Source organism: Rhododendron vialii, chromosome 5a (genome assembly GCF_030253575.1).
Source record: "Rhododendron vialii isolate Sample 1 chromosome 5a, ASM3025357v1".
Taxonomy (NCBI): domain Eukaryota; kingdom Viridiplantae; phylum Streptophyta; class Magnoliopsida; order Ericales; family Ericaceae; genus Rhododendron; species Rhododendron vialii.
Genome location: NC_080561.1, coordinates 31,852,130 through 31,924,218, shown reverse-complemented (window position 1 = coordinate 31,924,218; position 72,089 = coordinate 31,852,130). Strand labels below are relative to the sequence as shown.

Sequence of the window (72,089 nt, the reverse complement as noted above, 5' to 3'; positions counted from 1 at the left end):
CATTCTTTTATAATATATCACCCTTAATTTAAAAAATAGTACTTATTTGAAAAATAAGTTCCACGCTAACAAGGACAGGTACAAATATGGACACAAAACACGACAAGTTTAAAACAAATGGGGACACAAACAAAACGGGGGTCCAGGGACACAACAAAATTATGTATAAACATTAGGATAGAGATTTAGCCATTATTCATGTGAACATTTCATCCCGAAATTACCAAAACTAATACTTTTACAATTCTTATTTTTCCATTTTAAATATTGAAATTTGAATGTAGGTTTAATTTGATTATTCATTCGTACTTTTTTTTTGCTAATTTAAAATATTTTTTGGTAAATATTCATTCCTACTTTCTTCCTCCTATTTTTGAAATATCATATGTCCGAAATAAGTTTTCGATAATCTACATTGTTCCCTGTCATGCTTTCCATGTCATTTTTTTTTTTCTGCATTTGTTTTCCATCTTGATAAGAGAAATCTAATAAGTAAACAAGCAGGACAACAAAATTTTAAAAAGTTCATCTAAAATTGATGATTTTTGAACTATTTTTTTAGTTTCCATACTTTTTTGCAAGTGTGATGCCATAACATTTTTTTTATTCTTTTGGCTCCTCTCATCGAGATCAAGAAATTAATAATCTAATTTTATATGCCAAAACTTGTATGAAAAATAATCCAAGACAGAACATACCCTTTACTCCAATTTCCTGTGGATATTCGGTCGCAAGATTGTACAAAAAAGTATATTTCCATTTAAAATGCACCGAAAAAAAGGCGCAAACACTTTTCGGTACAAGCGAATGCACACATACCTGGCTGTAGATTTTTTCGACTTTGGTGGCGGTGTTGTTGAAGGTGAGGAGCAAGTAGTCGGTGCCCCACTTGATGAGGTCCCGGACGTGATCGTACTCGCCGATGGCGCGGTACTTGGCTTCGTACTCGATGACGCTCCAGCTCAGCATCGTCATCGCGAACGACATCGGGAAGTGGTACTTGACGTTCTCTCCGCTGTCGTAATACCCGCCCACGAGCCCTCCTTTGACGTCCGTTAACGCGGATCCGTCTTGTAGACCCGAGTTCCCTCTCCATGAAACACCGTTGTTGCTGGGTAATCTACCAGCTGCATGCATGCATGAACCCACGTCTCACAACAAAATCCAACGATTCATGAGCCACAAGCCCTATAAACAGTACCACTATTGTTTGCATCCTTTGAAAACTGCGGCAAAGCCAGAATTTGAAAAGATAATACTAGCAATTTCTTCTTCTTGAAGCTTGATCATATTTACCTATATATTCATCGTATCTTTTTAACTTCAGAACTAGTACTCCCTCTGTTCCTAATTGTTAGGGTGTATTGAAAAATAAGTACTACTTATATTTTGAATCAAATGTGATATATTGTGAATGAATGACATGTCTCGTAAAGCGAAAAATAAATACTTAAAAAATAAGAATCTTAGCAGAATGGGCCTTGTCCATTATTGCATTTTGGATTGTTACAAAATGTTGGTCCTTTCCAAAAATGAAAAGAGAAATTTGATGATTTTTGGAAGACTGTCACTCACAAGTAAAAATATAAGTGTTGTAAAGCAATACGTAGGTAGAATATAGGAGGGTAATAGTAAAAATGATAGGCATTAAATTTGAATGTAGGTATAATTATTACATGTCTTCTTATGATCAATCTTTCCTTGCTGATTAAAAAAGATTGTAATTATAGGTTCATCGATTACATTGTTTTCAACAGAGATGATGCAACTAATTGTTCACTATTCGTTGAAAACTATTTTCAGAAGTTAGTACAACCAAAGTTTTGTTGGGCTTTTGCCTATGAAAATAGCCCAATAGTGTTTGGCCCAATAGTGTGTTGAAAAATAAGTACTACTTATTTTTTGAATTAAATATGATGAATTGTGAAAGAATGTCATGTTTTGTTAAGCGAAAAATAAGTACTTAAAAAATAAGCACCTTAGCAGAATCAGCCTTGTCCATTATTGCATTTTGGATTGTTACAAAATGTTGGTCCTTTCCAAAAATGGAAAGAGAAATTTGATGATGTTTAGAAAAGTGTCCCTCGCAAGTGAATAAAAGTGTTGTAAAGCAATACAAAGGTAGAATATAGGGGGTAATAGTAGAAATGATAGGCATTAAATTTGAATGTAGGATATAATCATTACATGTCTTCTTATTGTCTATCTTTCCTTGCTGATTAAAAAAGATTGTAATGATAGGTTCATCGATTACATTGCTTTCAACAGATGAGGCAGCTAATTGTATTCAATTGTTTTTTGAATAAAGAAGAAAAAATTGGCTTATTGGCTTATTTTTGTCTTTATTGAAAAAAATTAAGTTTTAATCGTAATTTTTTACTTTTTAGATTCCTCTTGTCATGACGATGCAATAATCTCCAAAAAATTGACGAAAAACTAATAAATACGAAAAAAAATAAATAAGGACAAAAAAAATAAGTTAGTAAGTTTATTTAGCCGAACGAGGCTTAGTACAAACAAAGTTTTGTTGGGTTTTTGCCTATGAAAATAGCCCAATAGTGTTTGGCCCAAATAGATTAATTGGTGGGCTTTTTGTGGAAGTTTCTACACACCATTTGGCACATGTTTGACACATGAGTAACTTAGCTTCTCTTAGAAGCTAAAAAAATAAAAATGATACTCATACAATAATTCAAACACAATATCAAATACAATTTCTTACATACATGTGGGGTTCACACATACTATTATATGTAGGCTCCACATGCATGTGAGAAATTGTGTAAATTGTTGTGTTTAGATTGTTGTGTAAATAGCATTATCGCTACTATAAAAAAAAGGGTTTTTGTCTCCTGGTAAGTAGCAGCCGAAAAGGGTGTGAGAGAGAAGAAAAAAAAAAGAAACAGAGAGGTGCATTGTGTGTGACTGTGTGTTGGTGATCTCGGTGGAGATAGAGAAGGGAGTGCATCAGTTTGTTCTCGGTGGAAAAGGGAAAGCTACAGGGCAACCATTGGTCCTCTCAACTGAAGCAAATTTGTGGCGGCTTGTTGGGGACATTTGGGGCTGTTTTGATCTCAGTTTCGGGCTTTCATTTCCAGCTGTGTTGGAGAGTATTTGGTAAGATTTTTCCATTTTGGTTGTAGGTTGTTGGATAGGGTGTTTGTGAGATCTTTGATCTCTTAGTAAACCCTAGTAAATCTTTGGTGATAGTAGAAATTGCTTTCTGTCTCCCGTGGACGTATTCGAATTTGGAAAACCACGTAATATTGGTTGTTCTCATTGTGCCTTGTTTATTGCGTATTTAATTTTTCCGATTACGCTTCCGTTTGCGGATGGGATTGATTAGGGGAAATAATCCCGACAATTTTGATCAAAACTATTCTGTGACGGACGGGACTCCAACTTAGTTATGGCCCTTGTGCCGGCTCCTTCCTAATCTAAACAAGCCATTTGGAACTGTTTAAGTGTTTATAGTGCAAGGCTCGTAAAAACAATCGGGCATGTGAAAATGCCGCTTAAATGAACATCAATAACTACATGAATAAAATACATTTATGCAAGAAAGATGGATGGACAGACAGAGTATGAGTTGAAACTTAAACAGTCATTTTATATTTCACGTAAATTTTGATTGTAGATAGTGCAAGTTTGGATTTTTTTTTGGTAAATATGTTAGTTCAAGTTAGTTTTCCACATTGATAATCTATTAGACAGAAACCAAATTGGGCATGAGTTTGGTCCGACCTGCCTACCCTATAACATTAGAGTAATGCTATGGCTATCACTAATAAGATTTTTCGAATATCAAAGTCTGTTGTCATTATTGTATACTAAGATACTCCCTCCGTCCTATTTTTAATGTTCGTCACGAAAAGTCATGCATTTTGACTTCAGAAAAAATGTATATTTGGAAATATTTTTTTAAGCATTTTTGCACCGTTCAAAATATCTAGTACTTTTGAACGGGGGCAAAAAATGTAGACAAAATATTTTCCAAAATATTTTATTTTGGGATCAAAGTTGCACGATTTTTAGTAGAGAGCATTTAAAATGAGACATATGTGACAAAAGGGTATATTCTTCGATCATCTACGTAACATAAGTGACCAATGTATCAAGAGGCTTGATAAGTTGATAGGAAACCAGAAAAGTCTCCGTGAATGTGTACGTGAAAGTAAAATGAATGGCTGATTAGATTCACAGCCATTCATTTCATTTCAGATTCACACAATTGTAAATACGAGCCATTCATTTTTATTTTTATGTGCACTTTCGTGGAGACTTTTTTTCATGTTTCATAACATTTTCCATGTATCAAAGACAACTAGGTTCTAACATGATCGGTAACCTAATCCTAAGTCAACCTTTGCCCACTTCCTCCCTCGTTCTCTCTTCCATAGTTAATTTCCTTTGGCAAACGTGCAGACCAACGCAGGCAACACGGCAAAGGCGGACGAATCCCACAATTCCTGATTTTGACCCTTCGAAACAAGTGCCGCCATCCCTGGTTTCCCACGTGATGAGGTGGCACGAGTTAATATAGGCCTTCCCCAAGTCACTTTTCAGGTTTTAATCCATTTTTTTTAGGTTTCGGAGCCTCTCCGGTCCAGACCAAAGGAAACAATCATAATCTAGGCCACACATTAGAAAAATCGATAGTTCTCAAATTCTTAGTGAGAAGAATTCAATTATTCACGCGAAGAGTTTCTGAACAGATCTGAATTATTGATTGCAGCATTGAACGATCAAGATTTCAACTGTCCGCTTAGACGCGAGAGGATCCACTTCCTTTTTTGTTACTTAATTAATCAATCCAACTAACCAAAATTAAAATGATTATTAGCTTGGGGAAGATTTTGCTGGCATCCGAGGAGTTCCATCCCAAGGGAAGTTATAGGGAATCAATAAAATAGGGATGTGTGGGAAATGAGTGGCAAAGTCAACTATCTCTATGTCATTTAAAAACAGATGAATTTATTTATTTATTGTTGAGTCGAATTCCCAATAATAATAAAAACTAATATATTAGTAGTTCATATGTCAAGGGCTGGTAAGGTTTTGGAGTGGTGTCTGCATCTTGGAAAGAATTAGTGGCCTGGGATCAATTAATTAGTTTAAAAAACAAGATTAGGGTTACCAACGCAATAAGACAGTAAGGCAATGTTTTTTTACTAAATTAATTAATAATTTTATATTCTTTTGTAAAATATAGTATGATTTTTTGGATTTCACTCGTTGAGAGAACTTAAAAAAAGAAAACAAATATGAATAATTTTAGAAAGAAGATTTGAAATATTAATTTAATAAATGTACGTGATAATTTCTGAAAAAGTATTACCTAATAAAAGTATGTAATAAATTCGTATTTCCTTTATTAAGATGTTTTTTAATTCTTGGTGATAACGTTTCATGTCAAGAGAAATCCAAAAAGGAAGAAAAAAAAACTGTGAGACAAACTAATAAAAGTTTGAGAAAAGATACCCCAACTAGACATTTTTAGTCCAAAGAGCATCTGATATCTAATCTTTCCGTTCTTTCTCATTCGAAGTATATTATGGAAGTTGCTTTGCCTATTTTTACGGCCCAGTATTTTATTTTGAACTGTCACTCAAGTATTCATTTTAAAAAGTTAGTGGGTAAAAGTTGATACATTTTTAAAAGAAATGGACGTACAGTTTATTCTTTGCTACCCGTATCATCCAAAGGGACAAAGTTTTATGGTAAATCCAACAGTTTCGACGATCTAAATTTTCTACGCTTATGATAGATGATTTGTGTAAATGTCTTGCTAAAAGCGTGGAGGTTTGACAAAGAGACGCCAAATCAAGACGGCGAAGGGCATAAACATATACAGATGAAAAGCCACGAGGTTAGTCTAAGGATTTTGGCATGAACGTTACGGGTCAATACGGCAAACTCCCAACGTGTTTTTTCAAGGTTTTGGTAAATTAAGTCCCATAGATATCTGCAGAATTCTTGATTTGAGATTTTATTATATGAACCATTATTTTCTTTTAAGTTTGTCATTGCCATATTCAAACACTCCTATCAATTTTCCTTTTCTTTGTCATACAAGATCATTTTTTCTTTCAGAATAAACGAACAAAAATAAAAAATTAAGAGAGAGAGAGGTACGTACATTTTTGGGCGTTGAAGAACATGAGGGCTTTGTGGAGGACGGCGGTGTACTCGTCCGGAGGAGGTTCGTGGGGCTTGTGCTTGGGGATCGTCTTGGCGATGATGACCGGGAGCGCGATGACCAAGAACGCGAGCGCGAACAGCCACATCGTCCACTTGAGCAGCTTCCGGCTGCACACGACGCACCCCAGGTCCACGTACTTCTTCTTCTTCTTCTCCTCAGGCGGGCCGAGGAGCCAGCTCTGCTGGGTCTCGTCCAACGCGCCGTGGTGTTGGTACTGGTGCATTACCGATGCCCGGTCCCATTCCGTCGTCAGGTTCCGGCTCCGCTCGTCTTCCGTCGTGTCCCCGCCGTTTACTATCTCCATCGGCCCTCCCCATGGGTTGCTCGCGTACATGATCGCGCTGGCGCTCTTTGTCTCTCTCTCGCTCTCCTAATATGCACTCCTATATAGCACCTGTACTGCTACTAGCTAGCTAGGAGTCGGAGAGGAATCTGGATAATTTAGGGCAGACGAAATGAATGTCGATTTTGATTTCCCATGCACCAGGGGCTCGAAAGATAGTTTTGAACCGTTGAATCGCCACCCTGTTCACGTTCATGGAATCTCATTAAATGTTAGAAAAAAAGATCATTTCCCATGACCATAGAAAAATGATTTTTACTTCTTTTGTCCTGATTTATTTGTCTAATTAGAAAAATCCAATTTATTAAGAGACACAGTCATTATAACTAAATTTTTCACAAATGCCCTTTATTCAAATTGTACTTGTTACATCAATTCAAGAAAGAGAGAAGGGTAAAATCGTATTTTTATAAGATTTCTTCCTTGGTCTTTTAAAATTGGACAAATAATTTGGGACAATGAGAAGTTAAAAAGTGAACAAACAAAATGAGACGAAGGGAATAATTTCAAAGGGAGAAGTTCTTTGAATTGGATTAGTTAATCTAGTAGCAACTACAGTATTTATTAAGAGATTATCTTGTTTCTAGTTGTGCTGTAAACACGTTATTTACAGTATCAATCAATCTCAGCCGTCTATTCGCACAATTAATGATTGAGATTCGTTTTCAATTATGACCAATCACAATTAACTCCTCCTCAAAAAAATTTCATTAAAATCCAGACTGTCCAGAATACTTTTGGACAGTCTCGATTAAGTGATGTAAACACTTGTTTACCGCACAGCTGGGCAACAAGTTTTTCTCATTTATTAATTTCAGAGGCAGAAATTTCTCTCCAGACTCGACCGGCGTCTGGGGAGTTATTGTGGGCCATTGTCAGGTCCTTTTTTTTTTTTTTTTTTTTTTGTGTTTCCAGACCTTGTCACCTTTTTAAACTCCTTAACAACATTGATCGTAGAGAAACTCACGTCGATTTCACTAGATACCAAAGTCATGTCGATTTTCAAACTTTCTAATTACATGACCTTAGTCTTGAAAATTATTTGGACTTTTTGGAGTAATAATTTGGATTCCCCTCAATGTGCAATATCTAATAACCTGAAAATGGGATCAGATGCGAAAACAAGAACAAAGAATCTTCAACATGGCCTCAAATTTTTGGGAAAGAAATAAACGAAACATTCGATGGAGATTTACCTCTATATATATATCTCTGTAGATCTATTATTGCTTCACGTAACCAATCCCACTTTTGGTGCAATTAGAGAAAAAATCGTCCTCCTGTGACCTCTGGAACAAATAGCTAGATCAACCTTCTCTTTCCCACTCTTTCTGCCTTGCTAGCTTTTCCTTTCCCTTTGTTTCTTATTGCAACTCCCTCTCTCTCATCATCATCATGGCTATATACTTGAGAGAGAGAGAGAGAGAGAGAGAGAGAGAGAGAGAGAGAGAGAGAGAGAGAGAGAGAGAGAGAGAGAGAGAGAGAGAGAGAGAGTTGACTTCGCGTGAGATTTGAGAGTTTTTCGGTTGGACTTTTATATATGCAAAGGCTGAAGTTTTTCGTTTTCTCAATGGTGTTTAAGTTGGTTTTGGAATAAGACAAGAGCTGGACTGACAGACAATTCGATCCCTTTGAATATGTTATGCATCTACTAACACATCCTTTATGCATTTGTTAATGAATTGAAAAAATGCTTGGGGTACACACATCTAGACGTCTGGATTTAACATTGTTGATAATCAGGTGTTAGGACTTACTTATGCGCACTCTGAAAACAATTTTCGGCAATGATATTTCTGGAGCCTTTCCGATTTGTGTGACCTATAAAATTCTCGTTAAATTAAATGGCTCTAAACACGATTGTATTCAAATTTGGACAGTATAAAAATAGAGTTATGTAATAATCCATAGTTATTACTCCTATAATTGAATATCAAGAATGATAGGAAGACGTCTGGGGAAGTTCGAACTCTAGGAAGGTGTAATTTAAATATGACAATATGGAAAGAACCACCCTGAGTGGCAGGTAAAGTACGAGTCAATCGAGTTAATCCAATGTAGTTTGCCTCTGCCATCGAGATTTTAGGTATTTATTTTTTACTTTACGAGACAGGTGTTAGTGAAACGCCTTAATTAAGAGCCTGGGTCCTGCTGTAAGTGTTTTACCCGTCGAATGGTTCCTTTTTTTTGATAGGCAACATAATTTTATTAAGAAACTTGACAAGGGGTACATGAAGTTGGGGGATAGGGAAGGGGAATCCGACAAAAATTGGATGAACACCTGATGGGACAAGCCCAGAACATCTAATGGGCAAAGCCCGAAACACCTGCGGGTCAAAACCCAGATCAGACAATAAGAACAAACACACCTAAGGGCCTAACTGATACTAACCGTTCATTTTTTTTAGCTCTTTGAGTATGTTGGTCTAATTGAAAAATGAGAATGATTGATTTTTGGTGTGTGTGTGTGTGTATATATATATATATAATAATGTTATCTTGAAGAAATATTGATGGTTATTGATTCCAAGAATGAACTTTACAATAAGTAAGACAATATAGTTTCACAACAATAATGTCTGAAAAACGATGAGTTTTTAAGTTTTTCATACGAAATACTCCATAGTAGCGGCCAGGTTGATTGGTATTTGCTTATTTATAGTATTTTTGTATTGCTTATAAGGAATATGGTATTTATAATCCACCGATACATTAGGTCCCATTTGGTTCGATTCTCTTTGGAATGAGAAATGGCCTGCTTACCTTAGTGGTTAGAGTATTGCTTTCTTATGGCGGGAGTTATTATTTCAAACTAATAGTAGTCTAAACTTATTAGACCAGAGTAGATGGTATCTAATAAGTTTTTCTGTCCACCTTCTTTTTTGCTTATTTTTTATTTTTCTCATGGCATTAAAAATCGGATTCCTCTTTGTTGTATACAATTGTATTCCATACAAGAAAATAAAATCAAAATCGGGAGTATATATAATTATAAAAAGAACTTCTTTAATTATTCAGATGCACAAACTAGACTAGTTAGGAAATCAAAATAAACAAACAAATAAGATGGCTAATCAAACAAGCCAAATGCTAAAGGGACTTATTTACTACAAACAAGTAGATATTCTTTTGAAAGTCCATGCAATAAAACTGAATACTCTCTAAATAAGTGTCCTTACGAAAAGACGTGATATTTTCAACAACAAAAAAAATGTACTTCCATGAATAATTTTTTCAATTTCTTCGCACCAAATTAAAGAACTCGATCAATTAGATCTTTAATTTAGTGAGAAGAAATTGAAAATATTATACACGAAAGTAAATTTTTTTTTTTGAAAATCGCGCTTGTTTTCGTATGGAACACTTATTTAGGGACAGAGGGGGTATATATTTTTAAAACTTTATAATAACCACAGTCTTAACGGCGATTTCTAACAAAATCCTTGTATGATCTCATAACGAGTGGCAAAATAGAATTTTAATTCCTTTACACATTTGAATTTTCTAAGGTAGCGGAACAGATAGTAACTGAACCAGACCGGTCCCTTACTTCTTGGTACAGGTTCTTTAATAGTCCCGGAAATCAACTCCACCAGGTTGGATTTCCCTTATAATTGCACACATAAATATATCTCCATCACATGCAAAGCCAGCCCTGAAGTAGAACTCAAAGGTGCGGCTGCTTTGGGTCACAAAAAAATTTACAAATATTAGGAGGCTTCCTACTTTGTAATAGTCTAACAAAAAGGAGTCCCACTATAGGGATCTAAGGGCAACCGACCGGCGTGCGGGCCTTACTTCGGGTCTCACACGGATGATTTGAGTTGTTCAATAATTTTAAAAAAAAGAGTGGGCTTGAACATATTGGATAAAAAATGGAAAATTAGATCAAGCATCTAAACATATCGGATTGAGCTGATTTTTCATGTCTCCATTTGGTTTTTTTTTTTTTTTATAAAAATTATTGAACGGTACAGATCATTCGTGCAAGATCCGGAGTGGGCCCTACACGCCCATCGGTTCTCCGTCAGTTCCCACTTTTCAAACAAAAAGGGACCTATCTTTAATATTTGGTTTAGGCCCTCATACAATCAGAGCCGACTCTGATCATGTGTAAAACGATTGTGCGTAGCTCAGCGTAAGAAGTTCCAAGAGTGTCGTCGTCGTATGTTGTCTTGTTTAGTTTAATTTAGTTTAGTTTTTTTCCATCTCATACCTTACTTATTTTCCTACCTAATTTTTCGAAATGAGACAACTAATATGCATCTGACTTAAGCCGCGGATTGTGCCTTTGTACTAGACGAAAGTGACATTGCCTCTACTTCTCCCTGTATAGTTTAAGAGTTCGAGTCTATTTTATAACTTGGATGATGAGACCAGCTTACGTCCATTTTTAACGATTTCGAGGAATCAATCCCACAGTTTACTTGTGAAGATCCCAAAAAGTTAGCTCTATAAGGACTGGCTCCAAAAAGTTGATAGTACCTGAGAAATTTTGAATTTGAAAACTTCGAATGGAGTCAGGCTCCACCGACTCTCGGACGAATTTTCAACGTGGTTGGAGAGCCTGTTGATAATTTAGGTCCTCTAGATACTCGCACATCTCCTATTCGTAGATCTGCGCTCGCCTTTATAGAGTTAGAGACAAAATTATCGATTTTTGAAACAGGAATTAAAGTAGTAGATCTTTTAGCCCCTTATCGCCGTGGAGGAAAAATTGGATTATTCGGAGGGGCTGGAGTGGGTAAAACAGTACTCATTATGGAATTGATTAACAATATTGCCAAAGCTCATGGAGGTGTATCTGTATTTGGCGGAGTAGGTGAACGTGAAGGAAATGATCTTTACAAGGAAATGAAAGAAACTGGAGTGATTAATGAACAAAATATTGCAGAATCAAAAGTGGCTCTAGTTTACGGTCAGATGAATGAACCACCGGGAGGGCCCCATTCTGCTAAAAATCTTATTTTTTAAGTACTAATTTCCTATTTTACAGAATAGATCATTCTTTCATAATATATCATTTTTAATTCAAAAAATAACCTTACTTATTTGCCTTAGCGGAACATGGCCTAAACCCCAAAGTTTAAGACCTCAACCCCAAGGGCCATCCCCATCCTTCTTTAAGTCTCTCAAATGTTGGTGCTCTCTTTATTTCCCTTTCAATACAAAGGGGATTAAATCAAGAAAGACAAGTGTGTGTGTGTGTATATATATATAATCTCAACAGTCAACACAAGAAATAGCTCCACATGAAAGAAAAAACAAAAACCCGAGTAATCAACAAATTAAGCCTCTATAACATGAAGAGATGAAAAGGGGTCGGCAAAGAGGTTAAGCTTTGAGATTTAGAGATTATTTTTCGCTTGAGCTGGGTCTCAGATTCAAAATTTTTTAAATGCTATTAACTTCTTTAGAGCCATTTCATACAGTGTTTTTTGCATTGGCATTAATTGAAACCCCACAAATAGGCATTGGAATTAATCCACATGATTAGTCGAGATGCTCATACCTGAGTTATCAAAATATAACATATAACATGAAGAGATGGTCAAACGTTGTTTATCAATTTTCCAAACCCCCCAACTGGATGTTTAGATGCTTTATATATACCTAATAAATATTGGTTAGATTGTCGGTGCTTTATTATACAGAATGTGTTTAACACTTGCCTGTTATTTTTCCAAATTGCTTACCATGATTTGTAGTATCTTAATAATTTTTTAGATAAATGGCAGCCCGAGCCAACTTGCGTGCACCTCGACTAATTCCGGGACTCTTAAGGTAACGATCGGGCATAACTTCCAGTGGCCCCAAGATTTGGGATGATTGGCCTCCGTGGGGTTCGAATATGCGACCTCATGATTGGTCAAACACTTATTGCTTTCTCGTGCCTACATTGCCAACCTCTTGGGTTGGTATTTTAATAATTGAGAATGATTGACAAACTGATTTCACGCAACAGCTCTTTGTAATAAGATGTGATTAATAATTTAATCAACGGTGGGACGTGATTCATGCACCGTAGTTTACTAATCGAGGGGTCTTCTCTTCTTTCTTTTTAAAATTTTTTTTTTTTTTTTGAATGTAAATTTTTTGTTCTCTTTTAGTTTGCACTTGGCGTGGGAAACAAAACCAAGGAAGTAATCCTTTGCCTAGCTATATTACTGTACAATTTACCAGGTCAAAATATAAAAGTCGATGCAAATAATATACAATAATCCTAGTTACATATTTCTTGCTTCATCATGCAAGGATTTCAACCATTTATTTTGAAATATATATATATATACACACGCGCGCGCGCTCCACCTGCAGGATCCCGTATACAAAGTGGACTGTATATATATACGAAAAAGTTTAAGGGACTGATGGCTGTGCATACCGATGGGTGCAAATGGCCACGCGGGAGCCACTACGGGTCCCACACGGAAAATCTGAGCCATTCAATAATTTAAAAAAAAAAAAAAAAACTCGAGTGGGCATTGCGAAAAATTAGCTTAATCTGATATGTGTAGGTATTCGATCCAATCTTTTCATTTTTCATCCCGAGTCTCGCTTTGGGAAAAATTGAGAGAGCAACAAAGTCTAGCCACACACACTGATTCTCGCTTTGGGAAAAATTATTTATTTCGTACTTTTGTCACTTTTTTGATCGTTTTTTTTCTTAAATTTTGTTAATTTCTCATTAGTTTTGTTTAATTAACCATTCACGTCGACAAATGAAATCACAAAAGACAAAAAATGTGGTCAAAAGTCCCAAAAAGTTTATCAAAAATGAAATTTCAAAAAGGGTTGTGCCTGAAGTAGTTATCTTCCTAACATAATTGGAGGATTAGAGGAGGGGAGAGGGAGATGAGTTGTTCTTCAATGCTCATGAGCCTCGCCACGTGTTATTCTTAACTTCTCCAGTATTACAAGGCTGGCCCTTGGATTAAGCCCATTAGACCACTACCTAGGTCTCCCAATTTTTTGGCCCAAAAATAGGGCCCAGTTTATAACCTACAGGCCCATGGGTCGAATCCCAAAGCCGGCTGTTTTACGTTTACCTCTTTTGTGGCTTTTTGTTTACAAGCTGCAGCTGTTTCATGACAATAACCTACTTGGGAAAATGACGGTCAAGGACGTGTTTTGATAATTACCACCCGTCAAGGATATTTTCAACATTAACAAATGTTCTTAGCTTATTCTTGGCAGGTATTAATTATCAAAACATGTCATGTGTACGCCTAAGAAAGAAGATGGTTTAGGTTTTAATTGGTTAAAAGATTGGAATAAGGCTTCTATGCTGAGGCACTTATGGGCTCTTTGCAAGAAGGAAGACATCCTTTGGGTTAAATGGGTTCATATGTATGTTATCAAACACAACTGTATTTGGTTTATGAACTAGCCTGGTGACTCTTCTTGGACATTGAGAAAGCTTTTTGGTCTGAGTAGAGCAGGTCATCAATATATCAAAGCTCAGATTGGGAATGGGGAGAATACTTTTTTGTGGCTGGATAATTGGCACAATCTTGGCCCTCTATTGCTCAAATATGGTGATGGTGTGACTACTAATCTTGGTAGATCTCTTCATGCTAAGGTGTGTTCTATAATTCATAATGGAAGTTGGAGATGGCATAGAAACAGATCTACAATTGTTAGAGATATCGTTGCTAATATTGACCCTACTTTTTTACCTCATCCTGCAAATGAGGATTCTGTAATTTGGACTTTGTCTCCATCAGGGTGTTATTCTGCAAAGTCTGCTTGGGAGGCTCTTAGATCTTCAGTTTCTGAGGTTGGATGGTATCATTTGGTTTGGCACAAGAGGCATGTTCCGAGGTGGTCTTTTATTCAATGGGTGACTATTCTGGGGAGGTTGAATACTCGAGACAGGTTAATGGAGTGAGGGATTGTCCATGATAGTAGCTGTGTCTTATGTTTGGGGAGTGTTGAATCACATGCTCACTTGTTCTTCTCTTGCCATTTCTCCTCACGAGTCTGGTTAGGGATCAGAGTTAAGTTGGGTTCTTTCGCTCATGATTGGTCTCTTGCTTCTGTGGTTTTTTGGGGTTCTCATTCTTGCGACAATAAATCTGTATGGGTTTCTTTGTTCAAGCTTTGCCTAGCTGCAACTATTTACTACATTTGGAGGGAGAGGAATGGACGTATCTTTTAACAGATTGGGCATAATCCTGAGGTAATGATGCACCAAATTCTGGAAGAAGTTAAGTCTTGTGCTAGCTCATGGCGGAATGTTCCCAGGACAGTGGATAACCTCCATACTTGCATGTACTGGGAGATCCCAGATTCTATTTTTTTGTAGTTTCAATTCCTTTAGGTGTCTCTAGGGTGGTCCTCTTGGTTTTTTTTGCCTAGCTTTGTAGCATAGGTTGGGTTGTATTCTGTTTGCAGGTTTTTCCCTCTGCTCATTTGTTGGGTTTCTGTCCCCTTTATAAAATTGCTTGGTTTCAAAAAAATACGTCCTGAGCCGTCATTTTCCCTAACTACTTTATTTGTTTGTTTTGTCTAGTTAGTTTATAGAATTACGAAAAGAACTTTAAAAAAAGGTCAACTACATCGCAAACTCTATTAACTTGAATAATATTTCTTCAAATTTAAGACTAAGATAGAAAATCTCATCATGTAATCCTAAAGAAAAACACACTCCCTCTGCCCCTAATTCGATGTTAATTTTTGATATTTGTGCCAATTTCAATTCATTATATCTTTCAATATAGAACTCAAAAAATATACAATATGGATCTTGTTTGATAGTTCTCTATTAGTTTTATTCTACAAAGTTTTCAAACTCATGAAAAACATTATAGATTGAAAGAAATAAGCGATGAAAAATGACAAGAGTTTCAAAAATTGTCATTCTTTTTGAGACAGAGGGAGTACTATTTTGGAGAAGGTCATCCCCAACATACATGCTACAATTTCTTTTAAAATAGTTTTAATAGATTAATAAGCTGGCTAAATGTTGGCACAAATTATGAGAACTTATCTAGGACAATTTAAAATTTTACTCCCTCTATTCTCAAAACACTGTCTGCTACACAAACAACAACTTTCAAAACAATTAAATTTTTGTAACATAAAATTGGACATATTTTCAAGTTCTCATTTCGCCTCGTAATAATTTTTTTGGAATAGATGTTGTTTTTTGACCGCACTATTTATACTACTATATGAGATGAGATTTTGTACATATATTATTGGTTAGATTAGCTAGTAGAGTTAATGTAATTTCTGAATACTTTATTACAAATTCCTAAAGTCGCCATTGGATTGTCGGGATAAACAGTTGGATCGGGCGTTCTGCAGGAGGCTTGACAGTAGGGTTGTAAACGAACTGAGCAGCTTACAAGCTCGGCTCGGTTCGGTTTGGCTCATTTAGTAAACGAGTCGAGCTCGAGCTCGAGTTTTCGGCTCATTTACTAAACGAGCCGATTGGAGCTCGATTCGTTCGACAAAAGCTTGGCTCGTTAAGGGAGACTCAACTCGATTAAAGAGGCTCGTTTAGTAAACGACTAAGCTCGGCTCATTAAAGCTCAAGCCGAGCTCGAGTTTCTAGCTCAATTAGTAAACGAGCCGAGCTCGCCGAAACTTAGTTCGGCTCGGCTCGTTTACACCCCTACTTGGCAGCATCCCCATCCAGGAGACTTTACATGCATCACAATTTAATTCCACACGGGAGAGTTCGGGACCACACAATTATGCTCACTGATGAATGATTTCAAGAGAGAGAGAGAGAGAGACAAAAGGAACGTAGTATTAATGAAGGGAGAAAGAGATGCAGCAGCAGCAGTAGCAGTAGCAGCAGCAGCAGCAGCTGGTGGTGGTGGCAGATACGTATAATCATATCTTCCTTGTGGTCTACTACTCTTGTTTCTTCGTGTTGCACATTTCTCTCGCCCCTCCCTACGAGTTTGTAGGAAAGCGTGCGTGCCAAACTCCAAGAAGGGGGAAATCAAGAACGAAGCTCTGAGTAGTCATCACCAGCTTGGCTGGCTGAGAGTATTACCATCATGATACATACGTACAGACTACAGAGGTCTTTACTCTCTTGCAAAGGACACTACTCAAAGGGGTTTGGCCAAATCGACGATCGGACATGAGAAAATTCATTAGACCATGTTTGCCCTCCCATGACATCGGGAATTTCACGAATGTCAAATATTTCAAACTTTAGCCCACTCACTACTACAAAATGGTATAAAGATCACGGTCCAAAAACTAAAAAAATTTCACTTTTTGTAAAAACGTAATAAAATGTTGTGAACTATAGTTTTAATCTCAGTTATACAAAAAAATTGAGATGAAAAGATTTTTTAATCTCAGTAACCTAAAAAGTGAGATTGTAACTTGAAGAATAGATCTCATTCTCAAAAAATTGAGATTATATATAAAAAAATATATCTCGTTTAAAAAAAAATGAGATGAAAAGATTTTTTAATCTCAATAATTTAAAAATGAGATTGTAACTTAAAGAATAGATCTCGTTTTTGAAAAACTGAGATTGTATATGAAATAATATATCTCATTTCGGAAAAACTGAAATAAAAAGAACTTTTAATCTCAATCATCTAGAAACTGAGATAGTCAGTTAGAGAATATAACACATTTTTTTTAGACTTGAGATGAAAGCTTTTATATAGGAAAAGTTGAAAGTTGCTTACCCGTTAATCGACTCTGCGCGCAATACTCTAAAATAAATGTCACTTTCAACCATTCTACAAAAAAATATTTCTTTAAAAAATGGGGTACTTTCGGCGATGAAAATATATTTCGTCACCAAATGGGTACCTTTGGTAACAAAATTTATGAAGGTTGCGTTTCATTGCCAAATGTATTTCGAGTATATATAACTCTATGCTCAAAACTCTATTAATTGAGATAATTTAAATTGGGTTTGAACAATAACATAAAGGGCTACAACTTTCATGTTTATCAAAATTTTTAATTTTAATATTTAAAGGTTCAAAATGATGTTCGAAATATATTTTAATGTTAAACGCATATGTTATATATTAAATATTTCAATTATATATTGAAAATTATGTGTAGTGCAGTTGGTTGAAGTTTCTATGCAAAACTCAAGAGACTTAGATTCAAAACCCAACAGGATAAATAAAGTGAGATTTTTTCCCTTAGGAAAACGTCACTTTTAATCTCGATTTTTTCAAAAACTGAGATTATTACTCTCTAAATAACCACGGTTTTATAATTGAACTGAGATGTTAAGCTATTAAAGGTCACAGTTTTGTAATTTTTAATCACGGTTTTTATGTTTTTAGTCACGGTTTCAATGAGTTTTAATCACGGTTTTTATCTTGTGGTTAAAAGATAGGGACTTTTAATTACACCTTGATAGACGACGGTTTTGAATGCGAGATTAAAAGTGAAAAATCACACCAAATGACTGAAGTCTTTATCTATTTTTGTAGTAGTGACTCGAGTACTGTTTGTCCAGTCGTTAATTCTAGACTTTTGAAATTAATCGAGGTGCATGCAAATTGACAAAGACGCCCGGTTAAGAAAGAAGGCGGAAAGAGACGAACGGGTTAATAATCCTGTCGTTCGGTGGATTTACTCCCCCCACACGATTGATCAAGGTTGACTCTTCGAGGTCCATGTACGTTGCAAGAAAGTAATTATTCCGTGAATTTTCTTGTCCCGGCGTGAAGGACCTCGTCTTTAACAGAATTGAAGAAGAAATTAATCGAAATACGCGTAAACTACTGCAGACGGACGCGGGGGCTCTGCTGCCCGGGGGGCGCAGCAGCCCCTACCCACTCTCTTTAAACGGCACCGTTTTTATTAAATAAAAAATCTCAACCACCAATTTGCAATCCTATGGAGCAGAAACGTGATTATGAGAGCTTTAGAGAAAAATTTTATTATGTCTCTTTAGAATAATATGATCAGAATAGTAAGATTTTCACATCCGTTCAAACAAATTAAAAATTGGACCACTTAATTTTTTAACCATATTTTTTAATATATAAACGGTCTAAAAAATTATTGCTCAAATTTTCACTCCGATTGAATCGGTACAAAGATCTTGTTATTCTTATCATATTATTCTAAAGGGTCGTAATTCATTTTTATCTTTAGGGCTCTCATATTAAGTATATATTCTTTATTAGGACCCTATGGAGCATAAATGTGATTATGAGAGCCCTAGAGATAAAAATAAATTATGACCCTTTAGAATAATATGACAAGAATAACAAGATCTTTGTACCGATTCAATCGGAGTGAAAATTTGAGCAATAATTTTTTTAGACGGTTTATATATTAAAAAATATGATTAAAAAATTAAGTGGTCCAATTTTTAATTTGTTTGAACGGGTGTGAAGATCTTACTATTTTGATCATATTATTCTAAAGAGACATAATCAAATTTTGTCTCTAAAGCTTTCATAATCACGTTTCTGCTCCATAAGATTACAAATTGGTGGTTGAAATTTTTTATTTAATAAAAACGATACCGTTTAAAGAGAATGGATAGGGGCTACTGCGCCACCGTTTAAAGAGAATGGATAGGGGCTACTGCGCCCCCGGGCAGCAGAGCCCCCGCGTCCCTGCAGACACCTCTAACCGTTCAAAAGAAACAAAACAAAGAAAAGAGGGACGATCGAAGAATAGTCAAGTCGGATTGATCATAGGGTGTGGGGTAGGTAAAAAATGCATGGAGTTGGCACTGTCTAGTTAATGCGGAGCATTGACTGGGCAAAATCCCAAATATCGATTCCAGTGTATATGTGTGGATGGATGGGTCATGGGTAGTAAGGACTAAAGGAGTGCGTATACATATAGGTAGGGACAGTGAGTGGGCCGGGGCATGCATCAGAGTCAGTGGGTCAGAGGGACAACCCGAAATAAATGCCTGCCGCCTTAAAAGTGCCTCTCAAGGCCTTTCCAATCAAATCGCTTATTACTAGTTGCCGCTGCTGCTCCGTAAGGCGTGCGTCTGTCGGGATATCCCCCTACCTTTAAAACCGTCCCTTTCACTTCCATGTCTCTACCTCCTCTCATTTTTTAGGGTTCTTCCGGGACCTGGGGACCCGTCGAGCAGGTCCTCCCCGTTTGGCCGAGCACATTTGGACCATCAATTTCTACGATTGATAATCTAAATTTTTAAACAAACTTTTTAAAGGGGAAGGGCTTTTTTGAAAAAGTTTGTTTTTAATCTGAACCGCTGAAGACACGTTTGGACGGTCCAGATGCGCTCGGCACTGCTGCCAAGCCTTGGCAGCGTCTCCCAATCCGTTCTTCCGAAGCCGGTCCTATTTTGTCACTTTTATCCGTCCAAGCCCATCCCACATAAGCTCTATTTTAAGTAAGTTATCGAAAATACCCCCGTCTTATCCGCAACCTTGGTGAGAATTCTAACCTGAGTTAGGAGTATAAAAATCTCCAGTATAACCAGTCGATCATATGAGCCTGAGTATAAAATGGATACAAAGGATGCAATGATAAAGATTCTGTAACAACCTGGATTTTCGACCCTTTTTTTTTAAATAATAGAGTTAATATTATTAATAGCATTAATAATATCATAAAAAAAGTATTATTCGTAATAATATTATTATTTCCCTAATGATATATACAAATATAATTATCTTATCTTAATTATCTTACTATTATTATTATTTTTTAATTTACATGCATGCATGCAATGCAAACTCTTGCCATCTCTCTCTCCTACTCAGTCTCTACCTCCTCCCGGATCACGAAATTATCCTTATCTCGTCCATCTCAAAGCCCCCAAGAGGTAGAATTTTTATTAAACTCAATTTTATCACCCTCTTTAAAATTCTCCTATATAACCCCTCCCCATTAACCCACGAACACATCCTTACACCCTCCACACTTCTCTGAGTCAGAATAGAGAGAAAAATCGAAGGAAACGAAACTCCAATCCATAGAGTTCTAGAGAGAGAAAGAAAGAGAGAGAAAAGTGTGTTTGTGTTCAAAAACCAACCGAGACCCAATCCGACCATTCTAATCTCTTTCTACAACTCCTAGCATCACCAAACGTCGTCCAATTTGATCCCAAAGTTCCCCGATCGAAGAAACCGAAGTCGTCTTCTCCAAATTCCAAGTTTCGGTTTAAAAATCAATTCAATCCAATTCGAGGTATTATAATTCCATCCAAACACTCCTCTAAATATATTAAGTGTTTTTATGCTTAACCTAATAGCCTAAATGGTCCCATGCATCGAAACCGAAGCAAAAAAACTAAAAAAAAATGAAATCTGGACCGTACTTTGCGACCGCAACCTGCGGACCGCAAGAACCAGTCGCGAGTTTGCGGCTAGGCTCCCCACCGCAAGGTTAAACCAGTCAGACCTTGCGGTTTGTACTGTTTTGGTTCGAACCGACTTTTCGACATCCCGAACATTGTTTTTGACCCCTGAACTATTTTTCCTAAACTTTTCACACCTCAAAGATCATATCTTGTTAATATCATATTTTATTTATTTATTTATGTATTTATTAATTATTTAGTCGTTATCTTTCAAGATTTTACAAACGAAAAATCCTTGCGACCTTCTAAACCATATTTTTAACACCAAAATTATTTTTCCTAGACTTCTCACATCTCAAAGATGATATCTTGTTAATTTCATATTTATTTTTATTTTTATTACTATTTATTATTATTTTTACAGTGTTTCCAATTTAAAATTGCTTTACGACCTTATAAACCTTATTATAAATTCCCAAATAATTCTATTTAGACTCCTTACATTCCGAAGATGAAACTTTGTTAACCTCAATATATTTTAATTAGTAAATTATTTATTATCTATCTACTTCACTTTCGGCCACTTTATTTAATGTCTTCATTTAAAATAATTCCGGGAACCTCCGAACCAAACTTTTGACACTCGAGCATATTGCATAAGACTGTTAGGACTCTTATTAAGGTCAAGATAATTTTTCTAATATTTTTACCTAATTTAATTAGTTTTAATCAATCTAATATATTTTTTTTAAAATAAAATTTATACAAGCCTAGATTTATTTATTTTTTTTAAAAACTTTCATTAGATAAAAGTTTCTTGCATTATTATTAACTTATTGGCCATACAAGATTAAGGGCAACGGCCCATTCATAAAAAGTTAAGTGATTTATATGCTTATTATTTATTTCAATTATCATTGTGATTATTTGTATACTGCTCCGATTTGTGTTGATAAAACATGGCAGGTGGTCCAGCGATATTTTGTATTGATAAAACCTGGCAGGTGGTACCTGGCAGGTGGTCCAGCGACATTTTGTGTTGATAAAACCTGGCGGGTGGTCCAGCGATGTTTTGTGATGATAGAACTGGTGGGAACCCCGTGGTGATTTTGATGTGGTGATTAAGATAGGCAAACCCTAGTTATGGTCTGGGCATGACTTAGATTTTCCTTATTATTATGTTATCGATCAATAATGAATAGATTTATAGGTGTTTTGCTTTTCTGCATTGATGATATATTGTTACCTGCTAGCTATAATGTAAAGGAGGGGTGATTAGGTTGAATTATATTACGGGGTGAACTTTTTCACTCAGGCACGGATTGTCTGGCATCCGTGTCAGATTTTGCAGAAAATCAGGTAGAGACTCAAGACCCTGAAGGAGGGCGATACTACCTAGAGATGAATTCGGAGATGGAGACTGAGCAAGTATACGCTTGGGGTCCGTATCAATCCTAGAAGACGGCTCTGTTATTTTGTCTAAATTATTACCACGAAGACTATTTTCAGTATTTCCACAATGGTTTGTAATCGATGAATCTTTAGGGTGAATTATCTGTTTGAGATTTTGAATTTAATTTAATAAATTTCCAAAAAAATTAATATTTAATACCTCCGATTTTATTTCCGAAAATCGGGGCGTTACAGATTCTAACCCCAACCCCTTGTAGATAATCTGAATGCAACAGTTTTTTTTGGAAGAGTAAGAAATTTTTGATAATTAAATAATATACAACATTCCGCATGCATCTAATACAACTGAAAAAAGACAAAAATTGCACGCATAAAGACAATAAGCAACTGAATCAAATGAAGGATACATCCAACAATAAATTAATCTAGCGGTAAAATGTCAAAAAACTGCATGCAAAGTGTCAATGAGCAGCTATCATGATAATCCCACTATTGCCGAGGCTTCCTTACAGTTGTGGAGGCCTCCTAAATACTTTGAAAAGAAAGAACCTTCTAATTTAGAATAAAAAATATTATAATTGCGGTATAATATTGATAATATATTCTTTTGGGATCTGTATTTGTGTTTTAAATTTTTTTGCTGAGATTTAGGAAAGAGAAGGTTGGAGAGAGAAAATTTGAAAGATTAAGAGAGAGAAATGATAGTGATCATAGTGTGTATTCTTGATTTCATTGGTAGCATGCACGAGGTTGACAAGAACAACACACCCAACAAGTGGAATTAAGGGAGGCTTGAATATTGTTCACAGAATATACAGAAGCACATGCAATGCAATGGCTGGGATCACACCACACGTACGTCAGCAGTACCTGATCATTAATTAAATTTAAAGCCACAACCATCATTGCCCAGACACGTCATCATAAAAAAAAAAAAGAAAAAAATAATAAGTCTAGTATGATGCACTACACTATATTATTTACTACATTTTTTATGAGGTTTATTTCGGATCCTACAAAAAATACAAAAAAAATATTCATAAATTTTAAAACAATATTTTAAGGGGTCCTGTAAAAAATCAGCTATAACGGATATCGGTAAGTATTATTTCTAGATTTATAGGAGCGAAAATGCCTGACTGCGTAGTTTCGGACATACGAACCCAGAAATAATATCTACCGATATCCATCAGAGTTGATTTTTTATAGGGCCACATAAAATATTATTTTAAAATTTTTGGGTATTTTTTGTATTTTTTTGAAATCCTAAGTAGGCTCCACAAAAAATATAATGGATGGTGTAGTGATTTGATGTAGTGTATGTAACATCATGTTATAATAGGATGCAAATTGCAATACATTCTTCATTGTCTTCGAAGGCTTTGTTCGTTTCTCTTTTTAATTTTGTTTTATTTTTATTTTTGAATTATTATTTTATTTCTTTTTCCAATCATTATCTTATTTCTTCAATTATTACTTTTATTTCTCTTTTTATCTCTCTCTACTCATTACCTCTATCTCTAATCATTACTTTATTTCTCTCTTCACTTACTACCAAAACTAAAATACCAAAAGAAGGAAACCAAACAAGGCCATTTTCCTAAGAAAAATGGATTTGAATATCTACGTTCTTATCAACTTAACTTAAATCTGAGAAATTTTTCCTTATTTGAATTTTTTTTGCATTTGTTAATTTTACGTTAAACTTTTTTGGGTTATTGATTCGTCTCGATAAGAGGATTCGGAAAAGTAAATTTTTTTTTTTACTTTTACCCAAGTGTTCTGAGAAATAACCATTTTTTAATGCAAAAAGTTTTTTTTTCTTTCTAAAAAGTGGTTATTTATCAAAATACTTGGGTAAAAGTAAAAAAAAAAAATTACTTTTCCGATTCTTCTCATCGAGATGAATCAATAACCTACAAAAATTTATGAATAAAAAATTGAAAAGAAATACTTCCTTCGTCCCAAAAAAAAAAAACAATTTTTGAAATTGTACAAATAACTTCCTTCTTGATTTGTTTGTTTCTTTAATAACCGGATGTCATTGGCACTCAAATAGAGTGATAACAGTATATACATAAGATATGCATTTTCTCATTTTATATACGTATTTTGTTTGACTTGAGTTCAGTAATCTTTTTAGAATCTTGTCAAAAAATATAAAGTAAAGTGAATCAAATGTATGAATCACCCAATCCTTACATAGATTTAAAATATTTCATTAAAGCGAAAATTGAAATACCTAATAATGGGAATTCAAAGAAAATACATTGATTGCATGTGTAACTTAATTGTTTATTAATAAGATTCGCACATCAACTAATTTTGAAACTCTGAAAATAATGACAAAAAAAATCTACTTTTTTTTTTTCCCTTTCTTATCCTCCATTTGCATTAGCACTAGCACTAGTAAATGCCCCCATCGATGGAGGGCTAGCCCTGATCCAAGGCGATAGCCTTAAGCCCACAAATTTTGGCCTAAAATTAAGGCCCTAGATATGTATAGATAGGTATGCAATGTATATTTAATCTAGCGCTTATATAACAATTGAAATGGTTGGCCTAGTGGAAAATTTTAAGTTTTCTATCCAATAAGTACATGGTTCAAGTACTACGGACCCCTATTTTCCTTCTTTATAATAATATTTTTTCCCTCTCACATACTAATCACACTATCAAAGGGATATTTTTTGATTGGTGCAAAAAACAATATGAGCGAAAACTATTATTCATCAAACCAATAAAACGAATTATGGAAAAAGACAAAATATGGGAGTGACTAAATACTATATCATTTTGAGGTTAGTTCTATTTTTATTTTTCCTAAAAGAAAACATAGAGTGTCCCAGTTTTATAAATTCCTCTTAGGCCCCGAGAATCTCAAAACCGGTGCTGCATGGACTTGTTGCACAAATACGTAGATACAAGTTAGCTCTGCAAATTGCAAATGCTAAGAATACTGGTACAGCCGTACAGCAGAGCGCGTACAATGTGTTTTTGGGTCTATCTTGGGTTCAACAAAGATAATCGAAACCGCTCATTTTGTTAAATATATTTTGTTTAAGGTCCCATAAAAAATCAACTTTCATCCAACATCGATAAGGGCGTTTACGAAACGTCCAAAATTGCTTCAGAATTTAGTCTAAACAATGAAGCGATTTTGGACGTTTCGTAAACACTCTTATCGATGTCGGATGGATTTGATTTTTTATGGGGACCTTAAACAAAATGAGCGGTTCCGATTATTTTTGTTGAACCCAAGACAGGCTCAAAAACGTGTTGTATGCACTGTCTGTGTGTTTTTTGCTGTACCAGTAGGAGCTCTCTTTCATGCTCTTGTCCTGTTAAGTGTTCTCTTGCTTCTATTTCGGAAAAATGCATTAAGCTCTCCAAGAGTACCGACTGTGCTAGCTGATCAGCTAAAATCAGATAAAACAAAAACCTCGGCCTTGACATTGTTTCATTAGGATATTCTGCTTTATGCAAAATTAAAGACCAGGACAAAGCTTCTTTTTAAAAAAAAAAAAAATGTTTTCCAAAAGTACTCTTTCAATACCCCCTCCCCAAAAGTATGATGATTTCTCATGTGTTGACGTAAAATTGTGACGGAGGGAGTATAATCTAGGAATTTTACTTTCATAAGTTACTATTCCCGGGGTTCATGTTGAGCGGACATGTTTACGTGGTTCACTCCTTTCTCTCTCTCTCTCTCTAAATTACGTTCTTTACTTTGCGTCTCTTTCCGACCAGAGTCTTAGACCCACCCAATTCAATAGAACATTACTATTAATTAGAGGGATAAAATTGAGATTAACACAATTAGTATTAGAGGGACAGAATATTTAACACAAGTCAAATTTAAATTTTTGCGGTTAGTCTTCAATAGACTAAATGTGGGGTTCGGTTTGAGGATCAGCAAGTTCGGTTCGGTTTTTGGCTCCGTTCGAATAGCACAGCTTGCCTTGCCTGTCTGCAACAAGTCACTAAGACTGGTGGCAATCTAATGACTCTCCGACGATCAAGGGTTAATTAGAGTGAAACGGCGTACCTCATTCGGTTATCTTCCCTTTCTTTTTATAAACCTCGTATTACTTGGCCTCCAAGTAAGCATGTGGAGGATACGCTCAGGTAACCGCCTCAAATGACGTGACATATGATGTACCGAATAAGACAGTTACAAAGCACATAGCATGAGCTAGCCGCAATGATGACCCACGTGCTGTGACCACCTCGGGCATTAGGAACCCGATTTAGCTCGGTGTAACCGAGCGATGCTCCTTCGGGGTATCGAGCCACGAGTAACCTGAGCGGAGCTGCACTCCGTGAAAACCCCCCTGACGGGCCGATGTGAGCGCGCTCGGGAACCCCTGGCTTGGGAATGTTTCAAGCCCCATTCGTGGGGCCACTACAATAAATAAAACAAGTAAAACAAACATGGAGCCTTCAATGAACAAAATAAATAGTGTACCAGTCAGCAACAAAAAGCTATTAATATCAGGATAGAAGAAGTTTCATGACGTACGATTATTTGTATTTGTTCAAAAACAATTAATATTAGTTGTATTTGTTCAGTTCAACCTGTAAGTATTATTTTTACGCTCAAGAGTGTTCGGGTTAGTTTACGCGCACCTCGACTAACCCTCTTCGTAGTCCGGTCAAAAACAAGTCAACCACGTTGAGGGTAAAAAATTCACAAAAAATAAATTTGTTGTGGCCTGGTTCCAAGAATCGAACCTTAAGAATTCAACTTGTAAGTTTTTTTTGAAATTTTTTTTTTTGATGAGTATAACTTGTAAGTTGCAACCAATGGCAGAGGCAATTGGTAGGGGGAGTGGCATATGCCACCCCCAGGTCCAAAAATAATAGAGGAAAAATTAATGTAGGCTACCTCAGAGAAAAATTGTTCTCTTTCTTAGTACAATTCAATAAAAAAAAAATCATTCTTTTCAAAAAATTCTTTGAAGTTTGGTTTTGAATGGCTCCAGATGAATTTCAGGATTGAAAAGATTCAAAAGAACATTTGAGTTTCATTTTGATAAATCGTTAAACTACTTCCTTCTATATGACAGATAATTAAACAATGAAACTTTCTATATAACAGATGATTAAACAATGAAAATGTGTAAAATTTTTGGTATTATGAATGATTAATTTAGAATGATCTGTACTATTTTAAGTGGTAAGTATGTTAATATTTTTGGGTGTCATCTCCGGTCATGAATCATGGCAACAGTGAGTAGGTTACAATCTTGGTTCTACTACTTCTGTGAAGGGTTCTTCAAAACAAAAAAAGAGTACTATGGTAGAATGCACAAGGAATAAATACAAAAACCTTTCCAATGGGTGGTAGGGAGGGAAAATGGGGGATTGCATCCGATCAATTTGACTTCGGATCAATTCGGTCTATTTGGTGCATTTGATTTGTCCAAAAATGTTTTGAACGGCCAAGATTTAAAGAGGGTGTTTTTGTTTTGTTTTTTTTTTAGAAACATCCCTTGAAATCTGGGACTTTTGGATGGTCTGAATTACAAAATGGACCAAACTGGTCCGAAGCAAATTGAGGGGATCTGACCAGGGGAAAATGGACTGTTGCGGGTACACTCGTTTAGAGCAGGGTCCTATATACGAATTGTAGCTGTTACGGTTGGCATTGCAAGGACAAGTACTACTAGTGCAATTTTTGGCAAAAACAAATGATCTATGTTCATTTTCTTCTTTTGAATGAACTTTCATAATTTTTATTAATGGTTGTTTACCTTAAACCTCTTCTCACACCCCCTGACACATACACCCCAGGCCCCATCCCGCCTCTTCCAAAAATACCCCCCAGAAAATACCCCAACCCTAATTTTTCTTATTTCTCCTTTATTTACTTAATAATCTTTATATCTTTTTTCACTTTTATTTATTTAATATTATTTAAGTGTTCCGATTTTCAATCCGGTTGAATCGGTGCAAAGATCTTGTTTTTTTTTATCATTTTATCGTTAATGGTCATAATGAATTTTTGGCTCTAAAGCATTTCAACGAGCATCGTAAGGCTCCTTATTTAGTTTCAGGTCTTTCTTAGGATGCTCATTGAAAGGCCATATAGCCAAAAATTCATTACGACCATTTAGGATGAAATGATAAGAAAAATAAGATTTTCGCACCAGTTCAAATAAATTGAAAATTGGAACACTTATCTTCTTTTACATAATTTTATTTTTTATTTAATTTCTTAATCCATTTTCGTTATTTAATTAATTATTCATTTATCTTTTTATTTATCTTTTTTACTCACTTGCCATTGAGATTCTCTCCGGTTCCAGTCCAAGAGCGCATTGAAATAGCTATTGCCCGTATTGGGAATAATCACTTTGTGCAACTTTTCTTGCAGCCTCATTACCCTGTACCATCCTTCCCAATATGGTGGAGGGACAATGCATCAAACCAAGCTAAAAGATGGGCTACTCGTTATGCAACACGAATTAGTTTGTGGGAAGAAATAATGGATACAAGACCAAGCGGGGCAAGAGCAGAATTTGGTGGAAACATTGATTACAAATTAGATTTTTATGTAGTTTCATATATTTTCACTCTACGATGAAATTAGTACAAATTATGTTGTATAAGTTATGTTTTAATTATTCATTTATTAATTAAAATTATAGTTAGAAGTCTTTTAAAAGTAAAACAAAAAACTAGTAAAAGTAAAAAAAAAAAAATAACTAGTAAAAGTTTAAAAAAAAAAAACTAAAACAGTAATTAAAGTCTTTTAAAAATAAAATTAAAAAACTAGTGAAAGTTAAAAAAAAACAGTAATTGAAGTCTTTTAAAAGTATAAAAAAAAAACTAGTAAAAGTAAAAAAAAAACAAAAACAAAAGACATAAAACGGGGGAGGGGAGGAGGGGCAGGGGGAAAGGTGGTGGGGCCCAGAGGGAAGGGGTGTGTCAGAGGGGGTGTGAAAAGAGGGACTCAGTATAGGAGAGAATACTTAGTGTTCTTACGCTCCACGTGATGATGTCCAAATCTTCTGTTATCCATATAGAGTCCATATTCTTAATATTGATGGTTGCGAAAACTGGAGCACCACATCGAAATGCCAGGAAAGCATAATAGTTTTTCGCGGTTTAGGGTTTATTTGCTTTCCTGGCATGTCGATGTGGTGCTCCAATTTTCGCCACCATCAATATTAAGAATATGGACTCTATATTGATAACAGAAGATTTGGCCATCATCACGTGGTGCGTAAGAACACTAAGTATTCTCTCCTATACCACATAAAAATCAACTCTACAACGTTACTGGAGTATATGGTAAAAGATCCTCTCTCTCTCTCTCTCTCTCTCTCAAATATTCACGCCAAAACCTGCATAATGACCCCAAATAAACGTCAACTGGAATCAATGTGGTAAATGTTAACGAAACAAAATGCCAGTAATATTTTAAAAAATTGAGTCGTCAACAGATTGGTTAGCTGTTATTTGGAAAATGCTAACCTTAACCCTACGGGCAGTGAATAATAAGTAAAAGGCGTATCATTATCCGAAAAAATGTATTAATTAATATCAATGAAAATGTATTAATATCTGTGAGATATATCTTGAAATCCAAACTTATTTGAAATTATTTGCATATTATCCATTCCATACTAGGAGGAGGTCAGCAAAATCCTTGCTATTTTGGATTTTGCTATTTTAAGGGGAGTTTTTGGTAGTGAAAAATTTGTAGATTTTATTTGTGGTTGAGAAGTTGTTAGGTGTTTTCGGTAGTGAAAAAGTTGTTGAAAAATGTCAAGTTGTTTCCGGTAGTGAATAAATTGTTGATGGTTTGTGAGTAGAGTTACTATAGTAACAATAGTTTTTGTTAGAGATTGGAGCGGTTTAAGATTATTCAGTGGGGCTTGCCTCAACCAATTTTAGATCACTGTTCGGTGGTGCTCCTAGATGATGTTAGAGATTGGGGCCCTTGACCTTTTCGGTTTCTGAATATTTAGTTTTTGTATGAGGATTGCCAAAGAAACATGGGATGCGGTTCAGGTGAACGGGTGGGCGGGATTCATTATTTTACAAAAACTTAGAGCTATCAAAGACAGACTATAGGTGTGGGACATGGAGGAGTTTGGAGATATAAACTGTGCAATTCAGAAATGTGAGTTTGATCTTCATCAACTTGATGTTACAGCTAAAGAGCGCCACCTCACTGAAGAGGAGAAAGCAAAGAGATGTAAGACGAGAATCGAATTCTGGCGACTGTCAAGACTTTCTGAATCTCTTTGGAGGCAAAAATCAAGGGTGAACTGGTTGAAATTGGGCGACAAGAATACTAGATTTTTTCAAGTCATAGCCAATTATAGATTCAAAAGGAACATGGTGGGCTCTATTAAAGTGAATGGCATAGTAGTAGAGGAGCCTGGAGATATTAAGGGAGAAGCAGTAGAATATTTCAGATCCAACTTTACAGAGGAAAGGAGAAATTGAACTATTTTGGGTGGACATTTTTACAGGTGTGTGACATCAGATGTAGCTGTGCAACTTGAGAAGCAATTTAAGGAGGGGGAAATTGTAGCTGCCCTGAAAAACTGTAACAGTCTCAAGGCACCTGAACCGGATGGCTTTAACTTCTCTTTTGTTAAAAAAGGTTGGGATTTTTTTGAAGGACTTGATGCTACAATTTTTGCTGAATTTCATGAAAATGGTAGTCTTACCAAAGGTATAAACTCAACTTTCATTTCCTTGATTCCTAAGGTTGATTGCCCTACAACCTTTAATTACATTTACAAAATTTTGTCTAAGGTGTTAGCTAACAGGATAAAACAGCATCTTGCAAATATAATCGGGGAGGCTCAGGCCGCATTTGTTAGGGGAAAATAGATTCTTGATGGCGTCCTTACTGCAAATGAGGCTATTCACAGTTGGAAACATAGTACTCGAGAAGGTCTAATGTAACGACCCTGATTTTCGGTAAACAAAAATTTTGTTAAATATTTGAATTATTTTTTTAATTACTTGGATTGTTTTTGAAATTCTAATAATCCGTCATAATTAGTTTTGAGACTTATAAAATTATATCTTTTCGCACCAGACAATTTAGTCATTTTCTAAAGACAAGTATGCTTGTAGAAGTATTTGTATATTTTCCTAGTGAGTGTAATAAAATCTTAAAGTTATATTTCTTGGCTAGAAATTTTACTTGGCAAGTCTAGTTAATTCCTAACTAACTAGTTTGGCCAATCCAGTTACCTATCAAGGCTAGTTTCATCTAGTTGAATCTTATGACGCTTATGAATCCTCCTAATTCCTAGGTGCACATTTTGAACCTTATGAACCTTTCTACACCTTAGTTGAACCCTTCCAACCCTAGACTATGAAATCATTGCACTTTCTTGACTAGTCAATTCTTAACTTTATTCCTCATCATAACATCTTTCAAGTGTATCCTTTCTCTTACCCATTGAACGATAGTTGTTAGGGAAATTCTTACCCTTTGGGTAATAGGTTTTGTTTCCAACCATTTAGTTAGGCAAACCTAAGTACCAATTGACTTAGTTACATTTCCTTAGCATTTAAGAACCATTGGACAAAGATTGTCATCATGATACTTCCAAAAGTATCATTCATGACTTAGTGTAATCATGACTAGGATTACTTTCTAGGAAATGGTTAACCATTGGTCCATAGGATTACCTTTGGAAAGCCCAACTGTAATCATTACCTTCCTTAAGACCTATTAGGGCTACTTAAACCTAAGTACACCTAGATATATATGTATAGATATATTTATGATTGCTAGGGGAAATATTACCCATTGGGTATTAACTAGTCATTAAGATTCTCACCTTTAATCATTACCTCTCCCTAGCCTTATAAGTCTACTTGGCACTAACCATGTCTAGTCTTCCACTTATATATACATATACTTACATGTCTAGTCACATCAAGACCTTACTTCTCATCATTATTCTTATACGCATTGGATAATAATTGTTAATAGAAACTAGACTTGTCAATGTGTATATAGATTTGACAAGACAAATCATGGACCATAGGAAGCCATAATTTTTCTTCCAAAAGAAGCAAACTTAGCCTTGCCATGCATGCCAACCTAAGACTAATAGCCTTGAACCTAATAGTTTTCCTCCAAGGCTTACTTTCCTAGATTTTCTCTAGAGAGAGAGAGAGAGAGAGAGAGAGAGAAAGAGAGTGTGTGCGTGTGTGAGCCGAGAGGAGAGAGGAGAGGGAGGCCGAGAGAGTGAGGGAGAGGGTGGAGTATGTGCATGTGTTTTGTACACCCTAACAAGTTACCTACTTTGACCATCCTCACACTCAAGCATAGCATCACTTTATAACCATCTTTGAGGCTACTTTAATCATAAACCTAGCCCATGATTTTGATCTTCCTTGCAAGCAAACCATCCTAGGACAAGACAAGGCCATACCTATCATAATTGTCCCTTTACCCGTTGGACAATAACTGCTAGGAAAAATTTTATTCCTTGGGTAATAGAAGTTAGTCTTGTCAATGAAAGTCAAGATTTTTGCTATAAATAGCACCCCCCCCTCCTACCATTCAACACACACCTTCAAGCCTTCCAACTTCTCTCTAGAATTATTGAGTTTGTTCTTTGTTCTTATTGTTCTTAAGTTGTTCTTGAAGTTCTTCAAGAAACTCATCCTAAGCCGCCACTAAACCGCCACTTGACCACCCTTTCGATCCATAAAGTTTAGTAGTTTTAGTCCAAGAACTAGTTTCAAGTGAAACCTTCCTCTTTCGAAGCTACCGAAAGCTTACCTTAGGAAGTTACTCCGCCCGATCGCCAACTCATTTTCCGTAGCCGCCCTATCGCCAAGAAGAACGATAGAATCTTCTTATCTCCTATCTCTAAGTATATGTAGAATATCTCTACTTACTATCTCTAGTATAAATAGAAGTTAGATTATTGCTTATAATGTTTGGAATGCATAATAGTTAGTAAACTTATTTTGCTAATGGTGGTATGAACATGTTGAATAATTGACTTTTACTTCAATAAATATATGTTGTTTAGAACTTGCCAAAAAGGAAGAAAGAACGAATTTTAAAAGATAGGAATTTATCGTTTGATTAGAAGTATTCATATTTTGATCTTTAGGATGGATAAGAGCATGTATATGTGATTACTTGAATTACTTGTTTTAATATGTGATAAAGCATAAGTGGTATCCACTCCAAAGGCGTCCGTACATGTGGCGTTATGCTTTAAGTGGTAAATTTGAACTTGATAGATCATATAGAGTTGGATGATCTTGCTAGTTTAGTTTCAAAATTACAATAAATGATTTATGATTATGCATGTGAAAAGTCCAACCGCGGAGTCCTTGCATGAAAATGAGACACGAAAATTGAGAAAGTAGAAACATGACACCTAGGGTGTGTTAATTGCAAGGTATGTTTTGAAACCGCAATGTGGCCGGACGTGGTAGCCCATTGTATGTAAGAAAACCCGCAATGTGGCCGGACTTGGTAGCCATTGTGTGGATTTGCGGAAACCGCAACGTGACCGGACTTGGTAGCCCGTTGTGTAAATGAAAACTCTCAATGTGGCCGGACTTGGTAGCCCATTGTGAAGATTGCCAATTGGGCCGGACGTGGTAGCCTCATTGGCAATGTGACTTGGTTATCCGCGGAGAGGAGCCAATGCAAAATTTGTGTGCCAATGAGAACCTGGCGCAACGAAACCATTGTAAGGATACTCGGGAGACTGGTGCGGCAGAACCGAGGTTGGGTGTGTAAAATGACGATTTTGAAAATATTGATTTGGTTAATGAAAGGTGAAACTAGTGACACGGTCTACGAAATGACGCGTAAGAGAAACTCAGAAATCATAGACACCAACGATAGTGAATAGTGAATGTTGATGTATCATTGTTAACTATTTGTTAGATATGCAAGTACTATGTGGAAATTGTCAAACTATGATCTTCTGCTTGTAAGTTAAGGGTTGTGGGTATGGATTATTCTATTGAGCTTTTATAACTCACGGTGTTACCTTTGGTGATCCTAACATATTATATTGGTAACGACGCTGGTATAATGTGTCAGACCTTATAGATGAACATGGTGAACTCTTTACCTTGGAAGCTTTTGGAGCTGACGAGCTGGCTAGGATGGAGGAACAGGCAGAGCTGTAGTTAGGAACTCTAGTTTCCCTCCATTTTGTAATGAAAGTACTTTTATGGAGGTTGTGATGCAATAATGAGCCAGACTCTATTTTGAAGTTCCAATAAAATTGTCTATTTAACGTACCCAAAATTTGGGGCGTTACACCTAATCTTAAAGCTAGACTTTGAAAGGGCGTATGATTGTATTAATTGAGGATTTCTATTAGATATGTTTGGGAAGGTGGGCTGTGGTGCGATTGGATTAAAGAGTGTATTTCTTCTGTCTCCATGTTGGTCTTAATTAATGGCTCAGCGACAAATGAATTCCAAATCCAAAAAGGAATCAGACAAGGTGATCGATTATCCCTATTTCTTTTCAATATAGTAGCTGAGGCTCTTAATATTATGCTGGAAAGAACTAGGGACAGAGAGATTATTAAGGGAGTAAAGATTGGGAGAAATGGGGTAACTATCTCTCACCTTCAGTTTGCGGATGATACAATTATTTTCTGTTACAATGATATGCAGAAAATGAACAATATCAAAAGAATTCTAAGGTGCTTCAAGCTAATGTCAGGCCTAAAGATAAATTTTTTCAAAAGTTCTCTCTATGGTGTTAAGGTCCCACAACAAGATGTGGCTGTCCTTGCTCAAGTAATGGGTTGCAAGATAGAATCCATGCCTATTACGTACATTGGCCTGCCACTAGGTGCGAACCCAAGGAGGATCAAAACATGGGAACTTGTCATTGATAGAACTCAGTAGAAACTCAATGTGTGGAGTGGTAGATGCATGTTCACTGGAGGTCGCCTCACCCTTCTTAATTCCAACATGAGCACCTTGCCTATTTACTTTATGTCATTGTTCAAGATGTCGATGGCTGTTGCTAAAACTCTAGAGAAAATGCAGAGGTATTTTTTTCTTGGGAGATACAGTGGGTAAGAAGAAGTTGCACCTGGTGAATTGGGAATGGATTACCAAAAGTAAAGCGAATGGGGGATTAGGGGTGAAGACATTGTTACAACAGAATGTGGCACTCCTAGACAAGTGATAATGGAGGTTTAGTCAAGATAAGGAATCTCTTTGGGTTAAAGTAACTAGAGGAAAATACAACTTAGACCAATTTTGTTGGCTGCCTTATACTCCAAGTTCATGTCCAGTTTCTAACATTCGGAAGGATATTTACTCTATTGGGGACACTGATTCATGCCTTGCTGGTTGGGGAATAAAGCTTTTAAAGAGGAATATCCAAGACTATTTTCAACACCTGATTAGCAGGATGACATGGTCATGTACAATGGGGGAAGTTTTGGAAAATGGAAGGTGGGATTTGAAGTCCAGACGAAGGCGGTTCGACTGGGAGAATCAACAACAGGATGAACTACAGCTAAGGCTACAGAACGTAATTTTAGATCCCTCCCAACCTGATTGTTTACAATGGATTTGGACAGCAGATAGGTGTTTCACGGTTAGATCAGCTTATAAACAAGGGGAGTTACTGATGAGTCAGTTAAGGAATGCTGTGCGGGGTTCCCTATGGAAGAATATAGGCCCCCTAAAGGTAGAAATCTTTTCGTGGATGGTTGTCCAAGAGCGAGTGGCAACAAGGTCGATTGGTTCTACAAAGTCGAAATATTATTACGGAACCCTAAGTTCTGGTATGTCCCCTTTGCTCTCTGCACCTGGAAACTCCCCAACACTTGTTCCTTCATTGTAAATTCTCATGGGATGTTTGGTGGCATGTTAAATGGGTGTGCCCTTCATCGGTAGAGGCTTTGGCTAACTGGTGGTTTGGGAATAGGTTTCGAAACTTAGATAAAGATATATGGGAAACTTGCTTCTATGCAAAACTTTGGTTGTTATGGCTAGTGCGGAATGATTATAAATTCAACAATGCTTCTATGCTGGCTTGGGATGTGGCGGATCTAATTAAAATAAATGTAGCCATGTGGATTAGGACTAAATACGATATCAAGATATACTCGGTTGAGGACTTTAAGGGGTATTTGGACAGGATTCGGAAACTGAAATTTTAACTTACTGTTGAGGTGTTTGCATCCAACCGGTTTGGTTGGATGCTATGGTGTTTGTTTGTTTTTTCGTTCTATCTTTTTGAGATGCACCTTGTGTTCTCTTTTTTCCTTGATATATCCTTTCGAGCTTAATAAAAATCTTCGTTTGCCGAGCAAAATAAAAATTAAAAAATTTTTGTTGACAAGTTTTTTGTTAGTGGAAACGAAATGTGAAAGTGTTTTGTTAGTGAAAACGAAATGAAAAAATGCATTAATTTTTTTGTGGTTTTTATTAGTGGAAACACCCCATTAGTAATATACAAAACTTATTGCGTAGAGGTACTTCTTCCGCATTTACAATTACCGATGCATGATCATGATGATGGAATTATTGAATGCTCTTGGAATAAATTCATTTGGTGCACCAAATGTCAAGGAGAAATGCTAAGTGCAAAGAAAACATGCAAAGAAAAAACCCTTAAAGTGTACATGAATGGCTCAGATGCACTGCACAGTGAATCTGGACCATTCATGTACACTTTAAGAGTCTTTTTTTTGTCAATATTTTTCTTTGTCCCTACCACTCCTCCATGTCAAGTGATTGATGGATCCCATGTCTTTTGGCAACTTTGTCTTAGTAGACAAAGGGTGAAAATGACACATAGCACACTATGATTGGTGCAGAGCAATGCTTTAAGACCACCGAATAACCTCTCGATATATCTGTAAGGATTTCTTATTTTTCCCATGTCAAATTAAATATGTGCGCATGCCAAGAAACTTAGTTGAGCACTTGTTACTTCCCCAAAAAGGAGGGAAAAATTAAAGAATATTGAACATTCCTTGTGTGGGGCTCTAATTATCTTCATATTTTAGACTCTATTTGTTTTGAAGTTAAATATTTGTAGACACCCTATTTTGGACTGTCCGGAACAGTTTGCTTACGGATTTTTGATTCCCCAATGATGATTATGGTCAAGAACACCTCAAGGCTAACGGTGTGTTTGAGCTTTGAGCGTCCTGAACCTCGTTCAAACCTTTGTCGAACCCTGCCCAGACCCTTCAAGCCAGAACCGAATGGCCTCAGCAAAACTATACTTGCTTACGTCAGTACCGTGCTGGCGTGCGCCGGTCAACTGTCACGTGTCAGTCATCGACTGTTGACTCAGTTGTCACTGGCGCACGCAGGTACAATATAGGCGCACGCCAGTCAAAAGCAGGTCAAATATCACTATTCAACCACGTGCTCGAGACTTTTGTGGCCACCCTGACGTAGTCTACAGTCCCCTGATGATTACCCTTGTGCAGCTGGCTCCCCCTCTCTCCTACACCACCTTTCAACCCAAGTCCCATGCATTTAATGCATGGGAGACTCTCTTCCTAACCTAATCAACCTTTAACCCAACTGATCAGCCCTCTCCATAGTCCACTCCTAACCTATAAATACCCCCATTGCATTTATATGCAAGTGGTTCATAAGGATATGACTCTTAAAGAGCATACAAGCTCTCTCTCTTTCTCTCTCTTTCTTCTGGCTTTCTCCCTTCTCCCATCAGTTGAAAGAGGAAGCAAACACTTCTCTATACACCCATGACACCCCACATCCTCCATACATCTACCAAACCCCAAGTGTAAAGCTCAAACTCATCATCAAGCTCTTCTTAAAGGTATACCACCTTTGTTTCTGTGTCCTGTTCTGACCCCTGAGGGGTGCTAACAGGGTCAAGGCTGGTAATCAATACCAGTCTTGGCCTCAAAGCTGGCAAAGATTCAATGATCGTGTGAGATGATAAGTGGCGCGCGCCAGTAGCTATAAGCCGTGCACCAGTTATGGCCGTATGAGCACAACTGGCGTGGGGACCATCAATCATCCATTTACTGTTTATATTTTCATTTCATCACCTTTTAGCATGATAAGAACCAGTTTACTGCTTTCTGTGTCTTAGAGCTGTGTAGTTGCTTATCTGTTATTTCTATTTTAAGGCCTCTGGGATCCTTCTAGTCGTGTTCCAGAGCCTAGATCATGTGAAGCCAAACACTGACCAAGTATGGCAACTGGCGTACGGGGTCTATGGACTGGCGTACGACAGTTTCAATAGATCTAATGGCTGGCCCTTACATGACATTCGAGTCTTAGCCTCCGTTTATGTACCTCACACTATTTATGGGGTAGCCTGTTTACTTTGTTGCTCTAAAATCATCTCTGCTGTTTGTAACTGTATGTATTCTGCTATATTGATTGCGTGATTTGTCTTGGGTGTGCACTGGTCCTTCCAGAGCCCAGAGGGTTGAGAAAAAGAGCGGTGAGTTTAGATTTACCAGTGTACGCCAGTACACCGGTGGCGCACACAAGTAGTCCCTATATGCAGTGGCCCGGCCAATGCATATAGTTTCCCTTTGCGTGCTTCATTCTGGGACAGCGTGCCCCAGTTTGTTTAAAATGCTCACAGGTGTTTGTTCTCAATCTATTATAATCCATTTCAACAAGCATCATTCACCATCTTTTGTCATATAAATACAATTTGTTACAGTTTTTAATCCCCTTTAACTGTTCCTCTGCCGTAACTGGCCGAAAATGATTAATGAGAGAAAAATGCAAATGTTTTTACAAAATGCCTGAGTAGAGACCGATTTTCGAATCAGGTGAGAGGGGTGCTATAAAACCCTTCTCCTCTCGTAATCTGGCTCCCGAACCTCAGATATCGAAGGTGACGATGGACCGGTTTACGCCTTTTCAAAATCAAACAACGTGGCAAACGTTTCAAGTTCGGTTCCTTGGTGTTTCACCGCAAAACCCGAGTGGCGACTCTGAATTGTAAACGTTTCACCGCGCTTCCCGAAAAGGGCGCACCCGATTTTTAAGACGGAAATTGAAAATTTTGGGGCGTGTGCTCACAATATTTTACATCAAATATTGTCATGCAAAATCTTTTACACGTAAAAACAATTTTTGAACTTTTACTTTTTGAGTTCAATCTTTTACATGTAAAAATAATCTTTTACATGAATAATTAAGTTTTGTTGGATGTGGAGATGATCATGTCTTCACAACAAATTTGGATACAAATCCTCTATACCGACATATACATATATGTAAATATATAAAATACATAGGAGAGAGAGAGAGAGAGAGAGAGAGAGAGAGAGAGAGAGAGAGAGAGAGAGAGAGAGAGAGAAGTGTTTGGGATTTTACCGAAAGAGAGAGAGAGAGGTGTTTCTAAAAAGAGAATGAAACTATGAAAGTTCCACTTCTTGGCAAGTGACTATTGATTTAGTGGAAGAGAGGGTCGTGATCAGCAATGGTAAAATGACTTATGAAGATTTCAGCCGTAAGTTATTTTTCGCTGATTTGGTGTAAACTATTTTACTTGTAAAAAGTTTTCCCCAACTTTTGTGTGCTACCAAACACCAAAAAATAGGAAAATATTTTTACCCCAAACAAATAGAGCCTTAATTCACGAACTGATAAATAAACATTCATACTCCTATAATTAGGAGTTTTCCTAAAAACCTGCCCAATCTCTACTAAACTCGTGTGTGTGTGTACGGGTTGGGTGAGTCATTCAACATAGACCTCTCCAACAATTCAAGCAGTTCATTTTATAGCTCTCAATCTATTTGTCATTTACGATGAAAATAAGTTCGGTCACACATCAGCCAAATCCATTTTCTTTTTGACCAATATGAGCGTTCAAACAAGTAATTATGTCCAATTGGCCTGATTCTTTTCATGGCTGATAAATACATTAATTGAAGCCTAGAAAATGAATACTCTCGGACCGTCAAATGAGACCGTGATGGGTCTCATTTTATGTCAAGAACTACATAAGGGATATCACTTGGAAAGATCTCGACTCGAAAATCCATAGAATCAAAAAATGGCTTAACCTAAACCAATTAGCCCCAACCACTTCACATTTTGTGTTGCGCCAACTGCGGCCTTCTTTTTTCTCTTCAAAAAATTTGGTTTGGTTTTGCATTTCAATATTCGCTAAAAAGAAATTCAAAAATAAAATAAAAATTGTATGATTGTTTTCTTCACAAAAAAAGAAGTAAAACCCTAGTTACTTTTGCAGGTGCGATAGTAGGGTGGTAATTTGAATGACTTTGTTCATTCTTCTTCCTTCCTTCCTTACTTACTTTCTTTTCTTTTTTTAATTTAGTTTGTGGAAAATGGCGCATTGAAATAAACATCATTCATTCCTTATGTGGCAAGAGTAAATTATCTTTTAGAATCAATCAGTTATTTCTTTCTTTCTTTCTTTTTTTATCGGCAAAAAAATTTAACAAGGAAAACTCGAAGGGTACAATGAGGAGAGGGGGGGGGGGGGGGGGGGGGGGGGGGAAATTCAATCAAGAATTGGATGGAAAAAAAAACACAAGAAACAGGCCAAATGGCACAAACACCCGAAAAAGCCTCCGAAAGCACACCGAAATTGATTTTATTTGGTTTTTCCCTGGTAGTCAAAGTGGTAAGAGATCAATAAATTACGGAATGAAATGTAAATAGAATGAATATGGTGTCCAATGGTGATTAATTTGAAGTTTGGGTTTGGCAGCTGGTGCTGGATCCTTGGCTTTCGAACTTGTCTTGTGAACTTGCCTTGCGATTCTGATTTAATTATAACTTATTGATTTTCACACTTTTTTCTAGTAGGAAATAAAGATTAATTCAAGACAAACAAAAATGCAAATACTTATTAAAGAAGTCTGACAGTGGCTAACCTAAATTTTACTACTCCCTAGTCCCTCTATTCCGAAGAACTTAAAAAAAAAAAAATGCATCTTTATGAAAAAGCTCAAACATTTTCTCGAGTTTTTTTTTATCAGCCAACAAAATTTTATTATAACTCGACAAGCATTTTCTCGAGTTACCAGATAGAATTTTTGTCACCAAAATAGTAGCTATTTTAAGTTTTCGTTTTAAGGCATTAACAGATCACACCGAGCAAAACCGAACCGCTTCAATCCACAACAGTTTAGTTGATCATAATTATTGATCGATTTTGGTCTACCAAACTAATATACTGGTGTTATTGATTCAGTATAAAATATATAATTATCGAAAAACCAACCAAAATCGAACGGTTTACATCCCTATTTTGGGACGGAAAGTGTATCAAACTCATACATTAAATAAAATTAAATAAAAAAGTGGTCAATGGGATGGTGGGATAATGATTACCTATAGAAGAGGGTTCAAAACCCTAAGAAGGATGAATAGGATCAGTTCAATGATCGTCCCCAGCGGCCGCAGCCCTAGGTTGCTGATGAAGCTGCTGGCCGAACTGTCCGATGCTTCCGGCCGACGCGTTCATCGCCAACAAGCTACTGCTCGCGTCGTACACCACGTTGTTGTTTCCTCCACCACCACCACCAGCATCGAAATTTCTTATCAGATGCTGCTGGTGGTGGTTACTATTACTACTGGGGAAGAACTGGTGGTGATGGTAGAGATGATCCCTACTAGTACTACTCCCACCGATTAAATTGAGACGCATGTCAGCGGCCTGGTGGCTGCTATGGTTGGTGTTGTGGTGCAGTGCTGCTGCGGCCGCGGCAGCTATCAGGCCGTGAGTAGAAGCGCTGAAGCCGCCGCCTAGATTGTTCTGGTACTTGGAGAGCTCGGATTTGGCGTAGGTGAGGTCGGTCTGGAGCTGGCGGAGCTGGTGCTGGAGGAGGGAGATGACGCCAACGCAGCCATAGACGGGGTCGCGGAGGCGCATGTCGGCCTCGTAGGCGAGGGAGTTCACGGCGTCCTCCCGCTGGTGGGGGTGCAGCTCGTTGAGGAGCTTCGTGACGTTGCTGGCGCCGAACACCTTGTGGACGTTGGCGAACTTCTGGGGCTGGTCCGGCGGGAAGTAGGGCGCGAACACGCACTCCGGCTGGCATTTTCGCCGCAGGAACTTGCACGCCGCGCACGGCGAGTTTGACGAGGTCGTTGCTGTTATTGACGACGACGCCATCGTTCTCTCTCTTTCGATCTCGATCTAGCTTCGGTTAACTCGACTGGAATTCTTTTCTTCCTTGGTCTTTGCTATCCTGCAGCCATGTCGAAAATGAGATCAAAATGGTACTACTATTTCATTTTTTAACCAAGTCTTTTTCTAAGCAAAAAGAATTTATTACTGTAATTTTTATAAAAGATTACAAAGATTAAAAGGATCAACGACACACCAGTACTAAGTCATCCGAGACCTAAAAGAAGACAAGATGCTAACTAAACACCGAAAAACCACAAAAACCAACAAAAAAACATCCAAGTTAAGTGAAACAAACGAGTGATTGTTTTCTTTTGTTTTTAACAAAAAAAGGAATACTCCGTATTTCATTGATAACAACAAAATATTACAAGAGCGGTGTGGATTGAGCGATTTGGTAAAAAAAAATAAGATGAATTACCAATCCCTTTAGATTGAGCGAATTCTTGAAAAAGAATATGATTTCAGCTCATCAAATCTCACTGAAGAACAAAACAGATTTTGTATTCAAGAACATTTCCCATAAAATCTTTTCCTTCTTAGAAAAAAAAAATTCCTGTCATTTCTCACCTATTTATCCGAGCACGTGGCGAGATTATGCTCAATTTCTTTTCTCTTCTTTTCTCACCACCACACACCTCAACCCAAGGGGGCTTTTGTCTGGCAATTGGAACGGAGATTGACACAGAAAGGCTTTGTTTGTTTGTTTGTTTGTCTGTCTGTCTATTTAGACCAACTTTCCACACCAAAAAATCAGAATAAAAACATGGGAAATGACAACCAGCTGCTTTGAGTGAGTAGCAAGATTGCAGGAGAAAGTTTTTACCAAGATGAAATGCATACAAATGAGAGAGAGAGAGAGAGAGAGAGAGAGAGAGAGAGAGAGAGAGAGAGGCGTACAATATGTGCAGCTTTGAACAATGGGTAGGGTAGAGCAGGTGTCTCTCTCTCTCTCGATCTGGCTTCGGTTAACTCGACTGGAATTCTTTTCTTTCTTGGTCTTTGGTATCCTGCAGCCATGTCCAAAATGAGATCAAAATGGTAACTACTATTTTCATTTTTTAACCAAGTTAAATGAAACAAAATAGTGATTGTTTTGTTTTGTTTTGTTTTTTATGAACGAAAAAAGGGAATATTTCATTGGAAACAACAATAAAAAATTAAAAGAGCAATTTGGATTGAGCGATTTGGTAAAAAACCAAGATAAAATTACTTATCTCTTTAGGTTGAGAGATTTCGTAAGAAAGAATATGATTTCTCGCCAAATCTCACCATTTTCAGGAACTAAACAGATTATGTATTTAAGAACATTTCGCATAAAATCTTTTCCTTACTCAGGAAAAATTTCCCGTCGTTTCTCACCTATTTATCCGAGCACGTAGTGAGATTATGCTTTCTTTTCTTTTCTCTTCTCACCACCACACACCTCAATCCAAGGGGGCTCAAAGGCCTTGTTTGTTTGTCTATTGAGAGACAAACTTTCCACACCAAAAACTCAGAATAAAAACATGGGAAACGACAACCAGCTGCTTTGGGTGAGTAGCAAGATAGCAGGAGAAAGGTTTTTACCAAGATAAAATGCATACAAATGAGAGAGAGAGAGAGAGAGAGAGAGAGAGAGAGAGAGAGAGAGAGAGGCGTACAATATGTGCAGTAGTGCAGCTTTGAACAATGGGTAAGGTACAGCAGGTGTGGGAGTAAATGAAATGAGAGTTGAGATCTGAAAGCCAAGGAATAAAAGAGATGAATATTAAGAGAAGCGAAATTAATGGTATGCTGGGATATTCTTCTGTTGACCTATCTATAATCTATCTAACTTTTTAAATAAACAAATCAGAGACCCATGTAAATGAAGAAAATTGGTCTCAAATTTGGAAAGGAACAGCCCAGAGCCATCTCGGTGAATAATTTGGCAATTTTCAATCTGTTCATCCTGCATATATATAGGGGTGAAAAATAGAATGTCAGAAAATTATTCCTAGGGCGGTCTTTTCTTTTCTTTTGTTCTCTTCTGATTATGGGTAGTCACAATCACAAATCAATCATAATGGGTCAGGTCAATCTTCGGACTAAAATGGGTTATTGGTAAATCGCAAGGGGATTGATTTTGGTGATCCAAAAGTGAGGTGTCAAAATCTATCCTATATGTAATTGATTTTGCGAAAATTCTAATTGTAAGAAAGATTTGTAGAAAATTATATAAGGAAAAACGCGTTTGGATCTATTTCGGATTTCATAAAAATTTAAAAAATATATTCATAAATTTTTTAATATTATTTTATGAGAATTCTGTAAAAAATTAGTTCCAACAAATATCAGTAAGTATTACTTTTGAATTCGTAAGGACGAAACTACTCAGTTCGTCCTTACGAATCCAAAAGTAAACTTACCGATGTCAGTTGGAGCTGATTTTTTATAGGACCAAATAAAATATTATTAAAAAAATTTATGGATATTTTTCTAAATTTTTGTGGAATCCGGAATGGGCCCAAACCCATTTTTTCTTGCGTAGTTGCCTGCAATGGTAATTGGGTTCCAAGTTTTGTCTTGGATATCTTTAAAAAATCGAAATCAATCCTAATAACATTCTGTTGGTAGTTGAATTTTTTGCACTCCGAAATTTATCATCTACACTCTAGAAGTGAGTGGAGTTTGGAAAACAATTGCATAAGGAAATTGATTTTCGCGTTCCACTTATAGAATGCAGATTATAAAAAATTTGGAGTGCGAAAAGTGTTGTATTCTGTTTCTCTTCGCATTCTGCATTGACCTAAGTTCCAAATATTTGAGAAGTAAATCAAGAAATCGTGTATCCCATCACCTTTGTTTTCTTCAACCGTAGCTGTTCACCACACAGGCACACACACACGGAGAGAGAGAGAGAGAGAGAGAGAGAGAGAGAGAGAGAGAGAGAGAGAGAGAGAGAGAGAGAGAGAGAACCCTTCTTTCCATAGCGCGCAGGAGTTATTAGGGTATGGAGAAGGAGAGGTTGGTTCACCACTGGTTTAATTGTAGATTGGATCACGTGAAGCTAGCCAAATTAAATGGGGAAAAAATATGATACTCATCTTTATTAATTTACTCACCGTTTCCAATGAAGTAGTACCAGTAGTAGTAATATATATGTTGATGAAGCAAGCAGATCTTGCTTGAAATTCATGGACTTTTGGGAGAGCTAACTTCGTTTACCTGTAAAAAGGTGTGAGACTTTTGAGATGATTAGTCGTAGTTTCTTGGGATGGACTACCCTAATTAATATACATATACACACACGTGTGTGCAAACTTATAATTATTCATAAATTACTTCTTTTCTTTTCTTTGGTTTCGACGTCAAGGGTTGCTGAGGTTAGCTTGCGTGCACGACTTCGAGTTGGTGCTGTGCATCTGACGATCAAGAACCAATCATTATCGAGATGAGATCTAAACCGTTGAATGCAGAATCCGACAGCTCGAAAGTGCGTAGCACGGTATCTCATGTCCGCTCAAAGCTGGCCATCCAAACTGAGACTATGAAATTGATAAGAAATTATTTTTATGCTGCCTGATCCAAAAAAAATCAAATTCTGATTAACCTTGGGGTACAATTAAAATATTTGATGTACGTGTAGAATGGTAAATATGCGGTGGGGGCCGGGAAGAGTATAATTCTCTATTATTCTTCTGGGAAGTTGAGAATATTGAGGGAGTATCCTCGATTTCTACGGTCAAACTAACTAGCTAGCTAGCTAGCCCTTCTGTGTTTATGGATTGAAGCCTGAAGGGATTCGGATCCTGCGAAAAGTACAGGTTTTTTTTTGGAAGCTTTTCAAGCACTGCTCCTGCCTCACATTTTTAATAGATGGATTATTTTAACTTCTGTCTAAAGAGTGTGTAGTATAACAGGTAAAATGTGCATTTATATCTGATAAAGATGTATTGGTATTTGTAAATTTGTATTAATATGCGTGAGATATGCATTGATATCCGAAATTATTTAAAATTATTAGCATATTATCTTTCGCCTAGTGAGTTAGCAAGACCGTTGTGACATTCCAGTTTTGCCCCTTATAATTAAGTACTTATTTGCAATTTTTAAACTTAAAAATAATAGGCTTACTAAAATCAAAAAATATGCATTGTGAATTTTGATTGATAGATTTCCATAAGATCTATCAAACCCTCAAAGAAAAATTATTTTTATAAGCTCATTATTTTAAAACTTAAAAATAGGTCGTTATTTTTTAAGTACTTTATTTGAGAAAGTGGAACGGAGCTCAATCATTTTTCTTGCTTTTTTTTAATGAATTTTTTTGGCATTTTATTTATTTTTGCATTTTTTTTAGCTTTTCGTTGTAATTTGTAACTTGGATTAATCATTCTTCTACGAGAGGAATCGAAAAAATATATAAATATAGATTGGTGATGAAAATGTTTCATATGACGCAACGCTTTAGACAAAAAAACATACTCCCTCCGTCCCTTTTTAAGTGTCCTGCTTCGTAACTCCAACTTATTAAAAAGACATCATCATTACACCTTTCACATCAACTTTTTCCTCCACTTTTCCTACTTACCCATCATCATTACACTTTTACTCACTAACTTTTCAAAATAAAATCTACTTTTAGGGACAAAATAGACAATACACCAACTTTTACCCCCCAAACTTTACAAAATGGACACTTATTAAGGGACAGCACAAAATGAAATACTGGACACACAAAAAAGGACGGAGGAGTATCTATTTTTTTGCAACAAATCGAAATATCCTTAATTAAAGAGATGAAAGAATTGAACTGTACGGTCGAATTAATTCAAGCGTAATAGGAACTATTTCCCTTTATGAATATATAGTACTACTACAGTTGTGTTTGACTAGCATAGCAGGACGGGACAAAGAGGATTTATGAATCTCTACTTTCTCAAGTAGTACTGCCTGCTGCTGCCCCTGATTGATCAGTCTGTTCGTGCCTTCTGTAGGGTTTACTAATACAGTATCTAAGCAATATCACTGTACATCCCTCATCCCTGAAGAAAGCCTAACCCTCCGCTTAATGTCCGCCTCGGCAATTAATGATCCGGATTTTGAAAAAACTCTTTTCGGAAAGAGTTCCTTCAACAATTTATGGATTATAAAATTGAGAGCGGTGAATGTTGAGCGATGGAGTAGACTTCCCTCAATATGTAGTGCGCTTGTTATGTTATACTAATAGAAGAGTGCTATGGTAGTATGGTGCTCTCACCTAGCCTTGTCCTAAAATACCATATTTCTTTGACTTCTACTATAATGTTACCTTTGACCAAAAATGTTTATCCGGTCAGCAAATTCAAATATTATTCTAGTAAATAAAAAGAACTCTCTAATATATAGTAAATTGATGGGAAAAAAATTTGTTGAATTTTTCTTGGAAGAAATATGTTATTTTTAAGTTTTCTTTTTAACAAACATTTTGGGCGATTGGAGAAACGCATAAAATTTTCTTCTTAAACATTATAAAATTGCCTAATCAAAAAACAAAAAAAAAACATTATAACAAATATGAGTGATGAGAGAGCTAGCGTAGCTAAAAAAATCAAAAATCAAAAAAACGTAACGTAAATCATAAATTGGCGAAACAAATTGAGTACTTATAAAATACTAACATCATTCACCATAGTATGCATGATTTATTTCTTTAAAATGACCCAAATATTTTTCTTATGGTGTCTTTCATCGTGACATTCAATAAAAAGTAATGTTACATTTTCCATCACGGCCTTTTTCGTTTTGGAGTCTCAAAACTCTTGGGCACGGTCTCCAATAATTTCCTCTATTTATCTTTCTCCGCTCATTACTCTTAAAAATCTCCCTCGAAATTCAAACCGAACAGAGACATTTTATGAATTGGTTGCATTATATAGCGGGGGTACCTTATCATTTCTCGATACCTTACTATAAGAAAAAAAAATAGAAAGAAAAAGTCTCAATTGGAAAATAATATTCATGCGAATTTTATTTATTTTTGGTTAAGTATATTAATTCATGCGAATTGTATCTTCTTTCTTATGCTGCGATCTTTTCGCTTCCACCTCTTTGGGGCCGGAACGCTTTTCTTGTTCACAGTTGGGAATACAACATGCATATAAAGATGGTGGAGAGAGAGAGAGAGAGAGAGAGATTTGATCAATTTTCTCCCCGTTTCCTTAGGCTCTGGACATGGGGGGGAAATTACAAATCAAAACTCCTGATTTGCCCCTTTTGTCCCACCTAATTACCCGAAACACTCTTTCACCTTCAATGACTAAAACAAACTGTGTTTGGATCGTTGGATTCGAAATTGCTTATTTTTAGGATTTGACTTCTCTGCAATGTAGGGTTGTAGTCGAACTAGAGCAGTTCGTGCAATCACAATCTTTAAAAAATATTTATTTTGATTTAGATTTTCTTTTAAAAAAAATTGTGACCGGTGAGAGTCTATTCTTCCCGATCAAACCTTTAAAGAACCTAACCAGTAATCAATGAAATGGTCGGTTGAGATGTGTTTCTTCCCATTCTCCGCATCAGTACTGCTGAGAAGTTGGTCCCATTTTTATCTTATTTCAAAAAATTTAAAACTAGGTGAAAATTTTCACTTTTTTAGTTTTGAAAAATCTTTTTTTTTTACTAAGAGACGTAAAACAAGTTCGTTGATGAATGTTTTACTTGGCGAGGAATAATAATTGTTATATGTGAAATTTGGAGGTGTCAAATTGTCACATTAATCTTAAAAAAAAATTTGACACCTCCAATTAAATTGATTAAAAGTTGTAGTACTAATTCTTATTGAAAAATTGATGCATGAGAAAAACATATTCACGGCGGACCGCACAATCTCAGCCGTCAAAAGTATTTTGGATGATTCAGATTAAAGTTATCTATTACTGTTAACAGACTAAAAACATTTAAAACACTTTTGGACAATCAAAATTAAACGCCTTAAATTTATTTACATCTCTACCGTAAATAAGTTTTTCTCTCTATGAATTGATTAGAAACAAAAGTAAATCAATTTAGAAATGAAAATTGAAATCTACACTCTTTTTTTTGACATCTACACTCCCTTTTTTGAATTTTAGTGTTGAAAATGTATGTAATTTTTTTGCTAGAAGACAAAAAAAAGATTGTAGATGTGAAAAAATAAAGTGTAGATTTCAATTTCCTTTAGAAATTTGAAATATAAGACAGAGCTAACTGCTAATTGTCGGTAGATTTGACGCGTGCTTTTCTGTCGTTATGTCATTACTGACTAGTGACTCGCTGACATGACTCTTCCTCTTTCTTGCTTCTCTTAATTGGGTTCGGGGGATCTTTCCGTTCTTTATCTTTTTCAGCAGCGCTGTCTAGCAAATGGACCAAGACCCGTTCCCAGAATGGAAAAAAAGTTTTTATTTTTTAAAAAGGCAATTTTAAGTTCAAAAATTATGAATTTATTAAAATTTAAAAATATGCAATATAGATATTGTTTGAAAAATCTCATCGAGATCTTTTATACAATGCAAAAAAAATTGAAAAATTATTTTTTATTTATATTATTTTTGAGTTTGAAAATATGAAATAAGCTGCTTATTTTTAAAGAAAATTTCTGAAACGGGCTCTTCGTCCAAACCAATCAAGCCAAACCACTAATGAATCAAATCGAGGTAGGTTACGAACAAATACGGATCCTAATATAACAATAAATTAATAATGGCCATATGCCGATCGGATCGGTTTGGTTGGCAATGCAAACCGAACCATTCGCTCAAAAAAAAAAAAAACTAGAATTGTAGAACACGGTAAAAGTAAAGGCAAAAGCAGATTGAAAATGTTAATTAACTTTTTTTTTTTTTATATATTAGAATTTGAATTAAGTTCATGTTCTAATCCAACTCCAAGTTCTAAGTAATGTTGTTGGTTTGGTGGATAATGTAATATCTTTAGACTTGTTTTGACTTTAGGGTGGATAAATGTTTAAACTTGTTTAGGCTTGAAGTCTTGGGGCCGAATTTTTTAATTTTTTGATGTATATAAAAAAATAAATTGCGTGCTCAAATTCTCCTAAACCGTCCAAAACGATCTGTGCCAAACTGCATCCAAACCGAACCGACCAAAACAACACTTACAAATGGTTGGCGGATGGAGAAAACGACCATACGCCGTGAGCAGATCGAATTGGGAACTGAACCAATCCACCCAAAATCGGTCCGCGGGCAACCATACACCTCCTAAATGAGCTAGGTTATGGAACTACCACTCTACTCATATATAGTAGTATCAAAAAGAACACCCAAGATCCTCTGTACTCAAAATTTGGTGTGCCATGTACCAAATGTGTGTCAACCACAGAAATATGCTATAACTCAGTTTTTGTACATAGGTACACCAATTTTGAGTACGGAGGACATCCGGTGCGAAAAGAAGATGGGCTTCTTTGCATCTCACTCACAATTGTCGATTTGCGGGCACAAGCAATTGAGCAGGGTTGGTTTTAGTGATGGGATCTGAGCATTTTGTAGAGCTCATCTAGAACATTAACCGTGTTAAAAAAACATAGAAATCGAATGCCAATTAATACTTGTCCAGAATGAATTTACCGATCCTAAAAATGAGTTTGATGAATTTGATTCAGTGTGACCTAACCCATTTTGATAGTCATAACTGCATTCAGAAGAGGTATTAATCGGCATCCGGTTTTTATGATTTTTGATATGGTTAATAATCACGATGAATTCTACAAACTGAATAGATCCGATCATTAAAACAAACCCTACTTGTGCCCACAAATCGACGACTATACGTTGCAGTTGTAGAAGAAGCCTCCTATAAAAAAAGCACTACAAATTGTAATGTCTTCACGTTTTTGTTAGGGGATCCAATTTTCCTTGTAAACCTAACTAAACAATTTTACTTAGACTTCCCTCTTCCATTTATTTTAAGCTGCTCATCAAAATTTTCACATCCTCTAGTTATTGAAAACAAAATCTTTCAACTTACAAAACTCAAAACACACTTGATAAAATAAAATACCATTCAACAATAGTGGCATGCCATTGTCTCTCAAATTTTCTGTTTTTTTGTTTTTTTTGGAAGCGTAAGAAATTCCATTGATGGAGAAGAGTATAACTGTGCTATCGCCATAAGATAGAGGGTACTGATAACGGGCAAAGATCAAAATACAAAGGCTTAAGAAACATAGCACAGCATTGTTTACTAAACTCAAAGCACAAATCTATGCTACCGACGACAAGTGAAGGCTAACAAAAGGCCTAACCGCCTAAGGAACCAAATTTTTTTTGTTAAAATTCGTGATCTTTGCATTTTACATTTGGTCTTATTCAAAAGGCCGAGAAAGTTGTGTGATCTTTGCATTCAAACTTGAAAGATGTTGGGACATTCTCTGAGAGCACTGGATAAGGCCCAAGACAAATTGCCTTGGCCAAGGCCCAAGATAATTTTGGGAACCTGATTTGGAAACCATTCAACAGGGTGCATTTTTTGGTTAGTTGTTTTGATTACGGCAATTTGAGTGATTCTGCTTCCAAAAAATTACTACTCCACTATTTTTCTTCGCGCTTATAAAAGGAGCTGTTCTCCAGTCTATCAGACACAGAAAATACATTTTCGTATACTGAGTTCTAAAGAGCAAGAAGGTCGTTTGTGTTCGGTATTTTCCGGTCTTCTTCTTCTTCTTCTGTGCAAGTAAGATCGAGACAGAGACTGTATTTTGGGTTGTTTAATCCTGGAGACGACGTGGCTATCACTGCTTGCACAGAGAGGACTGAACCGCGAAACGTTTTAAAGAGAGCAACCTAGCTAGCCCAAAACAACAGCTAATTCAAATTTGGTAGTCTGTATTTTCTTAAACAGATTGTGAGGTAAAACGTTCCGTACTCTATGTCCCATTGTTCTCAACATGTTCCAATGACTGCTCCAATGCATGCAAAGCAGTCTTTGAAATGCTTTTTACATCTCACTCCTCCTCCCACAAGTTGGACAGCAAGGAAAAATAGTTGATTGTAACATTTTCAGGATTATAGCTGACCTTAAGACATATTTTTTGCGTTATACTCTTCCGTGTCCATTTAAGTATCCTACTTCGCAAATCTAACTTTTTATGAAAACATCATATTAATTTCAAAAGTTATACTTTTTATAATTATCCTTTATAGAGACATCATAATTACACTTTTACTCAGTAACTTTTTAAAAATATAATATACTTTTAAGAGCAGAATTGAAAATGTACCAATTTTTACCTACTAACTTTTCAAAATTGATACTTATCAACAAACAACCCAAAATAGAATACTAGACATTTAAAAAGCAACGGAGAGAGTATTTTGTAGAGGCCGGGTCCCTACAGTGAGGTGTCCTTGCTGCAATTTGCAGCCCCCAAATAATCCAAACCGTTTAGTAATTTCAAAATAATTATTTGAGGAGTTGTGTAAAAAATCAGCTCAATTAGATAATCGTAAGTCATTGATTCAATCTTTCACCTTTTCATTAAGAATTCAGGCTCCTGGATACTGAATGACATTTGAAGAAACATTAGACAATTGTGTGCGTGATACCCTTTTGATCTGAACTGCACACATAGTAGGGCTTATTGAGAAGAGTGTTCATTAAAAATATTATCTTCATTAGACATCAACAGGGATCAAAATGCAAAGATTATCTCAAAAATAACTGTTATGATACCAAATTTTGTCGCAAAAATTGTACATGGTGACAAAATTCAATTTTCCTCGTACCATTTGGCGAGGAAATGGTATTGACGACGAAATCCCATCTCCGAAATTTTCCTCGTACCATTATGGCGACGAAACATGGGCTTCCTCACAAAAAAGTGCCATTTTGAAGACGAAATCCCATCTCCTTGCCAAAATTATCATTTGGTGATGAATTTTGGATTTCTTCACTAAAAGTGTTTTGTTTTATTTTATTTTGTAGCGTAATTTGGGATTTGTCATTTGCCTATTGTGTACCAAATGACCATGCACAGCTTGTGCATCTCCTTCCTTTAACTTAGACGCTTATATTTGCCAACATTTTTTCTGACATTTTTTCATCAAATGTAAGATATTCAAACCCCCAACCACGACACAAGAGAATGATGACTTATTACTTCGAATTCTAGCATATCGATTATCTTAAAAACGGTATTCCTACGTAATAAGCTCATTAATCAATTTGTACTGTGGTTGGTGCGGAGTATAAATTCGATACTCCTACGTAATAAGCTCATCAATCAATTTGTAGTAATAAAGTTCAAAAAGTTAGATTTTGGGACTTTTCCTTGGATTATTTTAAAAATACTTGTGTAAAAGTCATAATTTTTTTACTTTTCTCAGTCATCTCATCGAGACGAACCAATATTACGTAAGAGTTTGGCGTAAAACGCAAATTATGTTTGAATAAGAATAAAATGAAAAAATAGTGGTTCACAATTTGTTAGTTAGTGGAAACAACCTCTTAAATAATCCTATACATAACACATTCCGGTAAAATTTAAGAGGTTGTTTCCACTGACCAACAAATTGTGAACCACTATTTTTTCATTTTATTCTTATTCAAACATAATTCGCGTTTTACGCCAAACTCTTACGTAATAACGGTAATATTGGTTCGTCTCAATGAGATGACTGAGAAAAGTAAAAAAATTATGACTTTTACACAAGTATTTTTAAAATAATCCAAGGAAAAGTCCCAAAACCTAACTTTTTGAACTTTATTAAAAATTGATTGATGAGCTTATTACGTAGGAGTATCGAAATTATACTCCGCACCAACCATAGTACAAATTGAATATATATATATATCAGGACGGTTCAAGGGACACCCAAAAAATTACCTAAAAAAACACCCCAAATCTCAATCTCATAGTTCCGGTCAAATTTTTATTTTTATTTCTAGCATATCAATGAAGCTAAAAATACTCTTGTGTGGCAGACTCGCAGCACTCATTTTCTTTTGTTATCCATCAAATCCAGTGCTTGATGGAGTCGTCTCATGATGGGCATCACTCTTACACCAAATCCTAGTGTTTTCGTAAAAAAAATCCTAGTGTTTTCGTAAAAACATTATAATAATCAAGTGCCTCATCGTCCGTACGTAGGATCAAATTCCATGAAAACCACCTGTGGGATCTTGTACTGGCCGGCTTTGTTAGAGAGAAGTCAATATCACCATGAACCTCATCAATGAAATTAACAATTTCTATCGACATCGATCTGATTCTTCTTATTCATCATCGCCTGTTATTGGATCGACTTCGAATATACATCATCCAATTGAAGGGGCAAAGAAGAAAAACAAAGCAAAAGGTCATCACTCGCAAGGATCATCTAGTATGAACGTAATTTTCACGTTTTCGTCACTGATGACCTAAAATCCTCTAGCCGCCCCTGAAAGTGAGTAGGAATGGCAACAGAGCGAGGCGGGGTGAATTTTTGCATACCCCAACCCGAAAATCATTACCCGCCCCTGCCCCTGCCCCCGCCCCGACCAGGTTTTTTTTGGGTACCCCCGTCCCCGCCCCGATCGGGGAACGGGTTTACCCGCCCCACCCCGCCCTGTAAAAATTTTAAAAAATTAAACTATAAGTAAAAAATAAAAAAAATGCAAAATAAAAATAAAAATTATCTAAAAAATAAAAGTTTAGAAAATTATTTTTGTGTCTTTTGGTATCGCGGTTTTATCTAAACTTTTAATTGCAATCAGTATCATTTCTTTATGTGTAGGATTTATTATAAATATTTGAAGAAAACTTTTTAAAAAATCCACTAAACACTAATAAATATCAATTTTATCAATTTTTAGTTCGGGGCGGGGCGGGTACAATAAACACCAATAAACTTTTTAAAAAATCCACTAAACACCAATAAACTTTTTAAAAAATCCAATAAACACCAATAAAAAATCCACTAAACACCAAAAAAAATCAATAAACACCAATAAACTTTTTAAAAAATCCACTAAACACTAATAAAAATTCACTAAACACCAATAAATATCAATTTTTAGTTCGGGGCGGGGCAGGTACACGTGCCATCCCTTAGAGTGAGTACTTGTAGGTGAGGGAATCGTTCTGTTAAATGCTGCTTAGTGCTTACACAGCACACTTACCAAAGTTCCACTGATTCACCTCACAACTTTGGCAACTCTAGACTTTATTTACTGTACAAGAACCGAACCCCTAGAATTTGAGGAAGGTTCTATTAGTACTCCATCTGACTCACAATTTTTCTTTCTTTCTTTTTTTAAATCTTGCCATTTCCTGAATCAGAAAACAAAGAACAACCGCGCACAATTTTTACAATTTTAAATACATCATTAAAGACCAAATTGAGATCTTTAAACTGATGCCAAAAAATTCAATAAAGATCATGGACAAAGTAACTTTTTTTTAATCCAGGAATAACACAATTTAAAAAAAGCAGTAAAATTAGGGGTGAGCAAAATAACCATGAAACCGTGAATCCAGTCCAAACCAATCCAAACCGAATAATTTGGTTTGGTTTTTTAATGATGTGGTTAGGTCTTGGTTTAAAAAAAATAAAAACCGTGTTAAATGGTTTGGTTTATGGATTTACGTTAATGGTTATGGTTCCAAACCAATCCGAACCGTGTGATAGACACACACACACATATAGTATATAATTTGTTTAGATATACTTAATAAACTTAATTTCCTTATCTAATACTCTATTCCACCACCCTATTCTTTTCTTTCACTTTCAATATTAATTTCCTAAACTTCATATTCCTACAATTTCATTACGCTAAACATACATGGTTTGGGTTAGTAAAGTGATTTCCTACTCTTTTATCTCGGTAACTTATTTGCTAATGTATTCTATTCTTATTTAGTTGATTGATGTTAGTGAGTTTTAATGATTTTAATATATTAATTTCAATATAACTTTTAGTTTAAGTTATCTATGCAATTTTGAGTACTTAAAATAGTTTATAGTAATGATATCTCAATTTTAAACGAACCGTGGTTTAAAACCGAAACCAAACCGCCTTTGAATGGTTTGGATTGGTTTGGTTTTATGAATTTTATAGATTGGTTTGGTTCTCTAAATTCATAATCCGTAAGTAGTAGTTTGGGTTATTGGATTACTATAAAACCAGACCAATCCGATCCATGCTCACCCCTAAGTAAAATTATGAGGAGGGAGTGTATTGTATTCTGATATGTATTACTGTCACAGACCATGGTTCTCTATTTTTAATTGTTGCTGCAATACTTTAGTCATTACTCTAATTGGCTCCGTTATACGACTTCCCGCACCGCAATCAAATTCCCTATGCAGTGCTATGCATGGAATTGGACCATCAACAAAGCTGGCAAAGATTTCACAAGTCATTTGGCTGGCCTGATTTTTCTTTGATATTTTTTTCTTTTCTAATCAGCCTCACGCACGCACATAAAATACTAACATTTCATCTTTGACCAAGTATTCAGACTCTTCGAAGAATCAAGAGTTTTTGTCTGATACATCGACGCCGCCACCTCTCTATATCTGGATATTTGTTTGATTCTACCTTCCTTTTTTTTTTATAACTCAGGTATCCGGGGTACGCGATCCTCTATTAATTTTGGGGACCGATCCTACCCTCCACTAGTGGGAGGCCCAATTGAAGACGGAGCAAATTCCCTGTATGGACTAGCCCCACCCAAAGGAGCTGACAGCACCTAGAAAAGTTCGAACTTGATACCTTAAGAGGGAGCAAAACCTCTAACTCCCAAACCTAACCACCTGACCAACCCCTTGGACAAGATTTTGTTGGTTGGATTGTTTATTAAAGTTACACCTTAAATAAATCAGCAGGCCATCACTTTTCCACTCTTCTTTGTGTTTCTATTCGCTTTCGAAAACGACTTATGACTTCGTAGACGTCTATCCAATTGTCCTGTTTTCGGAATCGCGCAAGTTTATTCACTTATCAGCCGAATATCTTGAGACCGGCGTACTTCGACTAGTTTAATTTGCTGATCCATATAGCTAGATCAGAATGGAAGAACACATTGAGCAAGGAAACCAGAAGCTAGAGCGAGGTGAATAATAGGAGAACAACAAACAGTTAATCATGATCAAAGGACTAAGGAAGTTTCACGGAGTACCGATTCCTGCTCGGAAGGAGAGGGATGAAGATCTTCTTTTGTTCCGGGAGCTGCATAAGAAGGAGAGAGATCGCCTCGTCAGCCTCCTCCAACCTGTTTCTGAAGAATTTGAAGCAAGTGGTACGTTAGCCCTTCTTAAATCTTTTTCTATTCATTCTTTGGGAAATAAGGGAAAAGCACATAACCATAACTAAGCTACTACTACAATACAATTGATCACGCATTAACTGGGCAGAGCGGCTCATCATCACTGGACTGGAAACCTGATGGGACGAGAATGGACTCCGCTCTGATTGATTGGATTAAACTTAAAAAATTACAAACAATTTCTCACACTCTCAAATGCTCACACAAATCACATTACATGGTGGGGCGAAACCCCCAAAGGGGATCCCACGGCTCTCTCTCTTCTCAGCGCGCTCTCTCTCTCCCTTTTCTTTCCCACAAAATATACAACACACTTGATACACACTTATACGCAATGGAAAGGAATCACAGCCATACAAATCCAAACTCTTCAGATTAAACACTCCCAACTACAAAACCCACAACTACTACTCTTAATTCTCCCATCCCCTCTCACTCAATTTATCTCCTAATTAACCACACTTCGCACTACCTCACAATTAAGCTTACACTTCAACAAAACATCATCCTCTTGTAACATAATCTAACATGAACCTTTGTAACAAGGATAGAAAACGATAGATCATAAAGAACAAAAGAGGAACCCAATTCTCACCTGTTCGACAGACCCACATGCAAACATCTTATGCTTCTCACCCAAGGCAAATCTCAACAGTGAATTGAAATGCCTTGAGAAAGATCTTTAGAAAGAAAACATGCTAGACAATCAACACTTTGCTATGGAAACGGTCTCGACCCAATCATCCGGTAAAGAAGACCTCAAGAGGAATAGAGCAAAGGACGATTCCTTCAAGCAAGTATTTGCTTTAAGAATTTGTTTTCATTTTCTGAGGTTTGTTGTTCCTTATTTTTAAACAGCTTAATTTGTTTGTAGATAGGTACCATAGTCTACATGAAAATGTACCATACTGACAATTATATATGCATGCCTCAGTTCCTTCATTCTATTTTACGATCTAGGCATCTAAGTTACTACCCTTGTGTTTCATGGATGTTTACCCAGAATACATACGTTTTTCCATTTAGAGTTCAGCTATGAGGTTGTTTGAACTATCTACAGGGAACTATCCGTTATATCGGATGACATCTGCAAAAAAAGGATCAGGAGATGAATTTCTTGGTGACAGCGAAAAAAGTGACTACAACTGGTAATTTCAGATATACTGTATATTATAACCCGTCTCATTCTTTCCTTCCACTTAAACTCACCAACTTAAATTTAAATTCTGAAAGGTTGAAAACTCCACCGGCGACACCTTTGTTTCAATCTTTGGAGATGGATGCAACCGCCTCACAACTCGCTGTTCAACGGGAGTTACCAATAGTCCTACCTCTTTCACGGGTACTTGGCTATAACTTCAACTATTGTTCTGATCAGCCACTTGTACTTCATACAGATATTTTTTCACTTAATCTACGTAGTAACAACACACCTAGGAGGTCGCCATAGTCGCGTTGGACACACAGACACGCCAAAATATGTATGGGATACCCATGTCCATTTTTAACTTTTTGTATTGCCGGGGCACATTGTGGATACAAATGAGGCACGGAGTCACACATAGGGACACAACGGGGTGACTTATGTTATTACCAATTCCTACTTCTGTCATGCATCCTGCTGGCAAAATTTACATCAAATTTAAGTACCCAGTTCTGGATTTTATTACTTTTTAACTTATAAGGAGCAGCTGATAGGGGCAAAGGAAGGAAACCCTAGAGATTCTCTCTAACTCTCTTTTTAACTCTATTTTAGAGGGTGTTTGATGAAGATTTTTTAGGGTGATTCTGGATTCTTATTTCGCATTCTGGAAAATGAGTTATCAAAACAGACATAAGGTGTCATCTAAAAAGTTGCTCCGAAGCTACTTTTGAATTCTTATTATGGATTCTCAAAGTTTGATGACTATTTTAACCTTCACCCTTTTAACAAATTACATAGGTACCAAAACACATATAAGTATTATACATTAATCATATTTAGATACGTATTCATTTAATCTTAAATGCTTATTTGTTTATCATAAAACGTATACATATTCGTTTACATACATAATATATTCAGTTATATTACATGTATACATTTATTCAACAAATACTTTCACAGATTATGATTATGAATTTTTCAAAATCAAAATCCCTAATCTACAATTCAGAACATATAATCCAACGAAATAATCAGCACTAAGCACCCCCTTAGAAACCAACTACGTGGCAAAACTACCAGAAAACAGATTTTTCATAAGTTCCTGTCTGTGCAACTTGAGATTCCTCATGGTTCAACCGATGGTCCTTTGTTCTAAAATCTACAATTTACTTGCATGTCCCATACCTTCAATTTATTGCATTTTTAACCGTGACTTTGTATATGTGAGTGCACATTGGAGTTGGTATCAAGGTTTTGCATAGTTGACTGAAAATCGGTCACCCCAGTTTGCAGGCAATTCAGTGACAACTAACGAAAGCAGTGACAGAATAAAATCTCCAAACCCAAAACAAAAGGCTCCTCCAAGGTCGGTGACCCCGAGCCAGAGGCCAAGCGTTTCGGCAGCTCCTGAAACTAAAGCTCCCACTAAAAACAAACCTATTATGTCCAGCAACCAGAAAATGAACCAATCAATGATCAGCATCGACACTCCCATCAGCAGAACAGCGAATGCAGTTCGAACAGTTGCAAAGCCAATACTGAACACTCAGCGGAAAGAAGGACCTCTGAGTTTCTTGGCTTCAAACCTCTCAAAAAGCATGGGAACCTCAGATACAAAATTGAACACTATAAGCAGAGGATTGTCGCCTATGGTGAGGTCGACAATTCCAGTTCAAGCTCCAGGATATACTGATGAAAAAACTCGTAACCAAAGGACCAACAGGTCATCCTCTGTTGCAAGGACAGACAGGTCATCCTCTGTTACGAGGACAGACAGGTCATCCTCTGTTACGAGGACAAACAGGTCATCATCTGCCTTACGGGGTAGAAATCAAAATCAAAGTTTACTACCTGCTGCGAATGTTAATGCTGTCCAAAAACCTGAATCCAGCCCCAAGACAATTACAAGGCAATCGTGTTCACCAAGTGTGATGAGGGGTCGCAAGGTGGAAACAGAAAAGGAAAGCATCATGAGTAATAAAGTGGAGACATGTAGTCATGAGATTACAAACAAAGCACGAACACAATTGGCAGGAGGAAATGGAACACAATTCCAGGGGAGTCGGATGGTGGACAAGTTCATGAATGCTAGAAAGTCGAGCACAGAAGAAAAAGAAACAAGGTCGAACTTGCGTGGTTCGATCAATGAGAGCTATGGCTATGGAAGGAACATGATGTCCAAGAGTTTATTGGATATGACTCTAAAACACACGGTATGCATCTCTGTCCCCTGGCTTTTTAACTGTTTAATACTTTGTGAAACAACTAAATTTTACTCACTTACAAAATTGCTAAAGGCTTTGGACGGTACTGAAAAGTTAAATCCACCAAAAAGGACATACTCAGTCAGAAGAAATAAATCTATTTTTACATATGCACACACATAACCTAGTCTAGTCCAATAAGAAAACCCGAATACAACCCAATTGACTTGGAAAGAAACTGCCACGCCCCAAACCCAACACTAATGGGCTCGATGCACTACCCGCTAGCAAAAGTCCAGTCTGTTCCTCAATTACAGAGCACTGAATCCTCAAAGTGCTAATGAAAAACTTTCAGAATACGTCTGAAAGTTAAATCCAGAGCTATAGAACATTTTAGATTTCATAACAAATAGTTCCTCAATGAATCCAATTATGTACCACGTTTACTCCAAACTCGACTTGCACCTGAGATTCTGACTAGAGATGGCAACGGGGCAGATCGGAGGCGGATATCGACATATCCGAACCCTCTACTCGTCCCCTGAATCTGCCCCGATCTCTGATTTTTTGGTACTCCATCCCCGAACGGAGATCCGATCGGAGATTTGGATATCCAAATTTGAAAAAAAAGACAGATTTTATAAGGCATTAACTTAGCCCCAAATCCAATCCGAAGATGAATTTGTGAAGATGAAGTCGGGAGGGACAGCAGGAGGACGCAACGGAGGTGGACGCGCACGCAGCAGAGGTGGCGGAGGATGTTGTTGACGGCGACAGGGTTTTTCGCCAGGAGTTTGAATGGCTTTTGAATGGGTACTGGTGAAGGGAATTAGAGAGAGTGGGGGATTTAAAGAGGATTACGGGTGTGTTCTCACTCACTCGATCTCGACACAGTCAAGAATTGGCTTCATATGGCACAGTCAAGAATATTTGTAGAAGTATACGTATAGAGTGGGGAAGTGCGGGAGGAGATGAAATTGAAAGCACATGATTGAAGCTGTGAAGATGAAGTCGGCGCTGGTGGGGTGTTTTTTGTGAAAGAGCACAGAGGAAACCCTAAAATGTAATATATACATATATATTCGGGTATTCAGAGATTCAGGGACGGATTCAGGGTGGATTGGGTCAGAGACAGACTTACCTCCAAATCCGATTTGATCCCCGATTTTTTTTTAAAAAAAATCCGTATCCGCCCCGATCCCCGAAAAAATCCCTGAATATCCAATCCATTCAGAGCGGATAACAGATCGGATACGAATGGATCGGCCGAGATCCCAAATTCTGAGCATAAAAAAGGTAAGCTGAAAACCTGGCACTTTACTAACCAATAAGTCTAGCTCGATCAGGTGAGAATAAAGAGTTAAATCAAAAGGGAATGACTTGAATTTTCAGAACTTCAAAAAAAATAAAAAATCAAGAACATGATTTCATGAATCTTTTCCGCTATGAACACACACGAAGATAAGTAATTTCCAGCAAAGAGAACTGTAGAAAATTGTTCCAAGGTCCAAAAAGTTCAAAAGGCAGTTTTATAACTTTATACAAGAGCTAAATAATTCGAGTATGCGATGATTCAATATGCACTATATAAATACTTGCACGAAGCGGGAATTGGAGCGGGAGCGAAATCGAAGTTGATGTAGAGAGCAAGAGGATATAAAGACACTTTTTGATAATTTCCAAAGGAAGGATCTAATGAGCCTAGAGTCGTTCAATGTCCAAGGTGGTCCCTTATTCCATATAGTACGTTTATCCTAAGGTCGTAAAAATAGTCCCAAAGTTAAATCAATATGTATTCCCTCTTTCTGCATTTTATTAGATGTAAAACAAACCTGTCGTCCTCTTTTTTTCCACACTGTGCACCAGACCAACCACGACCGGCCATTGACCACAATTACATGTGACCCTTGCATTAAGAACACACTGCACTTCTTCACGGCTTCACCCACACTCAATTCAAACATACAATTACTCGTACAAAACCTTGTAAAATCATTCACACATGATAAGCGGCACCTACAGACGCCCATACAAAATACCATGTATCAAACCCAGTGGTGAATTAAACATCACTGTTGCACACTATCCCGATCCTCACAGCAAGAAATCAGCACACACAAGGTCTGCTGGCCTGACAATCCCTTCATCCACTTCCCACTATCCTAGACACACTTTAATGCGTTCATACATATAGTTATCTAGCATCACATATATATTTATAACTACATGAAAAAACTAAAGATTGAGTTATCCTGCCTCTTGGTTTGCCGCAAGAACATTCGTCACTGCCTCCACACCCCCGCTGGTCATCTCTCCTATCCCAAAATGCTTCTTCCTACTCTGGGGTCCCCTTTTTCTCTACGGTCTCTCCTCTCTGTCTCTCATTATCTCGTGGCAAACCCACCGTCAGACATCCCATTTTCAACTTCATATCTTTTATTACATCTCTTCGCTCCCTTGACATCACTTATCACTAAATAGATTTTGGATTGGCTGCCGTTAATTAAAATAGACTTTGTGAAGTCTTTTAAAGTTACATTACTATCCGTAATCAGGTTTATTGTGCATAAAAGCCCCCACATGTAACTATGAAGCATCATGCCTTAAGTATTTCCCTGGGTATTACAGACAAACCAAAGAACAAATATCAGACCAATGGAGAAAGCCAAATCCGATTACCCCATTTTCTATGAGAATTCTTAATTAGGAGGTCTTAGGTGAGCCTATTTGAGGTGTTCAAACAATATGTCTACAAGAAAGGAACCAAAAAATCTTTCAAATCAATTTACATCAGTAGGGTCAGAACACAGGAGCACACCACATGCATAAATCAAAAAGAACAACAAATAGAGTAAACTGCATATTAGACCTCACGGCTCACCATCCGCTCGCTACCCAACTGTCGTACTTATCAACCAAAAAAGTGCCATACCCAGAATCCATTCACATGATCAAGTCCCATCATTGCATGGGACCACAAAACAAAAGACATAGCTTGAGTCATGATTACCAATTGCTGTTCAAAAAAAAGATTTACCATTTACCAAATCTTCTAATGTAAACAATTCAATTATTCGAAGTTCAGGAGTTATTGAATTGTGTTAATCAGTCTTGTGCTCAATGCGGAACTAGTTCACTAAACATTTTTGCTGATTGCCTCCTCACTTAATTGTGTTTTGATGGGAGTCCAGGATGTTAAAAGAGAACCAGCTTGGGCTCGTAATTTCCATCGAGCTAGTACTACCAGTGGAAGAAATGCAAATGCAAGAATCAAAAGTCCTCCAAGTTCATCATCAACTTCAGGAGCAGCTTAAGAGAGATTGCGCGTTAAAGTTTGTAGTATATAAGAAGATACCAGATACTGTTGCAATCATACGATGAGTAACCACTTTATATCATTTTCTAAGTATGGTTATTATTCAAGAGTTACATTATTTTGTTGGGGTAGGTAGTATGGCATGGATTGTTTTAACTTAGAATACAGAAAACACAACAAACCTAAGATACTTTGGTTTATATTGTTCTCACTTAGAACAAATAGCAATGATCAGATATTACGATTACAGATGCCACAACTATTTATGAGCTAGTTGCTAGCTTATGATATCTCTCGATTGGACTCGACAAGGATTTCTTCAGGTTAACTCATCACGGCATCCTAATTTTAATTAAACTAATCTAAATGTCTGTTAGTACTCCCTTTGTCAATCATAGTTTGTAAGTTGGTGGGTGATGCTTTGTCCATCATCCCTTATCTTCCTGATCTTCCAATGGTATAAGCAGCAGGTAAGATGAACTGAAGAGGAATCTTTAAGCAGGAAAAGTAGCATTTCAACAACCTCAAGAAGTTTTTCAACTCTGCAGAGTGCAACTATTAGACCTTAGCATTGCCCACACTACTATTTCCCGAGTTAAGATTCAGAATTCATGATTGTAACCACAAGGTTGATTTAATTTTGTAGCTCTTGGTACTTCACCAACATGTTACATTAGGCAAGTTGTAGCAGAAGATGAATGAAAAATTGAGCCAAGGAATCTTACGCATGGTGGTGAACCGAAATTCAAGCGGCAAAAGAAGTTGGACCAAAATTTCAGCTCTAAGTTATAAGCATACAATAAAGTTTTTTTTTTTTTGGACGGCCAGCATCCAATAAAGTTGCGCATGCCTTAGGCACTTCACTGTGTAATTTCACCTCAACCTAAACCAATTAGCCTCTCTTACAATTACCCACAACCAACTAACCAAGGACCTAGCAGCTCTGTCGAGGCTCGTTTCTCTTTCTTAATGCTATCCGTCAAGGCTCTTCCCATCCAATTCAAAACCTACTGTCGGGGACCTGGGGTCTACCATGGCGCCAGAGTCAGTGTAATGTTGACAAATGCATGTCAAATCTTTTAGAGGAGGATTTGGGTGTAGGCAATCACGCATGGCAGAAGTTAAGGTTTGCTGCTTCATGCGTGAAGCAAAAGGAAAGGATACATGGATGCCCATTTTGGTTGGTTTATCCAAGCACCAGATACTTCTATATAAGAGCCCAATAGAGTGTGAGGGTGAGAGAAAGAGTAAGCTATGGGGCTCAGCGCTCAGGGACCTGCAGTGACCAGTTTTCTAGATAACCACAACAATTTCATACAGGAATAATATTTCTCCCCTCAGGGTGTAGGCCATTTAAGCCGAGCGACAAGAACTCAGTGTTTTTGTTCTGTGCATGCTCGTTTATTTATTTTGGGTGCTTCTAAAAACGATGGTAATCAGTAGTAGCACAGCTACAGTTGTTGATCCTACGTGCAGTTGGCAGAGGTGCGATTGTAGCACAAAAAGAACTCGCACAGAAAAAAGAAGAAAAAGAATCCCAAAGGGCAGTGCCAAGTGGTCCAAGCTTGAAACTTAAGTGTTTGCTCCCTCCTAAGCTGTCCGTTTGAAACCTCGTAGGTGCAATCACCTCCTTTGAGGCCAATCCATACGGAGCAGCTTTAATTAGGCTCCCCGCAAATGAGGCGGTGGGATTGGGCCCCAAGATTAGTCAAGTGCACGTAAGCTAGCTCGAATACCAGAGTTATAATATATATATATATATAGGAATTTTCAAGTGAGGGATCCCTCATTTTAACAAAATGTTAAAATGAGGGACTTTCATTTTCCGATCAAATTTTGAAAATCCGAACCATTCAATGTATGCAGAACGTAATTTTAAGGGTCCCCACGAGAAATCAGCAAAAAAAATGACCGAAAAGGGCGTCATCTGAGCAGTTTTTTTTGCACTGTTCAATGAAAACTGCTCGGATATATTGAACTATACGAAAAAAACAGAGAAACAACTCCATCAATCGTTTTCAAAACCCACCTCAACAAAACATCATTTCCCATAATTTATAGAGATTTCATCTAATTTGAAGACTCAGACTGAATATTTTCATAGAAAGAGACGATAGAGAGAAAAATGGCAATGAGAGCAGGTCGATTGTTACCGGTGAGGGAGAGGACATTGACGGACTGAGTGATTGACAACCTTTCCGAACCCATTAGGACTGGATGCTTGAGCAAAGGAATGAAGAATAATATTGCAATAAGCGTCTCCGATAAACCGATGATGTCATGTGTTTCGAAGGTTGTGATTTTCGCGAGAAGTCGATGAGAAGCCAAATCGTAAAACCAGCACTGAATGCATTTCCGGGACGATTTATTTGGAACTTGCGGAAGAGAAGGGAAAAGAGAATTTAGTTTTGTTCACATCCATGGTCCCACCTTGCCTGTCCCAACTCCCTGTCCCAGTTCCCAAAAAGTGACATGTGTCCTTTCTTTACGCACTACACCAAAAGTCTCTGCCACACCCAATCTCCTCTCTACTATGAAACCCTTGGCCAACTGAACGCCCATTTTCCCCTCCGGCAAATCGCCACCTCCTTCATCCATAACCTTGTCGATCCTCTACACGCCGCCACGGCGACCCATCACAACGCCACAATTAGAAGAAATGGAACCTTAATTCAAGAAAATTGAAACCCCTTATTCCTTGATTCTCTAGAACCAGTGGAATGTGGATGAATTGCTAAGATTAAAGAAGAAAGTTAGTATGCGATACAGATCGGAAATCATCTACAAACGAAAAATAATAATATTAATAGTAATGTAATTTTTTGAACGCCATATGCATATATGCAAAAATACATATAATTGTGCGTAGGTGCTGATCCATATTTGAGAAGCGCCGGGGGGAGGGGGGAGTTTTCGGCCAAAATGGCCATAATTTGTAGGGTTGATACCGGTCCGGTTTCGACCGGTTTAGGTGTATTTTCGGTAGAAACCGGTTATTCGGTTTGCGATTTCTAGAAACCGGAACCGGTTGAAATAAACGGGTCCGATTTCGACTGGTTTCAGTCCGGTTTATCTGATTTTCATTTATAGTTCATATTTTGGGCCCAACACATCAAAAAATTTACAATTCAACTCATAAAATATCAACCAAAAATTTATAATTCTACCCTTTTTTTGGGGCCCAACAAAAAAAAAATCAATTTTGAGCCCAATACATTAAAAAAAACCCATAAAAACATAATTAAGCCCATAAAAATAATTTTTATATAATAAATATATTTATTATACCAATATATACCACAAAATATCAACCAAAGACCCATAATTCAACTCCTCCCCTATGTTTATATATATATATATATATATATATATATATATATATATATATATATATATTTGTGTATATCAGTCAGGTTCCGGTGAGGGATCCCTTATTTTTTTAAAATGCGGGACTTTCCTTCCCGATTGAATTTCGATGATCCGAGCCGCTCAAAGTGATCAGAACGTGATTTTACGGGTCCCAGCGAGAAATCAGCAAAAAAAATAACCGGGAAGGGCTTCATCCGAGCAGTTTTCATTGAACGGTTCAAAAAAAACTGCTCAGATGAAGCCCTTCCCGGTCATTTTTTTTGCTGATTTCTCGCGGGGACCCTTAAAATCACGTTCTGCACACATTGAACGGTTCGGATTTTCAAAATTTGATCGGAAAATGAAAGTCCCGCATTTTAAAAAAGTGAGGGATCCCTCACTTGATAATTTGTGTATATATATATATATATATATATGTATATATCATACATATATATAACCGGTCCGGTTTCAACCGGTTTTTAGAACACATAAACCGGATTGAAATTATTTTTCCGGTTTATAAAATTTTATAAACCAGAACCGGATCAAAATTATTCAACCGGTTTAAAAAATTCGGTTCGGTCCGATTTTTCCGGTTTCGAGTAACAGCCCTAATAATTTGCAATCAAATTGGAGGAATACCCATCTTCTGAAACGTTTTATAAAAATAGGTCATCGCGCCTTTTCAAAACGCGTTATAACGATTAGGCCAACTCCTACGTGGCAAAAAAGTCCAAGTTAGATTATAACGCGTAATCTGAATGCGTTTTAAAGTTTATTATAGTGCCTTTGTAAAAGGCGCTATAGTTTTAAAATCCAAACATAGACATAGGGGTTGTTTGATAAAACTGAAACTGAAAGCTGAAAAATTAAGTACTGAAAGCTGAAATTTTTAAGCTAAAAAGTTGTTTGATAAATATATTAAGTACTGAATTAAAAAAATGGTGAATTAATTTTGTTCCAATTCTCTTTTAATTTACTAACAGCCATAATATACTTATGGTAATGGTGGAGGAGTGGTGGTGGTGGCGGTGGCGATGTGGCGGAGGTGGTGGAATGGTGGAGGTGGTGGAGTGGTGGAGGTGATGGTGTGGTGTGGTGAAGTGGTACGTGGGAATGGTGGTGGTGGTGTAGTGATGGTGGTGGTGGAAGTGGTGGTGGAGTGGTGGTGAAGGTGGTTGTGGTGGTGGTATGATAGTTGAATGTAAGTACACAAAAATTCAGCCAAAATTAAGTAGCTCAAAGCTACTTAATTTTTTTTAACTTTTTGGCCTCTATTTTAAGTGGTACTTAATTTGTTAAGCAATGTAAAATATAGTTATCAAACCTACTGAATCACTTATTACTTAATTGATTCAGTTTTAAGTGCTGAATTTAGGTTATCAAACAAGCCCATAATATAACCCTCCCATTTTCTCCTCCTATATGCTCTTTCCCTTTCTCTCTCCATGTCGACCGTGACCTCCGAACATGCGCGATCTCCTCCATCCACCCTTCTCATCTCCGTCGCTTGCTCGTTTCGGTACGTTCATACCCTAATAAGTAGCCGATTCAAGGGTGTCGTGTCCACGTAATGGACACGGGGACACGTATTGGACATGCCACGTGGCGTGTCCAATAATATTTATTATTTTTTGATAGGGGACACGATGGGGACACATATTAGGGTTTCAACGTACCGAAATGGGCAAACAACGTCCGATCGACGCACGGCTTGGCTTCTTAGATTCGCCTAGTCCCCACGGACTTCAAGAGCCAATCCGCACATCCATCCGACGTCATTTTCCCGTTTCGGTACATTCATACCCTAATAAGTAGCCGATTCAAGGGCACCGTGTCCACGTATTGGACATGGGGACAAGCCAGGGACACGTAATGGACACGCCTAGTCCCCATGGACCTAACGACCCAAGCCGCGCATCAATCTGTCGTCGTTTGCCCATTTCGTGCCCTTGAATCGGCTACATATTAGGGTTTCAACGTACCGAAACGGACAAACGACGTCGGATCACCATGCGGCTTGGCTCCTTAGGTTTGCCTAGTCCCCACAGACCTAAGGAGCCAAGCCACGTGTCCTTCCGACGTCGTTTGCCTGTTTTGGTACGTTGATACCCTAATAAGTAGCCGATTCAAGGGCACCATGTCCACGTATTGGACACGCCTAGTCCCCACGGACCTAACGACCCAAGCCGCGCATCAATCCTTCGTCGTTTGCCCGTTTTGTGCCTTTGAATCGGCTACTTATTAGGTTTCAACGTACCAAAACAGGCAAAGGACGTCGTATAGAAGCGCAGCTTGGCTCTTTAGGTCCGTGGGGACTATGCAGACCTAACCACCCAAGCTGCGCGTCGATCCGACGTCATTTGCCCCATTTGGTTTAAAAGGATTGAAAATTGTTAACAGCCTTCGCAGACACGTTTCAGACACGACATGTCACCGTAACTTCCTAACGCACCTTTTCAAGATGCTCTAGGGTTTCATGTACTACACTTTTGAAGACGCGCTAAGGTTTAGAATATAGCTCATTTACAAAAGGAGCTATGGTTATGTTTAGAAAAGAACAATAAACAGTTTAAAGGACAAGTCAGTCACGGGTTTGCACTGATTATTCAAAAATCAAAGGGGGATTGTGTCGTACAAATTCAAATAATTTACCAAACCAATATGAAGGAATACCCATCTTCTAAAACGTTTTGTAAAAATAGGCCATCGCGCCTTTTCAAAATGCATTATAACGGTTAGGCCAACTCCTACATGGCAAAGAAGTCCAAGTCAGATTATAACGCGTATTCTAAATGCGTTTTAATATTTATTATAGCGCCTTTGTAAAAGGCGCTATAGTTTTAAAATCTAGAGATAGACATAATCGAACCCTCCCTTTTTCTCATCCTATCTGCTCTTTCCCTTTCTCTCTCCACGTCGATCGCGACCTCCAAACCTACGCGATCTCTTTCAGCCACCCTCCTCATCTCCGTCGTTTGCTCGTTTCGGTACGTCCATACCCTAATAAGTAGCCGATTCAAGGGTGTCGTGCCCACATATTGGACACAGGGACACACCGGGACATGTATTTGACACGCCACGTGGCGTGTCCAATAATATTTATTATTTTTGATAGGGGACGCGATGGGGACACATATTAGGGTTTCAACGTACCAAAACGGGCAAACAATGTCGGATCGACGCACGGCTTGGCTCCTTAGATTCACCTAGTCCCCACGGACCTAAGGAGCCAATCCGCGCGTCCATCCAACATCATTTGCCCGTTTCGGTACGTTTATACCCTAACAAGTAGCTGATTCAAGGGCGCCGTGTCCACGTATTGGACACGCCTAGTCCCCACGAACCTATCGACCTAGCCGCGCGTCGATCCATCGTCGTTTGCTCGTATCGTGCCCTTGAACCGGCTACATATTAGGGTTTCAATGTAACGAAACGGGCAAACGACGTCGGATCGCCGCGCGACTTGGCTCCTTAGGTTTGCCTAGTCCCCACGGACCTAAGGAGGCAAGCCACTTGTCCTTCCGACTTCATTTTTCTATTTCGGTACGTTGATACCTTAATAAGTAGCCGATTCAAGGGCACCGTGTCCACGTCTTGGATACACCTAGTCCCCACGGACCTAACGACCCAAGCCGCGCATCAATCGGTTATTTTTCTAGAATCATGATGGATACAACAATTTTCTTCTTGAAGCTCTGTATAGTTCACTTCTCATGCATTTTGCATGAAATGTCATTTATCTCTTGTTTTATCTGGAAATATGTTTTGGTTTTATAGGTATTTATCTCAAGGGTCATTTTGTCTATTTATATTGCATCTGCAAAGACAATTAATGGGAGCATGTTAACTGCTGCAATTATGGTCATCTTTGGGGCTTGGTCTATTGTCATATTGGTAATTTCAATTTTGATTTTGTATAGTAAACAAACAAAGTTGCTATAGGTCTAGTTATTCCTACAATTGGGACTAGATTTTAATGTTGTGGAAAACCTTTTATCTTGTTTATTGTTTTTGTTGATGGGTGTTTTTATTGGCATACTTTGTTCATTAGTGCTACATGCATTTTGGCTTTATATATATTTTCTTGTACACGGGGTTCGACCCCTCTTATAATTGTTGGTTAGAAAAGATCCACAGTTTCATTTCCTTCTGATTGCACCTTTTCAAAGTTTTTGGCTCAAAAACCACCAATGTTTGAAGAACCTATGAGCATATCAATGGGGTGCGCTTGATGCATATTATTCGCAACTGTTGCTTGTGTGTAAATTCTTTCCTTTTTGTTTCATGCATATTATTAGCAATTGTTGCTTAAATATATTTTAAATTTTGCCAAATGAAGGGCGAATAGAGGACAAATGTCACACCCACATCGGGCTAGCACTCTAACGAGCCCAATTTGACACGAGGATGCAACTTCAACCACCAACCCATTTCTAAAATTCAGGTCCTAACAATTAAGTAAATCAATAGTCATTTTATTGATAACGCAAAAT

The 72,089-nt window shown here is 37.0% G+C and overlaps 4 protein-coding genes across 10 annotated transcripts in view; 2 read left to right on the top strand and 2 right to left on the bottom strand.

Moving 5' to 3' along the window:
• Positions 1–6,723, bottom strand: part of LOC131325844 (endoglucanase 12) — a 10,273-nt gene extending 3,550 nt beyond the window's left edge. Inside the window, exons 1-2 of the mRNA XM_058358319.1 lie at positions 6,140–6,723; positions 820–1,127 (exon numbers count right to left, since the gene is read on the bottom strand). Coding sequence (XP_058214302.1) covers positions 820–1,127; positions 6,140–6,536 — 705 coding nt within the window. The 5' untranslated portion in view covers positions 6,537–6,723. The remainder of the gene's footprint in view (positions 1–819; positions 1,128–6,139) is intronic.
• Positions 6,724–9,611: 2,888 nt separating this feature from the next.
• LOC131327823 (ATP synthase subunit beta, chloroplastic-like) lies at positions 9,612–11,519 on the top strand. Its single transcript, XM_058360954.1, has 2 exons — positions 9,612–9,662; positions 11,070–11,519. The coding sequence occupies exons 1-2, from the start codon at positions 9,612–9,614 to the stop codon at positions 11,517–11,519; spliced, it is 501 nt and encodes a 166-aa protein (XP_058216937.1).
• A 29,954-nt stretch (positions 11,520–41,473) lies between these two features.
• On the bottom strand, positions 41,474–67,079 carry LOC131326839 (protein ASYMMETRIC LEAVES 2). 6 transcript variants are annotated; one of them, XM_058359729.1, is made up of 6 exons: positions 61,580–62,333; positions 57,429–57,527; positions 45,406–45,508; positions 43,963–44,039; positions 43,274–43,329; positions 41,474–42,316 (listed from the first exon to the last, which is right to left on the bottom strand). In XM_058359729.1, the coding sequence occupies exon 6, from the start codon at positions 42,302–42,304 to the stop codon at positions 41,570–41,572; it is 735 nt and encodes a 244-aa protein (XP_058215712.1). In that variant the 5' UTR covers positions 42,305–42,316; positions 43,274–43,329; positions 43,963–44,039; positions 45,406–45,508; positions 57,429–57,527; positions 61,580–62,333; the 3' UTR covers positions 41,474–41,569. The 6 variants fall into 6 exon arrangements, 4 of the variants coding, with proteins under 4 accessions (XP_058215712.1, XP_058215709.1, XP_058215710.1 ...); XM_058359726.1 differs by lacking the exons at positions 43,963–44,039; positions 45,406–45,508; positions 57,429–57,527; positions 61,580–62,333 and adding an exon at positions 43,533–43,940; XM_058359727.1 differs by lacking the exons at positions 43,963–44,039; positions 45,406–45,508; positions 57,429–57,527; positions 61,580–62,333 and adding an exon at positions 43,682–43,940.
• Positions 57,150–64,493, top strand: LOC131326838 (uncharacterized). 2 transcript variants are annotated; one of them, XM_058359725.1, is made up of 5 exons: positions 57,150–57,548; positions 58,636–58,723; positions 58,809–58,917; positions 60,009–60,935; positions 64,118–64,493. In XM_058359725.1, exons 1-5 carry the CDS (start codon positions 57,395–57,397, stop codon positions 64,238–64,240), a joined length of 1,401 nt encoding a protein of 466 aa, XP_058215708.1. In that variant the 5' UTR covers positions 57,150–57,394; the 3' UTR covers positions 64,241–64,493. The 2 variants fall into 2 exon arrangements, with proteins under 2 accessions (XP_058215708.1, XP_058215707.1); XM_058359724.1 differs by lacking the exon at positions 64,118–64,493 and having other exon boundaries at positions 57,350–57,548; positions 60,009–61,357.
• Positions 67,080–72,089: the final 5,010 nt, after the last annotated feature.

Bases quoted from the DNA above. Each gene is read 5' to 3' on its own strand.
- LOC131327823 (XM_058360954.1), top strand. From the start codon at position 9,612: ATGGCTAATCAAACAAGCCAAATGCTAAAGGGACTTATTTACTACAAA. The intron at 9,663-11,069 runs GTAGATATTCTT...GAATGGAGTCAG, and splicing joins GACTTATTTACTACAAACAA to GCTCCACCGACTCTCGGACG.
- LOC131326839 (XM_058359729.1), bottom strand. From the start codon at position 42,304: ATGGCGTCGTCGTCAATAACAGCAACGACCTCGTCAAACTCGCCGTGC.
- LOC131326838 (XM_058359724.1), top strand. From the start codon at position 57,395: ATGATCAAAGGACTAAGGAAGTTTCACGGAGTACCGATTCCTGCTCGG. The intron at 57,549-58,635 runs GTACGTTAGCCC...AACTATCTACAG, and splicing joins TGAAGAATTTGAAGCAAGTG to GGAACTATCCGTTATATCGG. The intron at 58,724-58,808 runs GTAATTTCAGAT...AAATTCTGAAAG, and splicing joins GAAAAAAGTGACTACAACTG to GTTGAAAACTCCACCGGCGA.